The sequence below is a fragment of the Trichosurus vulpecula genome, chromosome 2 (assembly GCF_011100635.1).
Source record: "Trichosurus vulpecula isolate mTriVul1 chromosome 2, mTriVul1.pri, whole genome shotgun sequence".
NCBI lineage: Eukaryota > Metazoa > Chordata > Mammalia > Diprotodontia > Phalangeridae > Trichosurus > Trichosurus vulpecula.
The window spans coordinates 42,391,092-42,451,748 of record NC_050574.1 but is presented as its reverse complement, the minus strand read 5'-3'; the positions used below and the strand labels follow the sequence as shown (position 1 = coordinate 42,451,748).

The 60,657-nt window shown below is 48.2% G+C and overlaps 2 protein-coding genes across 2 annotated transcripts; one reads left to right on the top strand and one right to left on the bottom strand.

Annotated features, from left to right (window-relative positions):
• The first annotated feature begins 1,830 nt into the window (after positions 1–1,830).
• On the top strand, positions 1,831–14,951 carry LOC118836377 (formyl peptide receptor-related sequence 7-like). The gene is given in 3 exon segments (XM_036743689.1): positions 1,831–1,847; positions 13,976–14,312; positions 14,583–14,951. Coding segments are annotated over 3 exon segments (723 nt in total).
• Positions 14,952–17,615: 2,664 nt separating this feature from the next.
• PPP2R1A (protein phosphatase 2 scaffold subunit Aalpha) lies at positions 17,616–51,660 on the bottom strand. The gene is made up of 15 exons (XM_036746060.1): positions 51,299–51,660; positions 45,922–46,012; positions 42,366–42,466; positions 40,401–40,633; positions 38,685–38,832; positions 37,502–37,657; positions 25,094–25,208; positions 24,903–24,973; positions 22,816–22,950; positions 21,973–22,146; positions 20,443–20,503; positions 19,083–19,237; positions 18,749–18,891; positions 18,175–18,266; positions 17,616–18,060 (listed from the first exon to the last, which is right to left on the bottom strand). Exons 1-15 carry the CDS (start codon positions 51,374–51,376, stop codon positions 18,044–18,046), a joined length of 1,770 nt encoding a protein of 589 aa, XP_036601955.1. The 5' UTR covers positions 51,377–51,660; the 3' UTR covers positions 17,616–18,043.
• Between the last annotated feature and the right edge of the window lie 8,997 nt (positions 51,661–60,657).

Here is a 60,657-nt window from a genome sequence, read left to right as displayed (position 1 = left end):
CAGAGCTTGGCTTGTTGTCTAGATTTAAGAAAATGTCAACAATGCAGATTGACCTTCAAAACATGCATATACATTTTCCCCCTTCTGGGATCTTTGTTAAATAGTTACCAGCACACCCCAAGAGGCTATGTAAGCATTACTTGTGCAGCAAAAGGCTCAGAGAATGAAGTCATCACCAGATTGGAGGCCAAGAACAATAACAATGATAACTGATATTTATATAGCGCTTTAAAGTTTGCAAAGTGCTTCGCATCCATTACAGCCATATCTCAGCTTATTAGGCTCCACTTTATTGTGCTCTTCAGATATTGCATTTTTTACAAATTAAAGGTTTATGGCGCCCCTTTGTCAAGCAATTCTATCGGTGCCATCTTTTCAACAGCACGTGCTTACATCATGTCTCTGTGTCACGTTTTGGTAATTCTTGCAATATTTCAATGTTTTTCATTATTATTACATCTGTTATGGCGATCTGCGATCAGTGATCTTTGAAGTTACCATTGTGATTGTTTTGGGGCACCATGAACTGCGCCCATGTAAGGTGTTGAACTTAATAAATGTGTGCATTCTGACTGCTTCACCTACCAGCCCTTCTCCCTCATCGCACACCTCCCTATTTCCTGAGACACAACAATATTGAAATTGGGCCAATTAATAACCCTACAATGACCTCTAAGTGTTCAAATGAAAGGAAAAGTCAATCTATGTGGCAAACTTCATTGTTATCTTATTTTAAGAAATTGCCCACAGCCACCCCAACCTTCAGCAGCCACCAACCTGATCGGTCAGCAGCCATTGACATCAAGGCAAGACCCTCAGATCTGTGTTGGTAAGCAAAATGGGCTCTTAGCACTTAGTTCAACCAAGTGCCCTTGGAGAGTTTGGATTTTGTTTCCTTTGAGTAATTCAGTGTATTTCATTGAGTCTTACTAGGTGCTAAGCCCCAGGCTCTACCCTCTATTAGGTGTTAACCTAACCTATGTGGATGTGAACCTCCCAGGGTCCTAAGGGGAGGGGATAACTCAAGAGCCAATCATAGGAGCCTAAGTTCTGGTCATTCAGATGACGTTTGATGACATCTGAAATCCTATAAGAAGAGAAGACAGAGCCATTTGCACAGGGCTCTCAATCGTGGTGGTGCTGATGTGGAGACTTTGGGCAGCTGTAGTTAAGAGCCCTCCAGCTTGTAACCCGAATGCTGAGACTTTGTCAAACTCTGGTAACTATGTATTGGGGATTTGAATCAGACAAGGTCTGTCTGTTGATGTCTGTACTTTGTTTGCATTTTGCTCTGAAGGTCAGGGTGCTGGTCTTTTCCCCTGAATTAAGTGAAAGGTATTTGTATGCTGAATTAAAATAACGTTGCTTTCCTTACTAAAGCAGATCAAAAGAATCTGCGTTTTTGCAGCATGCTGGTAGTGTTCTTGTTGTTGGGCTTGTGTTGGTCTTTTACCCCCATAACAGCTGCTAGCCAGATTGTTGAAACACCAAATCCCACTGCTACTTCCAGGGAGATGACCCTATGACCTGGGCCACAGGACTTTGAGATAGGTATAATGGCAAAATGGTATGGGTGATGTCTTTTGACTCACACATAAATTGGATTTAAGTGAAGCAGCATCGTGTGACTTCCTCATTGTATGTCAGTTTTAAGACAGCATGCTTGCTGGTGTTCTGGATGATGGATGATGGATGATGTTCTTCTCGTGCCTTCCCAGTTCACCAATGGAGTAAAGCAAGTGCTTGCTCCCATATTTTTAGCATGATGTTTTCAGCCATGTTGTCAGACTCCTTCAATGAGGACTAAAAAAGTAAATTATTTAACTCGAAATGGCTACAAGCCGAGAGTAAAATGGAGAGAGAGTTGGTGCACAACTTTTTGTTCACAAATGATTGCACACTCAATACAGCTTGTAAGACTGAAATGTAACAAACAATGAATCAGTTCTCTGCTGCTTGTGCTCATTTTGGTCTAACAATGAACACCAAGAAAACGAAGGTTCTCCACCAGCCAGCACTGCACCTTCCATATGTGGAACCATCAGTTACAGCAAATGGAGAAATTTTGAATGCTGTGGATAAGTTCAATCACCTTGGCAGTGTAATTCTCAGGGATGTACACGTAATGAGGTTGACACGTGCATTGCCAGAGCTAGCTCAGTGTTTGGGAGGCTCCAAAGCAAAGTATGGGAGAGAGAAGGTACTAGGCTGCCTAACAAACTAAAGGTCTACAGAGCTGTTGTGCTGACCTCATTGTTATATGCTTGTGAAATTTGGACAGTCTACCAGCGCCATGCCAGGAAACTGAATCACTTCCATTTGAATTGTCTTGGAAAGATTCTGAAGATCACCTTGCAAGATAAGGTAAGCAGACCCTGAGGTCCTTTCTCAAGCTGAACTGCCAAGCATTCAAACGCTGCTGTAGAGAGCACAACTCTGATGGGCTGGCCATATTCAAATGCCAAACATGCATAAAAGACTATTTTATGGAGAACTCACATGGAAGTCAGAAGAAGTGATACAAGGACACTCCCAAGGTCTCTCTGAAGAACTTCAGAATAGATTGTGTGACATGGGCAACACTGGCAGAGAACCATCCAGCATGGCCTGCCTGCATCAAAGAAGGTGCTATGCTCTATAAGCAAAAAAAAAAAAAAAAATGCTGTAGCTCAAAAGAAACAAGAGATACACAAATTTGGAGACATGACCACTCCACGTGGTCACATGAACCATTTGTGGCTGACCTGCAGTAGTCAGGTAATCAGCCACAGTCACACTACAACTTGACCCCAGCATAACGATGTCATTTTGGTCCTATGCAAGAATGAAGGACAACAACCAACCAAGATCCCGAAGTACAGAGACTGTGTCTTTTTAATATTTATATCCTTGTTGCTAAACATATGCCTGGTGCATAGAAATCTCTCAATAAATACTTTTTTATTCATTTCATTCATTTGCTCAATTAGCTCATCAGCTCCACCATCATGTCCCCAAAGGAGTTGTCCACCATCCTCACACAGTTCTAAAAAGCCTCCCAAAGACTTATGGCCCATCCAACCCTGGAATTTTGATTCCTCCTGAAAGTCCAACATGTTTTGGAGCACATTGAACAAGCCAATCTCAGACAATCAGAGTAGATCCTGAATCAAACAGCACAGAAAACAAAATAGGAAGAAAAGATTTCCCTTACAGAATCAGGATCTGTATCTGGCTCCCATCCCTGCCCAACCAGCATGTGACTATAAGACCTAAAGAAAATCCTAAGTACTCACATCTGTCGGGGGGAGGTGGGGCACCAGCATGCTGAATAAAAAAATAACACTAGCTTGATGAAGTTCTGTGTTATCATCGGAAAACTATGCCTCCGGTTCTGCCCGTAAAAAATTGGAAAGAAGAGATTTTTTTTTTACCCCAAGGGTGGGACTTTACATTTAGCCTTGGTCTAGTGAATAGAGCTGCACTTGGAATCAGGGATCCCTGGGTTCAAATCCTGCCTGAAGTGCTTTGTACAACCCTAGACAAGTCACTCACCTTCTCCTGACTTCAGTTTCTTCCTCTGTAAAATAGGAGGGTCAGGCTTGATGACTTCTGAGAACCTTTCTAATTCTAAATCAAAGATCAAAGCTCTTCACAACCAAGCTTTTCAGTGATCTTACACTTTGCTCCCTCCATGGACCATTGATCTGGCAATTCTGGCATCCTGATGTTCAAACAGGACATTCCCCAATTCTGTGCCTATTCACGGGCCGGGTCACATACCTGGAATCATTTAGCACATTGCCTGACACAGAGTAAGCTCTTAATAATGTTTGTTGACTAACTGCAACTGCACAGTGCATAAAGGGCCAGGCCTGGAGGCAAGAAGACTCATCTTCTTGAGTTGAAATCTGGCCTCAGACACCTACTAGCTGCATGACTCTGGGCAGGTCACTTAATCTTGTTTGCCTCAGTTTCCTCATTTGTAAAATGAATTTAATAAAGGTCCCAATGTCTTAGAGTAGTTGCAAAGATCATCTGAGATAAGATATAGATAGAGTTATAAATATAGAGCTTTGCAAACCTTAAATTGATATATAAATGGTGGTTTTTATTATTATTTTAAAAGGTGCTTTTTCACATAGTTGTCATTTCCCAATAATCTCCTATCTATCTACCTACCTACCTACCTACACACACACACACACACACACACACACACACACACTTCCAGCTAAAGAATTTGAAATTGTTCAGAGCTAAACAAATTCTGAATTTACCACCAGGTGGCACTCTACTCAAACTGTTTTTCTTGCTTTGTCTGCCATATCTGTGCACAGATCAATAACTTTCTAGCTGACTAGAAATAACTGTCTAGCTGTTGGAATGAGACCAATTGGCTTTTCCCAACCTCCAAATGGTGTCTCATGGCTTTTTCCTCTGGCTCCCAGTTTCTACTCTGGTCTCAGATACAAATATTAGAATTCAAATTCTAGAGATTCAAACTGAAGATTAAAATATTAGAATCTAAAATATGCCATTTGTAGTTTGACTCGTAGTTTGACTCAACCCTTATGGGTTTAATCTTTCATGTCTGTTTCCTCAGGACCCATAAATTAAGGCATTTGGCATATTGCAATAGCATAGTTTTTCTTCTTTTAAAAAAATTCCATCTGTATTAATGTCTTTGGTTTATACATCACCTCATTTTCCAAAATATGCATCTATCCTGCTCCTCCCACTCTCCTCCTCCTCCTCCTCCAAGGCAAAGAACAAATGAGAAGTGTGGGGGTGGGTGGAGCAGTTTAGCAAAACCTCTCAACCAAGTGTAACATTACACACAGTGTTCTTTCTACAACAAGGTAATGAAAGGAGGGAAGTTCATTCTCCTATCTCTCTTTTGGAGAAATGTGGAGTCATGATAATCTCATGGCATTCAGTTTTGGGTTTTGTGGCTGTTCTTTCCACCGGCATCGTTGCAGTTATTGTATATATTGTTTTCTGGACTCTTCATACTTTCCTTTCCATCAGTTCATGTAAGTCTTCCTATGTGTCTCTGTAGTCTTCATAGTCATCATTTCTTACTAGACAGTAATATTCTATTATATTCATGTACCACAATTTCATGTACCACCTTCCCCAATCAATGAGCATCCATTTTGTTTCCTGCTCTTTGCTGCTATAAAAATTTTGGTGTCTTGTCCATAGGACCTTGGCCTTGCCCACTGATCTCCTTGAGATATATGCCTACCAGTGGGATCTCTGGTTCAAAAGGTAGGTCCACTTTAGTCACTTTTTAAAAACATAATTCTGATTGCTTTCCAGAAAGGTTACACCAATCCACAGCCCAACCAGAGTGCCTTAGTAGATCACACAGTTTTTAATATTACGGGGTTTTTTCTGGACCCATGATTTCACTGCTATTGGGAACCCCTGGATGAGATGTTTTCTGCAACTTATAGTCTTAGAGGTTTTTCTGGAGAGGTTAGGTGTCTAAGTCAGAGTCACAAAGTCAGTATATGTCTGAGGCAGGACTTGAAACCAGATCTTCTTGGCTTCCAGACTAATTTTCTATCCACTACACCAGTGATTCTCAAAGTATGGTCCATGGATCCCTGGGGGTCTTGAAAACTTTCAAGGGGTCCTTGAAGTCAAAACTATTTTTGTAATTATTTGTTGGTGGTGATGAGTTGTTTTCCAGTCTTTCCCAATTCTTCATGACCCCATTTGGGGTTTTCTTGGCAGAGATTCTGCAGTGGTTTGCCATTTCCTTCTCTAATTTTATAGATGAAGAAACTTAAGCAAACAAGGCAAAGTGACTTGCCCAGGGTCACACAGCTAGTAAGTGTCTGAGGCCAGATTTGAACTCAAGAAGATCAGTCTTCCTGACTCTAGGTCCAGGACTCTCTCCACTGCAACTACCTAGCTGACATTATTTGCCTATTAAATGTTTCCTCCTTTTCCCACTACATATCTGCATGAAGCCAGACTTTCTTTATATATTCCAACTAAAACAACATATTGTAACAGTTTGAATGCAGAAGAAAATATGACAGTTCAGCTATCTTTTATTAAGCCAGACATCAAAGAAATTTGCAAAAATATACAAAACATTGCCACTCTTCTCACTAATGTTTTGTGTTTCTGAAAACAGTTATTTTGGAAAAAATAGTAATTTTCATTAAAATGTGTTAGTCATATTAACATGTAATGGTTTTATGTGGGGTAGCTAAGTGGCACAGTGGATAGAGTGTCAGCCCTGGAGTCAGGAAGACCTGAGTTCAAATCTGGCCTCTGACAATTACTGGCTACATGATCCTGGCCAAGTCACTTAATCCTATTTGCCTGTTTCTTCATCTGTAAAATAAGCTCAAGAAAGAAATGGCAAATCACTGCAGTATCTTTGCAAAAACAAAAAAAGGGGTCATAAAGTCAGATATGACTCAAAATGACTGAACAAATGGGTCTATTATTTTTAATGGATTAAATATTTTAAAATTGTATCCACATTCCTAATACTATAAATATCTATAGAGGCAATCTATATAAACAAAAGCTCTTGGTGGGGGGGTCCTTAATCATTTTAAGAGTGTATTGAGACAAAAAGGTTGGAAACCGATGCATTACACCATGCTGCCCCAAAGGCAGCAAGACTGAGTGTCCTAAGGTATTAGAATTAGCCTCAAGTTTTCAAAAATATGATGTTAAAATGCAATAATTATAGAAGCTCTTTTGACCACACCCACTTCTTCCCCAGTTTTTGGTGGGCATGTTTCCCAAACACACTCCCACCCAACCTATAAAGAGAAAGAGGGAAGAGGCTTTCATTCCTCCCCCAGCTCAGTATCACTGAATTAGAGAAAGCAGAGGAAACAAAAGGAAAATCCAAAAGGATCAGGGGTATGCTGGTAAATATTTAACAACAGGTTGGGGAGGGGGGTGGTGATTGTATACAGAACACATTTTTAAACTTAACCTTCATTATTAATATTTTCCTCCATCACTTTCTTAAATCTAGACAATCAACAAACAATAAATCAAGCCCTGACCTATCTATATCTGTTTGTTCTGAGCTGTAAAGTCTCACACTGAAAATTTACCAATCAGCTCAATCTCAAGGGCCTATTCCACTTGCCTCCAGCATACTCCAGGTCCTGGCTCACCAGCCACAGGATTCTAGTATCTATAGGGAATGAGCTGACTCAGGGTCACAGTGGTGTATATCCCTGGCACTTAACACTTAGTAAATAAATGTTATTGATCCAACTGACTGGTTGCTGAAATACAAGTTCAAGGGCTGGTCAGTCCCCAACTGCTTCACTCGGTATCCCTGGTGGTATTTGTTCTTCTAAGGTCCACTGAGTTGGCCATCAACCCTCCAAAAGTCCCAAAAGGAAGGAAAGAGAGAATCAGAAAGAAGATGAATACAAAGGACAGAGAGGAAATGGCCAACCACTCCAGCATCTCTGCCAAGAAAACCCCAAATGGAGTCATGAAGAGTCAGACAAAACGGAAATGACTGAACAACAATGACTTGGCCTGTTCCAGACACACAAAGGGTCATGGAGATGGGGTAGGAAGAAAGGGGAAGGGAGGAGGGAGTGATCTTTTTACTTTCTCAGTATTTCAGAATTTATACAGACAGCCTCCTTCTGTCAATGAGTCCTTCGTCCAATCTCCTTCAGACATCCACCTAGGCTTTAGATAAGGTAGATTCACCTGGCAAGGCAACAAGCCTTTATGAAGAAGTGATTATATGTCAGGCACTGTGCTGGGAATATAAATACAAGCAAAAAGAAATACAGCCCCCTTCCTCAAGAGGTTACACTCTAAAGAGATAAGACAATAAACACATAGAAGAGAGAAGCCAGGAGTGGGGAGGTGGATTGTGGAGAAGGTCCTGGGAGAATCAAAGCTTCTTAGTGACTGGGGCAATCACAGGTTCATTGACTTACCCAAGGTCAGACACAAGGCTTGAATTTTCCTGATTCTGACACCAGCTTTGTATCCATTGCCCCACACTTGCAGGTATTAGTGCCTTCCTCCCCAAATTATCGCTCTTTGGTATGTGTTCCGTATACACCTGTGTAACCTAGGGCTCAAGCCCATTTGTTTAAGGAGCCAGTAAAAATATAAGTCACAGCTTGGTAGCAATACATTTTACCAGCTATGCACAAGCATACCCAACCAGAAACCAGAAATCACCTACTGTGGTTAAAGTGTTGTGGGAAAAGTATTTTTCAGTGTATGCGTTCCCAGGAAAGAAATACTGGCTGAAGTACAAACTTTCAGCTGCTCCAGGAAATGTTGGCCTTGGCAAGTTTCAGAAAGCTGAGAACTGCTCTTTGCATCCTCAAGGAGAAGATCCTGAAGAGTTTCATTCCATACCATTGAACATGTGCACTTTAAATCTGGAGCAGAAATCTCACAGGAGTCAACAGGTATCATTTTTATTGTTGTTCAGTTTTCAGTTGTGTCCAACTCTTCATGACTCGATTTGGGGTTTTCTTGGCAGAGATGCTGGAGTGGTTTGCCATTTCCTTCTCCAGCTCATTTTACAAATGAGGAAAGTGAGGCAAACAGGGTGAAGTGACTTGCCCAGGGTCACACAGCTAGTGTCTGAGGCTAGATTTGAACTCGGGCAGATGAGTCTTTCTGACTTAAGGCTCAGCGTACGATGCGCTATGGTGCCACCTAGCTACCCCTTTCTGTCCATTTCACTCTGCATCTATTCATATATGTCTTCCCAGGTTTCTCTGAAACCAATCTCCACCATTTCTTACAGCGCAATAATATTCCATCACATTTATATACTGTAACTTGCTCAGCCATGGTCACACCATCAGATTCCAGTTCTTTGCCATCTCAAAATTTAAAAAAAGCTACGAATATTTCTGTACACCCTTACAGTTTGTTTTGCTTAGGATTAATCCCTCTTTTAATTTACCCTCTGATTCCCCTTTCTCTCCTTTCCCTATTTCCCTGTTGAATGAAATATATTTCTGTTCCCAATTATGTTTCTCCCTCTTTAGACCAGTTTAGATGAGTGAGGATTAATTCAGCTGCTCCCCCAGCCCCTCCTTGCTTATATAGATATCACTTTGTATACCCTAATTATGAGAATAATTTCCCCATTCTTCTCTTAAGCTCATTAAGACATAATAGAATTACTCCCAGGTCTTCTGTCTAATTAGATTCCCTCTATCACCCTCGATAATGATCAGGTCCAGAAGGGACACATGTATCGTCTCCTCATATTTGAATGTAAGTTTATCTTTGTTTATCCCTTATGATTCTTCATGCATGTTTAACTTTTTTTTTTTACACTTTTCAGCTTCTGTGTTTGAACTTCAAAATTTCTATAAAGCTAGGGTCTTTTCATGAGAAATGCTTGGAACTCCTCTTTTTCATTAAAGGTCTATTCCCCTACCTCTGTTTTGTGGGGAAAGCACTCGTGTCTATAAGCATATAGCCTTTGCCTTAGAATATCATATTATAAGCTCCCTTCTACCACTGTCTGTAAATACGTGATCCTGACTGTGGTTCCCTGGTACTAGAATTATTTCTTTCTGGCTACTTGCCATATTTTTTTAAACCTGGAATTTCTAGGCTTTGGACAAAATGTTCTTGCAAGTTTTCATTTTGAGGTTTCTTTAAGGAGATGACCAGTGGATTCTTCCTATTTCCACTTTGTTCTCTGGTTCTAAGAGATCTGGGCAGTTTTTCTTTTAAGATGTCTTGAAATAAGATACCAAGGCCCTTTTGGTTATGATGCCCAAGTAGTCCAATGAGTCTTAATTTTTTTTCTTCTCAATCTGTCTGCTGTTTCTGCTCTAATATAGCTTACATTTTTTTCAGTCTTTTGATTTTGTTTTAATGTTTCTTGTTTTATCATGGAGTCGTTGGCTTCCATCCAGTCCATTCACATTTTCAGGGAGTTTGCTAGGGCAGATTTTGGGCTTCTTATGCCAAACTGTTAATTCCCTTTTCAATCCTTTGTTCCATAGTTTTCATTTCTTCTCCAATTTTTTTCCTTTCATGTTCTCATTTCATTTATTTAAAAAAAAACACATTAAACTCCTTTTTAAAAACTCTTGCTTTGTCTTTTCCAGGAATTTGAGTTGAATTTGTGCTTCTAGATGTCTTGGAGTCATTCTCTTCTGTGTTTGTCTTGAGCATCCCTGTCCCCAAAATAATAGCACAAATTCACTTTTTGTAAGCTCATTCTTCCAGTCTCCTTTTTGACTTCAGATTTGACTTCGGGGCCAGACTCTGTGAACTTCTGGAGAGAAGGTGCTGTTGCTGCTTTCTAGAGGTACTGAGTGTTGTAATGTTCCGGGATCTCAAGGACAGCTTAAGCTGAGTGCCTGCAAATTTCCTGTGCTCCCAAAGTGGTCTGATCCAGAGCAAAGTCTATTGCCGTACCCTGCCACCCCCACCCCCACCCATGTCTCCCATGCTTGGGGAAATAGGAGCTCTGAAAGTTCCTGAACTGGGTTTGGAACTAAGCAGTAGTAGATGCTGCTGGAGGCAGCCTTCCCAGCTGGAAAAATGCTGGTTCAGGATGACCAAAAGGGGATTCCTGCCCTGGTTATTCTTTTGCAGGCTTCAGATTGTGCCAGAAGCTGGAACAGAGACCTCACTCTCCTCCCAGGGTCTGCGCCACACAGCAGCTCCTTGCTTCTGATTTTGCTCCTCTCTCAGTACTCAGTGTAGCACCTGTGGCTATTCCTTACCTAGAATGTCACCACTGGGTGGAGGTCCCTTCTTCAGTCTACCCTCGATCTGTGACCTAGAAAGGGGTAGTGACAAAACTGTCAGATGACACACACTCCTAGCCCAGGGCCTCAGTAGGAATGTGGGACCTCCTCTTCCCTGGTGCATAACCTCTCCCTACAATGGAATGCTCTGATTGGTATGCTCCCTGGCCAGACCCCTGACCCCAGTTTCCACAGACCCATTTCTCTCTCTATGCCAACCAGGGCTGAGAAAATTAATCTCTGTGACTTCTTGTTTGATTTCGCCATCGAGGTGCATCTGGTGCATTGTCTAGACCTGTTTGAAGGAGTTTCGTGGGGGGAACTCTCTGTCCTGCTTCCTGGCCCTCCACCATCTTGGCTTTGACCCAACTTTCCTGGTACTATACAAGGGTGCCACCATCCCCCAAGTAACACAGGCTGCAAAGGGGGAAGTCATCTTCAACTCCTCACTCTCACACCCCCCAGGTCCAGTCAGTTGTCAAGTCCTCTTGTTTCTACCTTCTCCACATACACCTCCTCTCTTTTGATGCTGCAGCACCCTGGTCCAGGGCCATGTCACCTCATCCCTAGACTTTTGCACATCTGCAGGCTGGTCTCCACGCATCTAGTTTCTCCCTGCTCCAGTTCAACCCTTCTCATCTGCCAAATTGATCTTCCCAAAATTCGTAGCTCTGACTTTGTTCTTGTTGAGTCTTTTTTCAGTTGTGTCCAACTCTTGGTGACCCATTTGGGGTTTTCTTGGCAGAGACACTGGAGTAGTTTGCCATTTCCTCCTCCAACTCATTTTACAGATGAGGAAACTGAGGCAGAGTGAAATGACTTGCCCAGGGTCACACAGCTGGTAGGTGTCTGGGGCTGGATCTAAACTCACAAATAGTCTTCCTGACTCCAGGGCCAGCACTGTGCCACCTTGCTGCCAGGTCTGACTTGATCACCCCTCTACTCAATAACTCCAGGGGCTCCCTTTTGCCCCTGGGACAAAATATAAAATCCTCTGGCTTTTAATGCCCTTCATAACCTTTCCAATCTCCTTACACTTTACTCCCCACCCTTGCTCATGTACTCTGTGACACGACACTGATCTTGACCTTGTGGCTGTCCCTCAATGAGACTCTCCATCTCCTGACTCCAAGCATTTTCACTGGGTGTCCTCTACACCTGGATTTTTCTCCCTTCCCTCCATCTCCTGGCCTGGAGCTTTCTTCTATCTCCACATCCTGGCTTCCCCGCTTCCTTCAAGTTTCATCTGAATTCCCACCTTCTACAGGAGACCTTTTCCATCCCCCTTAATCTTAATGCCTTCCCTCCAAGATGCTCCAATTTATCCTGTTGATATCTTGTTTGTACATAGTTGTTTGAATGTTGTCTCCCACGCTAGACAGTGAACTCCTTGAGATCAAGGACTATTTTTTGCTTTCTTTGTATCCCCAGTGCTTAGCAGTGCCTGGTACACAGTAGGCACTTAATACTTGGTGACTTGACATTTCTGTAGGTCTTGATAGTTCAAAGTGTATTATGTTGTTGCTGTTGTTCAGTCATTTAGGTCGTGTCTGACTCTTCATGACCCCGTCTGAGTTTTCTTGGCAAAGCTACTAGAGCAGTTTACCATTTCCTTCTCCAGCTTGTTTTATAGATGAGGAAACGAAGGCAAACAGGGTTATGTGACTTGCCCAAGATCACACATCCAGTAATTGTCTGAGGCTGGATTTGAACTCAGGTTTTCCTAATGCCAGGCCCAGTGATCGATCCACTGTGCCACCTAGCTAACCCTTTATCATGCATCTTATTTTATCTAATACTCATGACAGCCCTTAGAGGTAGTAGATAGGGTAGAGAATTTCTTCCCCCACTTTACTGATAAACTGCTCTAGAATGAGGAAGCAAGTTGTCCAAGAACACATAGCCAGTTAGGGGTAGAGATAAACTGAGTCTTCTCTTTTCCAGTAGACCAAGCTGCCACATGAATTCTGCTCTTTGCATCTGAGGGAAAATAAGCATCTTCACAGGAAATAGCATGACCCAGTAGCAAGGGTAAGATGAGCCCCGAGTTCCCCTTTCTGCTCCTTTATCAGATCTAAGTCTGCCCTGCCTGTGTTCATATACCTTCAAGCCAGCAGCAAGAAACTCTTCAGGAGACCTCAGCAATCTGGATAGTCATCATCTCAGGGTGAGAGCATGGGCCCTGGGGACCCTGGGGAGAGGGAGACAGGATGCTCCAGGCACCAACCATGGGGCACAGATGCAAAGGGAGAGGCTGAAAAATATGGGGATATGGGAGGAAGGAAGAACAAGGCAGCTGGGTTCTCAGAAAAGAGCAGGAATCAGAAGGGTTTATGCCTCACAGGCTTTGGTCATAGAGCTGGAAGGTACACCTCAGGGATCACCAAGTCCAACAGACGGAGAAAGGCTCAAAGATGAGGAGTGACTTGCTCAAGGTCACAGAGACAATCAGCATTAGAATTAGGGCTCCAATTTTCATCACCTGACCCCAGTCCCAGGCTCTTTCCAGGGCTCTGTTCCACCCCTAGGAGGCTGTTGTCTCTATGGTCAGCAATTTACATGTGAACAGAGACCCGCCCCCCCCCCCCAAAAAAAAGGTATGGAAGCCAAGAAACAAGTACCTGGTAAGATCATATGACTCTGGAGCCAGAAACAAGAACCCTCATTTTGGTTTCTATTTTTTTCCATAAAAATACAACATAAATTTACGTAATAATTATTGACCACATACATGTACTCAATTTGTTTCAGGCAGACTCCCTTAAAATGAGAGCATAAAAGAAGATTCAAAGGCTTGTTTTCAGTCTCTGGGTTATAGACTTGATTTGGGGAGAGATATTTTAGTTAGGGGGGCTCAAGAGGTCTGTCTTCAAATATTTAAAGGATAGTCATGAAGAGGGATTGAATTTGTTCTTGGTCCCCAGGAGCATTTGTGGGTGGAAATCTTCAAAAGGCAAGACTTAAATAGAAACCAAAATTGGGGTTCTCGTTTTTTCTCTTGTCTTACTCCACATGCCCTTGTCATGTACTTGTTTCTGGAATTTAACACTCACTGGGTTTTTTGTTACAGAAATGTGCATTACTGCTACTAGTGATAAATGCTGGTCAGCTGATTGAGAAGTGAACAAATAACGTGGAGACGATGTCCCCTCCTCCAGCCAACTCCTCAGGGGTTCCTTCAGACTCTTTTGCAGATGCTGTATTTGTCTTCCACATCCTGTTCCACATCCTTTCAGTGACCTCCAACCTGGGCATGTGGGCAATGGGTTGGTCATCTGGGTGACCGGCTTTCGCATGCCCCAAAACATCACCAAAATCTGGTTCCTCAACCTGGCTGTGGCTGACTTCACCTTCACTGCCTTTCTACCAATAAATGTAGCTGCTTTAGCCTAGGGCCACTGGCCTTTAGGTTGAATAGCCTGTAAGCTCTACCATACCTTCAGTATGCTTAATATGTCTGCCAGTGTCTTCCTGTTGACCCTGGTTTCCTTAGATCGATGTGTATGCATCCTCCAGCCTTTATGGGCCCAGAACCACCGCACACAATGCCAGGTAGTCGTGATGGCCACTGGGGTGTGAGGCCTAGCACTGGGCTTCTCCAGTCCCTACCTAGTATACCGAGAGACACACAGAGACCACTTGACTGGAATCACATACTGTTACAACTACAATCCATGGAGGGTACAAATAGAGCTGGCAGTGAGGAGGTTCAAGATTCAGGTGGCTGTCAGTTTTGTGGCTGGTTTTACAGGGCCTCTACTCATCATCAGTGGCTGCTCTGGCCTCAGCACTGTCAAGCTCAAGGCTGGAAGGCAGTCAGTGAGGTGAAACTGGCCCTTACAGATCCTGATAGTGGTGGTCATAGCCTTCTTCCTCTGCTGGCTCCCTCTGCACCTAGTGACCATCCTGGTGCTGATCAGCAATCTGAAGAACAACCAGGGCCATGGCCTGCTTTATTACTGGGCGATGCCAGCCTTCACCCTGGCCAGTGCCAATAGCTGCCTCAACCCGATCCTCTACTCCTTCATTGGAAAGAACTTTTGTCATCATCTCCTCAGCTCCATGACAGTCGCTCTGAAGCAGGCCCTGGAGGAGGACTCTAAACCTGGCAGGCCTGCTGGGATCAAGGCCTCTGAACTCCAGGAAAGTCAGCCCCCAAGGGCCATGCCTTCGAGTACCCAGCATAAGAGCCTTGCTCCTCTTGATCCATGAAGGTTGGAGGAGCCAGTCTGCCCTCCTTCTACAGGTCTTTGCTTCTGCTACCTTTACATGCTGAGGACCCAGGAAAAGTTACACCAGATTCGAAAACTTATCTAACATAAGAAGTGGAAGACTTACCAGGGAGGACTTCAGAAACACTCTAAGGTCACTGTACTGGTGTTTCAGTTTTTCTTTGTTACAAGAGGGGGTTCAATTTTGGCTTGTGGGGTGAGGCGTCAAAAGATATTTTTGGAAATGGCAATAGGGTAAAAATGTTTCAATGAAATTAAAAATGTGCACTTCTATAATGATCTACTACATTTGGCTGATTATTACCGGTGAGGCTGAGAACACATGACAAGGGGAAGCAGGCAGGAGATGGAAGGTTGTGTACTGGCCAATTTGGCCGGAAGGTCCTGTCAACAAGCATTCGGGGATACGGAGAAAGGTAAAAAAGCGGTCCCTACTCTCAGGAGATGCGGCAAACAATTAGGTTAGACAAGAGATGCTCCCAGAGGGAAGGCACAAAGGTGAAGAGGGGCTAGGACAGGCCTGAAGGAAGCCAGAGAAGCCAGGAGGCAGAGGCGAGGAGGGGGACAACCAGGAGAGCACAGGGAAGAAAGTGAAGAGCCAGGAAGGGGAAGCCAAGCAGGGGTTTTTCTGGTTGAGCCCTGGAGGTGATGGGGAGCCACTGGAGGTCCTGGACCCAGGCCTCAATGTGAGAGCTGAGGGAAGGACAGACTGGTGGGGGGAGCCTCGAGGTAGGGAGAGCCAACAGGGTAGGGGGCACACATGCGAGGTGTGAGGGGATAAACAATGGGATTCAACAAGACTTCAGGGATTTGAGGAGGATGCCTCAGCTGGGAGCCTGGATAGGTGGGAGGGTGGAGGTGCCTTCAACAGTAACAACAAAGTTAGGGAGAAGGAAAAGTTTGGGGGAAAGACAGGGAGTTTGGCTGAGTCAGATATGCCGAGTTGTGGAGGAGCTAGGGTGGCTCCATAGTGTACAGAGTGCCAGGCCAGAGTCAAGAAGACCCAAGTTCAAATCCAGCCTCAGACATTTACTGGCTGGGTAACCCTGGGCAAGTCACTTCACCCTGTCTGCCTCAGTTTCCTCATCTGTAAAATGAACTGGAGCAGGAATTAATGAACCACTCCAGTGTCTTTGCCAAGAAGCCCCCGAACAGAGGCACAAAGAGTCAGACATGACTGAACAACAAATGCCAAGTTGTAGATCTCAAGCTAGAAAGGATCTAATCCAACCCTCTGAATTTACAGATGAGGAAACTGAGGCTGAACAAGGAACGGTGACTTGTGCCAGGCCTCTTAAGTCTCTGGGATTTGAACCCAAGTCTTCTGGTTCCACAGCTAGTTCTCCTGCCCAGGGCCACCCAAGATGTCTGCTCCAACTGCCCCATCAGAGAGGAGGAACTTCAGGCCCAGAAAGGGGAGGGACCGGGCTGGCGGGGCAGGGCCATGCTCTGCAGCTGGGGGAACCCAGGGCAGAATAGAGGAGGAGCAGGCCTGGCAAGAAGCACAGACAGAAAGCAGATGCCTGAGGCCGCTCACGGCCCTGTCTGCGCTCTTTGAACCATCTCAGGGATCTGTCTTGAAGGATCCTTCCTCTACGGGGCTAAGGTCACTTCATATAACTTGCCACATGAAAAGCACCTTCTAAGAAACTGTAAAGCAATCAATACCTAATGCAAGGGGTACAGCTGGGTGCTGCAGTGGACAGAGTACCCGGCCTGGAGTCAAAAAAGACCCAAGTTCAAATCTAGCCTCAGATGCTTCCTAGCTGTGTGACCCTGGGCAAGTCACTTCACCCTGTCTGCTTTAGTTCCCTCATCCGTAAAGTGAGCTGCAGAAGGAAATGGCAAACCACTCCAGGATCTTTGCTAAGAAAACCCCCAATGGGGTCACAGAGAGTTGGACATGACCAAAAAAACCACTGACCCACCACCACCAAATGAGTGTTCAGGGACCCTTCCAGTCCTGGCCTTGGGTCTTCTGTGCTCATGGCTCCCTAGCCCATCACTCGTGATGGGCCTGGCATGATGGATTTATTTCTGCCTGGGCCCTTCCCAGGGAGCTCAAGGTGGCTGGTGCTGGGAGGATAGGCTCCCAGCTCCCAGCTCATCCGGACTGTTTTCTGAGTTGTGCCTTCTAGCTCACTGCACCTCCTACTCTCATCCAAGACCCCGAGAGCCAAAACGCACACGGAAGCAGAGGGCGAGTGTTAGAATACTGGCCCTGGCTCCAGGTCCCTGAGGCCCTGCTCTCAAATGAGGGCACTGGACCTTGGCCCCTGAAGCATCTTCCAGTTCTGAATGCTGCACTGCTCAAACAGGGCCAAGCCCCATGCCCGGAGATTGACCAGGATTCATTCATTCACCTCCTCTGCCCTCCCAGAACCAGCTACTCTGGGGGGACAATCTCTCAGCTCATTCCCAATGCCCTTAACTCCATCATACTGTGCCTCAGCTGCAGTGTCCCCCAGAGGGGCTGGAGCCATGAGGAGATGGGGAGGGGGCCCCATCAGAGATGAGCTGCCCACTGGCCTCCAGCTAGTCCCCTTCTCTGTAAAGTACTAAGTGGGACAATGAAAAGGTGAGGTCCATGGAAGGTCCTTTACCACCCTCTCCCCCCGCCCTGGGGCTAGAGACACAAACCCAGGTATTTCCATCCATTTATTTCTCCGTGAAAAGAAAAAAGGAACAAAATTAAAACCACACAGTTGACACAATAAACCACCCACATTGGGGGCTGAGGGGGGAGCACAGGGAGGAAAGGGGCCGGGGAAGGGGTCCCCATTGCAGGAGCAGGGACCAGGGACCTGGGTGACCCCCACCCTGCCCCATCGCTCCTACCCCACAGGCAGGCAGACCACTCCACTCCTTCTGCAGGCCGCTCTGTTCATCCCCCCAGGGCCCCTGGCCTGGTGCAGCCCTCCAACCCTGGGAGAGCAGGGAGGAAGGAGGGGAGCCGTGCTGGAGAGAGGAAGGGGAGCCAGGGGTCAGACCATGCACTGGGAGTCAGAGCCGATGGTGCCCCCCGCCGCCCAGGGAGGGAGGCAGAAACACCAGCTCTTTCCTCTTCCGTCATCAGGCCAAAGACAAAACTGGGTAAGACAAGAGGGAGAAAGAGAGGGACTTTTAGCGAACTTGAGTGCCAGCCTCAGCTGCCCCAGTGCCCACCCCCAAACATCCCTGCAGCCCCTCCCCCAGGGCCGTACCACTGAGCGCCTCCTGAGCGAAGTACTTGACGTCCACATCTTGATCCTGGGTCAGCTTTTCCAAGATGGGCTTCACCTCGCTCTGGAGCGTGCTGGCGGGAGAGGAGAAAGGGGATGAGGAGGGGGTGCCTCAGCAGACTCAGGGGCCAGGACAGGAGAGGGCTGGGAGGGATACTGAGAGGCAGTTTCTAGGGCCATGGAGGACACACACGAGGGTCAGTGCTCTCTGGGGCTGAAGGGCTAGTGGCACACACAGAGATTATGGGTCACAGTCTCTGGGGGCTGCAGGGGACATACAAAGAAGCCAGAGATCTTGGAAATAGGGGAATAACAGATGGGTCAGCAGTCTCAGGGGCCAGGGGGACACATTCAGAGATCAACAATCTCAGAGGCTGGGGGGAAGAAGACACAGAGAAGTCAGCAGTCTAGAAATCCCAGAGGAGGGGGATGTGAGAAGCTGGGGAGGTGTACTGGTCATCAGTCTCCATGGCTGGTATCAGGGAAGAGTCCGATTCTAGCCAAGGGCAAAGAAGGAGGTTTTTCTTCCTTCCCCAAGGTCCCTCTCCCTCCTTACCTGTTGTCTAAGATAGGCCCAATCTTCTGCAGGGACTTGGCCACGTTGAAGCGGACATTGGCCACGGGGTCACCCGCCATGCGCAAGACTGTGGGTAGCATGTGTTTGGTGGTGATGTCCTGCCCACAGACCTCAGATAACACCTGGGGAAATGGGGAGGCCCTTGTCTCTTTTGTGCCTGACTACCCAGCAGGCCGCCGCACTGACCATCCACATCCCCACAACCCCCAAGGAGGTCTCCAATAGCACCCAATGAGCCAGGCCCCATGTCCCCCAGCTCCCTCCATCTTTTCTTCCCAAGGAGCCCATCCAACGTGATGGTCAAGGTTCTCACATTGATACAGAAGAGTGTGGTCATCCGATGTAGATAGTTGGGGTCTCCAGACATGGCCAGGACCTTGGGGATGATGGTGACATGGGCCCAGTCCTTCCCAAACTTCTCCACCAGCTTCTTGAGGTTGCTGGTAGCTGCCTCACGGATGGCATATACTGGGAAGGGGAGGAGGAAGATAATGTGGGTTTGTACTCAAAGTAGAACAACTCAGAGCCCAAAGAAAGATCCACAGAAAAAAAGAACCTCAAAACATCATGAAGGCAAGGGGAGTCAAACTCTGATAGAAATCGGGGCCACCAAGCCATCCACAAGGATCCCTGAGGGCACAGATTAACTTAGAAAACCACATATGAACAGTATCTATGTCCTACTGGACTTTTATTTTGTTAAATACTTCCCAATTACATTTTAATCTGGTAGGATGCACTTAGAGGTGCTGCAAACCACGATGCAGGCCCGTGTCTGACACCCCTATGTTACAGATGAAGAAGCCAAACCCCGGAAAAGGAAAATGTGACTTGTCCAAGAACACATGGGAGGCCTCCACCCACCGGCTGCCCGACTTGCCAAGCCATCCCTCCCCATCTCCCTCCTCCCCAACTCCCCAGTTCTGTCACAATTAAATCAACTCTGCCTTGAAGGTGGCAAAGGAGTTTCAGCCCACTCCCCTACTCCCCTGACATGCCCATGCCTTTCCAAATCAAGATACCACTGCCACCACCATTGCCACCACCACCCTATACACGCTGTCCCTCCCATTAGACAAGTTTCTCTGCACACCCAGTACTTAAAGGAACACCTAATAAATGTTTTCCTTCCTTCCTCCCTCCCTCTTTCCTTCCTCCCTCCCTCCTTCCTTCCCTCCCTTCTTTCTTTCCTTCCTCCCTCCTTTCCTTCACTTCTTCCCTCCTTCCTTTCCTCACTCCCTTCCTTCCTTCCTCCCTCCCTTCTTTCCTTCACTCCACAAAGCTAAGATTTGAACCCAGCTCTTCTCCCTCCAAATTCAATAACCTTTCAGGGACACTACACTGAGTAGGGGTGGAAGTACATTCACTAGCAAGGACATGAGGTGATATATGGGCTCACAGGGCTGTCCCAGCAGGGGTCACTCTGTCCACCTGCCCCGACTACCATGAAGTCAGTCCCTAGGCCAACTAGACAAGGGCCTGGGGAAAGTCAGAGACCTTCAAGGCATCACTCAGGGCCCAGCACCTTGGAGAGCTCTCATTCTGCTGTACCCTCCCCACCTCTGCCCTCATCTAGCTGCTAAAGATGGTGGTAGAGTTTGCAGGAAAAGAGGATGCGACCCCTAGCCCAGCATCGCCCATGTCCCCATGGCAGAACGGCCCTTCCAACTCACCGTGATCCACCAGCCAGGCCATACACAAGGAGTTCAGTTTCTCATCAAAGAACTCCACCCCCTGAGAGAGAGAGGGAGAGGGAAGGAATCAGAGGAGTCCCACGTCCTAGCCCCAGGGATGGACGTGCTGTCGGAAGTCAAGCCTAGGCTCAGATACAGTCACCACCATCTCTACCTTGCAGACAAGGGCCAAGAGTCCTCTTGGGATACAGCAAGGGAGCCAGGCACCAGAGCCAAGGGCTGAAAGGGCCTGGCTTTGAATCCAGCTCAATTCTTTGCAGAGGACTATGGGGACAGGACACTACATACAACACCACACTGGGATTCTGCTGAACTATTTTTCTCCTTTGTTCTAAGGAACAGTTTTCTGGGAACCAGATGGAAGGGAACTGAAAAGTATGTTGGGAAAACAAAGATTACATAAAAACAAAATAGCAATACAAAATTTTTAAGAAGTGATCTTGGCCAGCCTGCCTAACCCTCCCTGACATGGCTCCTCACATGTACAACGAGGAATGCTGAACGGGATGAGCTCAAGGCTCCTTTCCTCTTCTAAATTCTAGGGCCCTCATTTTATCCAAACATCTGCCCTCACTGTTTCCATTTTAAAGAAGAGGAAACTGAGTCTCTGGGAGGGCACAGGACTTGCCCAAATCCACCCAGCTTTAGAGGGCAGAGCCCAGGGAGCCTCTCAGCCGCCTCCTGGGCCTGAGCTCAGTATGGGATGTCCTAACCCCAGTCAGAAGCAGGGTTCACCTGTCAGCCTCTGATCTGCCTACGATCAATGCCCATCACCCAGGGCCAAGGCCACTTCTTCACCCCAGCTCATTTCCACCCCACACCACCCTCTCCTCCACCCCTAAGGTCATATCCACTACTACCAAGACGCTCTAGGACTTTGATCTAGAACCTTGTAATTCAAGCCACAAAACTGTTTTTGCCATTTCTTTTAAACCTCTGAACATCCTCGGGAGTCGCAGACAAATCTGATAGTGTGGCTTCCTGTCACTACTGCCTAGCCCCAGATCAGACAGTTTGGGGCTTCACCATCAATTGAATACCGCCCCCAAGCCCAGCAGAGCATCAAGAACCTGGAAGGGAACTCCAGGGTCATCTCATCCATCCTTTTACAGCTCAGGGAAACGAGGCCCATGGGGGCCCAAGGCCATCTCCACAGGACTGGGCTCCTCTCTGTGGCCACTGCTCCATCCCAAGCAGTGACTCCAAACGCCCAAGTCAGCTTCTCGGCTTCCTCTTCTTCCTTCTCACGAGGATAACCTGGGAACCCTGTCACCGTCACACAGACAGCTCCAGAGGCTTCTTGAGAAGTATTTTCTGGCCATATACTACATGCCTAGCACAGTGGCAGATACCAATGGGGCAGGGACACGGTCCCTGTAATAAGGAGTATATGTGGATCCTGGGACACGTCTCTGCACTCAGACAGGAGCGTCCCAGAGGCCCAAGGACATCTCCTCCTCTGTGACATCCCTTCAGCAGTGCAGATGACTGGCCTCCTCTCATACTCACCAACTGCCCAGCCAGCAGGGGCATGTACTCAATGATAGCCAGCCGCACCCGCCACTTGGCATCCTCTGCCAGCTCCACTATAGCAGGAAGCAGGGACTGGGATAGCTGCCGGATTCCAATCACCTCATTCACACAATCCAGGTTGGAGATAATGTTCAGCCGCACCTCAGGGCACTAAGGGGAGACCAATGCATGAGATAGGGTAGGCTCAGAGACAGCAGGCAACCCCCATCATGGCCATTTCCAAATACCTCAGGCTGCACCCTCTCTTCTTCCCCTCCTCCACACTGACCCAGGACGAGAGGGCAGATGTGCTTCCTTGTAGTGAATCCATCACTAGGCAGAAAAATTCAGCCCACGCAAGCTGTTCACCCCTATCATTCACACCACACACACACACACACCCCACTCCCTTGATGGTCAGAGGCACAAGGAGCCTGTAGAGAGCCAGAGAGAAACCAGGGAAATTCAGGGAAATCACTGGGCCCTAAGAAGGTATCTAACCCAACCCAATGCTCAATGCTCTCTACAACACCCCTGACCAGGGCAGAGCTGGCACTAGCACCTACACGCACATGCACACACACGTGGCATCATTTCCAGAACTAGCCCTATCCTGGTCAGTTATGTGAATGTGCTCCATTAATGGCCCATCCTTATCCTGGAGCATTCAGAACGGGACACCATGCTCCAGATGGGACGTGGCTCCAGATGGGACATGAAAAGGGCAGCGGAGAGCAAGGCCATCTCTTCCCTCACTCCGGACCCTTAATCCTGAGATCAGCGAGCCTGTAATCTCCTTAGGCTCCCCAAAGCCAAACATCTGGTCCCTGGCACACTCACCTCATCCTTCAACTGGGCCAGGAAGAGAGGAAGGAGGTGCTCAATGGTATTGTCTTTGCCCAGAATGGGCGAGAGACCCATGATGACTGAGGCCAGGGCCGACTTCACATGCTGGTTGGCATCTGACACCAGCTCCTGGGGGGTAGGGAAGAAAGGTTAAGATATGGGGCAAAAGATACACACACAGCAGTCCCCTCTGGCCCCTGGGCCCAGGAAGCCCAGGGGCAACACCCATTCCCATCCCTCCCTACCCCTCTGGAGTTCTGAGAACCCAGAAATGGCCAGGAGTCACAGGTCCTGTTCTCCTACTCAGAGATAATCAACCAAGGCAGGTTCTCATGTTGTCTGGGTGGAGTTCCCAGATTTCCAATGGGTGAGGCTGTGCCACCATTAAGTCTAGTTCCCAGGATGTGAGAGCTGGAGGGGCCCTCAATCATCTGGGTCACCAAGTCAGAGGATATTTGAGTCAGAAAGGAATTGAAGAGGGAAACTAGTCAAAGCCTTAACTTAGAAATGAGTCTTAGGCCTGTCAGAAGACCTGCCAGCAAGCGCCATGGCTGAGATTCAAGTCCCAAGTGTTCCTTCCAATCCGCCATGTTCTCTCTATCACACATCCCAAATACAGCATCAGATGCTCCAGTGCTCTCTGAGGAAATGCTTACCACACAGGCTCAGCCCACCTGTGCCCCTGAAAAGGTCAGGGTTGGGCCCAAAGACCCCTCACAACCCAAGCCCAAGCCATTTCTTATCCCCCCACAAACAGGCAGGGAAGGTGGGGGCAGCTACTCAGCCCCACCCCTTGCCTGGTCATAATCAACCGTCCCATCCCCTACTTCCCTACCCCAAGGCTCCAGCCATCTTTATTTTAACAGACCACTGGAAGGAACCCCAGAAGTCACTTCTTTTGGCCAGGAAGGTTCTCTCCAACACTACCAAGTGCCCATCTGCCTCTGTGCTAAGCAGAGAGCCAGGCACACAGGAGGCTCACTGACTGCCTGAAACCACCAGTGACAGGCAACCCAGAGCCTCCCACAGGAGCTTGCACCCACTGCAGCTGCTTGGTTCCAGAGCTTCTACTGACAGATCATGGGTCACCACCCCACCATAATTTCTCTTCTTCAGGCCATGTATCTCCACTTCTTTCATCTGATCCTCAAATGCAGTTATCATGTACCTTCCCACCTGAGGCACTCGCCACTTTGCAAATGCCCTTCCTAAACAGAATACCAGCCTCCCAGACCCCTGAACAGGCATAGCACCATTCGTCCAGCCTCACAGAACCATCCCCTGACCCCCCAGCATCCTGCTCACAAGAGACAGACCCACAGGTTGTAGGGCAGGGGTTAATGTTCTTAGTGACCTGGCCCCCTTGGGCAGGCAGTCTGGCAAGGATATGGGAACCCTGCCCAGTAGCATGCCTTTAAATGTATCAAATAAATGACCTTAGATTACAAAGGAAATGAATTACATTGAAATGCCATTATCCAAACATTTTTTAAAAGGGGGAAGAGGGGAGTTCCCAGGTCCCAGGTTAAGATCTCTTATCAACATCCCCCCCACAAGCAAGCTCTGAGCCAGCCCCTAAGAAGTGGACAAGTCCCTGGGCTCCTCTGACCCTCAGTCCCATCATCTGTAGGATGGGAAGGGTAATACCTGCCTCATCCATCCTCACAAGGCCATGGCCCTGGTAAACCTGAGAGCTCTACAGGTTAAGCTCAATGCCTGGTTTTTCTGTTTTAATGAAAAGGCTGACATGAGGAATCCAGAGTTTCACACAATCATCTTCCGCTACACTAGGTGTATGGAAATGCTCACTTTATTGGATGTTTCTCAGTGCAGAATGTTTTTTTAACGGACATAAAGGAGGTGTAAAGGCAGCTAGGCCTTAACATTAGAGGACCCGGGCTGGGCCCATTGCCCGCACTTTAGTTTTCTGAGGCTGTTTCCACATCTGTAATGTGAGGATCACAGAAGGGAGAAACCAAGCCTGAATCCCTTGTACAGATGAAGACACTGAGGCCCTTCTACAACCCAAAGCTGGAGGAAAATGAGAGCTACCCCCTCATCTCAGCTCCCCCTCCACCCACCTTGATGCAGGGCAAGATCTGGGTCATGATCACATTCTCCCGGCAGTCTGAAGAGAGATTCTCGCAGAACTCTGTGGGAAAGAAAGGAAGGAGAAGCTTGAGCAACATCTGTCACTGTAGCCCACCCCCCTCCCTACACATCTGACTGCCACCCCTCCTCCCCACCAAGGCCTGAGTCCCCAAGCACCGACCTTTGACCTTGTGGGAGGCCGCTGCCCTCACCTCAGCCTCACAATCTTTCATGAGGTTCTGAAAGGCAGGGACCAAATCTGTCTTGGTGATCTCCGGGCCAACTGCCTTCTGGAGCTGCACAGAGCAACAGAGGAAAGCACATAAGGGTGAGGAGAAGAGAGGTCAGGATGCTCTGGTTGGTCTTCATGGTCCCACCAGCCCCAGTGCAGGAGAGCTAGAACATGAGGCTCATGAGACAAGAGTGACGGGATCTATCCTTGGGCAACAAAGGGCAGGTAGCAGCGACCCAGCCCATTCCATTCCTCCCCTGTCTCCTCTCCTTTCAGAAAGAAGTTAGTGCCAAGTAAGAATTCTGCAATTCTAGACCTAATGCAAAAGGAGGCTAGGTCAGAATAGATGGACTGTTCATTAAGGGGGACCAGGGCCAGACCACATCCCCTCGCTCCTGGCCTCCGTCTCCTCCTCTTAAAATAAGAGGATGCCTGTGCCACCAAGCTCCCTCACAGGGTGGCTGTGGAGAGCTGGCTCCGTGAGAAGCGCCGGTCTCCCAGCTACCCTCTGAGCGAGGGAGGGCAAGAGCCACAGATGAAGGAGCGGGGCCGCCGCCCAGGCAGCAGGTCAGGGTCCACAGCGCTCTACCACTCAGGAGCAGGCAGCAATCCAACCACTTCTACCCACACTTTGCAAAGGAAGCAACAACATGGCTCCGTTCATTCCCTGGGATTCCTCAGACAGAAATGCTATCATTCCCTACCAGGATGGAAGCTTTCCGAAGGCAGACACTGTCTCGCTTCTGACTTTGTCTCCGCACTGCCAGGCAGAGGAGGCTTGATGGTGCTTTTTCATTCTAATAACGAACCACACTGCTCTAACATTACACGAGTTTCCAAAAATCAAGGCCATCTGTGGGGAGCACTCTCTTCTCCGTTCTTCCACAACTCAAAGTCCTTTTTCTAGTCCTTCTCTCTCTCCCTCTCTCCCTCCCCCACCCTCTCTCTTCCCCCCCTCACCCAATCTATGAAAAGATTCATATATCAAAGAGAGAGAAAATTCCCAAAGGTACATATTTCTATTTATAGCAGGATGGAATCCTATCAGTTGGAGAGCAGCTAAACAATTGCATTATATGAACATAATGGAACAAATATTATGGTGCCATATATAAAGAATTCAGGGAAAACTAGGATGACTTGTCTCAACTGAGGCAATGTAAGTAGAACCAAGACAAAGCTTTACACAATAAAAGGACTATCAGGAAAGACATCAGAACTCTGGGACATGCAGGGACCTGTCCTGATTTCAGAGGACTGAGGAAAGATGAGCACCTTCTTCCCGTGAGAGAGGTGGGGATCTGCAAATGCAAGAGAAGGCACCTGCTATCCAGCATAGCAGGCACTCGGACCTATCTTGCTTAACCAGAATCACTGACTCTTGGGGTTGGACGGACCTCCAATACACGCAGGACAACCCTCAGCAGGACAAGGACTCCCTCTAGAACATCCCTACTAGGGGTCAGGGCTTGACTCCAAGACAAGGAGAAGGCAGCCCAACTTTCTGGGGCAGCCCATTACACTTTGGGTGACTCCGTTAGCTCACATTTGTTTCTTTGGTAATCCCTGCTATAGTGCAGAGATCTGCCTTCTGGGACCAAGCAGAATGGGGCCCAGTACTCTTTAAAACAGCCACTGGGTATCCACCCTAAATGTTCTCTTCTCTAGACTAAGCATTCCTAAGTCTCTGAGCCAATTCACGTGTGGCTCGTACAAGATCTCTGAGCACTTCTATCATCCTGGCCTCCCTCCTCTGCTCGCCTTCCAGCTGATCGAATCCCTTCTTCCTAAGTTATGGTGCCTAGAAACAACCACAAACCCCCAGACCTGAATGACCTGACCACAGGCCAAGCTGAAACACTTGGCTTTCTCAAGGCAGCCTTCAACCACATTAGCGCCTTTAGCTGCTGCCATGATACAAGACCCTCAAGAACATTCAGAGGTGAACTACAGCAGCTAGCAAGCCACACTTCTCCCAGGCTGCTCCCCACGGGTGACTGACGAACCTCCCACTCCAAGAGCCTTCAGTAGCTCCCCAGTGCCGAGATAACATGCAAATGTCTCAGCTTAATACCTAAAGCCTCCACTACCTCTTCCCCAGCCCCTTAAGATCGACTTCCTTTTATGTGCACTTATGTTCCAGCCCAAAAGAACTACTAACTGTGCCCTGAACTGAGTCTTCTATCTCCAGTCTCCATGCCTTTGCACAGGCTGTACTCCTTCCCTGGAACGCACCCTTTCTTACGTTTCTCCTTAGAAATCTCACGTTCCTTTGAGGGTCACCCCAGGCCAACTCCTTCTGAAAGCCTTTCCTAATCCTCCAGTTGTCCATGCTCTCTCCCTCTCCAAATGGCCATAGAGTTATCTCTGAATGTGTTAAAGCCACCAGTAAAATATTCCCTCCCTGAGGCAAGGACTTCAGGGATTTCTATATGTCCAATGATGCCTCGCATAGTAATCAATACTTGCTGAATTGAATTAAAGGTCTTTATAAAATCTCGATGAGGTTAACAGCTTAGAATGACAGTTTTAGAGCTGGAAGAGACCTCTGAAACCTCCTAATTGAACCCCTTCATTTTACGAGTGAGAAAACAGACTCAGGAAGGCAAAGTAACGGGCCCAAGAGACCCTGAGTCGAGTCAGCAGCCCCTGGAGCCAGGAGGCACACCCACGATGTCTGACTCCAAACCCGGCACTTTTTCTCCAATGATGATTCAAGACCTACAGATGATTCAGGCCCACCCTGGGGCAGCCCCTGTGGCTCAAGGGCACCTTGCATTATCACTACATTCTTCCAGACATCCCGACATCAGAAGTGTCCAAAAGCAGCCCAATCTCCCGCTAGAAAGGGACGGTTCCCCTCCTGGCCAGTTCTCATGTCCTCAGGTACAGGACAGCCTACAGGGGGTTTCTGAGGTCCCTACTGACTGGGGGGAAAGCCTGGACTGGGGTAGGAGCCTCGTTCATCACTGATTCCATCTCACCAGCAGATATTCAAGGATAGAATAAGAAAATAACACAACTTACTATGTGTGCAATCTGGTGCAAAGTGGCTCCTGGCCCAGAACATTGGCTACGTGGTGGTACATTTTAGGGCCAGTCTTAGGGGATGCTATGACCAAGGCCCAAATGATGAAGTGAGAAAAGCGCAGGGCTTGAGAACCCTGTCATTTATTAGCTGTGTGACCTTGGGTCTATCACTCGACCTCTCTTGAGTTCAGTCTCCCAGAGCTCATTTAATATCACAGTAGTAATGTTGTAAAGTTACCAAAATGGCTGGTTGGTTGTTGTCCTTGGTTCTCAAAGAGGACCAAAATGACATCACTACGCTAGAGACAAGTTTCAGTGTATGCAACTGTGGCTGATCAGACCAATATGACCTTGGAATGTTCCACCACAGGTCGGGCACAAATAGTAGGTAAAATGGTGATGTCTTTTGATTCACGCATAAATTGGATTTAAGTGAGGCAGAGTTGCACAAAGTAGTCGGCCTCACTCTCCAGAGTCATCTCAGTCCAGTGGTATCAAAATATTTATCAATGGAAAGAGAGACCACACTGAGACAATTAAAGCTTCTCCAGCTCCTTAAGTATTTAAAGACCACATAGTCTCCAGTGTCCCCAGAAAGCGCTTACAGATCTGTGTGGCACTATCCTCAGACAAGTAGCCAGGGTAAAGCCCAAGAGCTAGCTCACGACTAGGCCTGCAGCCTACAACACACCCCCAAGCTGGCTCTCAGTGTCAGGAGGCACAGGCAGCACTGTAAGGAGCCCAGAGGAGATCAATCTTGCTGCCTTGAGTAAGCTTGGATTATTCAATCAGAGATGCCCAAAAGTGAATCTGTCTGCCTCCAGAAGGCTTCATGTGCTCCATCTCCCTCCTGCCTGTCCTAGGCCATACTATTCCATTTCACATAATGACAGTTCAGCCCGACTTGCCAGCTTGCTTCCCCCTCACACAGCATTCCATCTCCCATCTCCATGTTCTGCACAGGCTCGCACACCGGGAGCACACTCACAGGAATGGCACCACCTTCTATAAGAGGCCATTTCTCATCTCCTCCAGCTTCTCCCCAGGTAAAATGCTCTTGGCTCTATTCTGCATCTCCTCCTAAGGATCCGTCTGCCAAGGCAAGCACCTTGATGGTAGGCAGGGAGTTCCATTTTCATCTTCATATCCTCAGTGCCGAGCACATAACAGGCACTTAATAAATGCTTGTTGACTGATCGATCCACTTCACCAGAGCTCTTCCATGGATGTGAAATGCTTGGTTAATCTTCAGACATCATACAAATAGTGGCTACCTGCCAGGTGGCCACTTGTCAGGGACTCTAACAGGCTGTCCCTGGCACAGGTTGGTGTCTAGGACCTGTCAACTGCTTTGAACCCTGAGATTCTGTGGTTGGGTGCTCTACCCTCCTGTGACCATGGAGCAGCCAATAAGGGCTGAGTCTGTGCTAAGGTATTTCCAAATCTCTTCAGTGGCATTTCTGAAATGGTGCTTCTGCTAAGATTCAACTTTAACAGCCTAGGATATCTGCAGAGTCCACAAGTAACAAGCAGAGGCAGGGTTGTATCAGCCATATTAGAAACACAGCAAGGGAAGAGGAGGAATGGAGAATCAAGCCAAAGGACTGAGACTCTGAATCAAAGGGACAAAGACACCCTTGGCCTGGAGGGAACCAGAGAGGTCCCTCCAAGATGGGAATTTCCCTGTAGAATTCTTGTTGGGAGGATAAATGCTGATAATAATTCAAGTTACGACTTACCTCAGTGCCTGCTGGGTAACACCCTATGTGCTAATCTGAGAAAGGACTGCTGGGAAATCTAGTCCTTAGCTTGGGATTTGGCAACCTCTCAGAACTGGCTCCAACCACCATTCTAATGGACAGAATCACACTAGATCCAATTCTCATAAATGGGAGGGAAGCTGTTACCACAATGACAACATACTTAATGACAACAGCAGTAAGGTATCTGAGACCTGTCCATGTGAAAAACCTGTTAAGGTAGGCACTGGAGTATAATATGTAACTTACTAAAATGTAATATTGCTAGCTTATATTTCTATAGTACTTTAAATTTTCCTCAAACAGTCCTATGAAGGAGTTGAAACAAGCATCTCAGTTTTACAAAACAGGAAACTGTTCCCCAATTGAAACAGACAATTTTCAGATGAAGAAATCAAAGCTACCTACATAATCATATGAAAAAATGCTCTAAATCACTATTGATTAGAGAAATGAACATTAAAGCGACTCTGAGTTATCACCTTACACCTATCAAATTGACTAATATGACAGAAAAGGAAAATGATAAATGTTGGAGGGGATGTGAGAAAACTGGAACACGGATATATTGTTGGTAGAGCTGTAAATTGATCCAACCATTCTGGAGAGCAATTTGGAACTTTGCCCAAAGGGCTATAAAACTGTGCATACCCTTTGATCCAGCATACCACTGCTAGGTCTGTATCCCAAAGAGATCAAAGAAAAAGGAAAAGGACCTATCTGCACAAAAATATTTATATCAGCTCCTTTTTGTGGTTACAAAGAACTGGAAATTCAGGGGATGTCCATCAACTGGGGAATAGCTGAAAAAGTTGTGAACTATGACTGCAATGGAATGCTATTGTGCTATAAGAAATGAAGAGCAGGTGGATCTCAGAAAAATCTGGAAAGACTTACATGAACTGATGCAAAGTGAAGTGAGCAGAACCAAGGGAACATTGTACACAGTAACAGCAACATTGTAAGATGATCAACTGTGAATGACCTAGCTATTCTCAGCAATATAGTGATCTAAGACAACTCCAAAGGACTCATGATGAAAAGTACTATTCATCTCCAGAGAAAGAACTGACGCAATACGAATGCAAATCAAAGTATATTATTTTTCAGTTTCTTTTAGGTTTTTTTTTTTTGGTCTGTGTTTTCTTTCACAACATGACTAATATGGATTGCCTATCTATAACTATATCAGATTGCATAACATTTCAGGGAAGGGTGAACCTCTGAGGGAAGGAGAGAATTTGCAACTCAGTATTTTAAAAAACAAATGCTAAAAATTCTTTTTACATGTAATTGGGGAAAAATGAAATGTTAAATAAAAAAAGACCAACCAAAATTGCTTTTATATATAATTGGGAAATATAGATGTTATTTTTTAAAAAACTTCAGAGAAACAGATAAGTAGAAATAAGCATAGTCAGTCTTACGTATATGCATATGAGTACATATGTGTATGTATGTATATTTATAGGTATCTATACATACGTATATATATCCATACTTAATTGTGGCCTTCTTTAGGGTGGAGAGGGCAAGGAAGGCGGAAAACAAATAAAGTAAGAAGTGCACAGCAGAGAACAAAAGAAAACCTACAAGGAAGCAAAGAAAAGCTGGGCAGCTTTGAAAACAACGTGGAGTATTTATTGTATAGGTTTTCTTGAAATGGAAATGTATTGTTCTATACTGAATCCTCCCTTACGATCTGCTGTGTACATGGCAATGTTGTTTAAAATAAATTAAGCATTTAACAAAAATAAAAAACAGGACTGTATGGCTTAGGAAGTTCGACTGGTTTGCCCAGACTCACCCACCTATGGAGAGGCAACACAGCATCGCAGATAAAGAACTGCTCTTGCAGAGCAGAAGACCTGCACTGAAATCCCACCTCTGATAGCAGGGGTATGACCCTGGGCAAGTCACTTAACCTCTCAGTGCTCTAGGCTAGAGATGTCAAACAAAGGCCAAACCAGATTAAAATGGCATTGGGGAATATTTGACAAAATAAACAAAATATAATAAAACACAGATAACATCATGTTTTAAAACTAAATCATTATCTGGCCCACGAGGATTCTTATGTATGGACTTGTTGTTCAGTCCTGTCCAACTCTTCATGACCCCACTGGCAGCTTTCTTGGCAGATGCTGGAGTGGTTTGCCATTTCCTTCTCCAGCTCATTTTACAGATGAGGAAACAGGCAAACAGGGTGAAGTGACTTGCCCAGGGTCACCCAGCTAGTAAGTGTCTGAGGCTGGATTTGAACTTAGGAAGATGAGTCCTGCTGAGGTAAGCCCTATGCTTGGACTATGACACACACTATGGCCTTCCCAGGTGCCCGTGGATGGAGCAGTGGCCCCCATTTCTATCTGAGTTTGACACCATGGCTCTCAGGTGATTCTAAGTTGCAAAGAAGCTGCTTCTGTACATTGATGGAAGGAGTTTCTTCATCTGAGAATTGCTTATTCCAATGAAATCATAGATCTAGTCCCCCTATCCCCAACCCTTCTCCTGCACAGCTCTGAGGTGTCAGTGTCCAAACAGGAACCCAGGGCATTGAATTTCAAGGTGTGGGTCCTTTCGATTGTGGCCCACCATGTCCCAGAAAGGTGCAGGACTGACAGTGAGGTGGAAGGTAGAAGGGAAAGACACTTCCTTTCTGCCCAGCACGCCAGACACATCTAGGGCTGACTGACTGTAGATGGGCAGATCCTTGCATCATTTCAACATCCCAGTACATGTTGTAACCTGCAAATACTTTCCAGCTTGGTAGGGACATGGATGACCTAGCAGTCACTCTACAGGAGGGTGTGGAACCATATGAAAGTGGTGCAGTCACTTGGATCTTGGCCCAAAAGTCACTAAACTGGGCATGCACGCTGACCCAACAATATCAGCACAAGAGCTATGCCCCAGTGAGATCAAAGAAAGCAGAAAAGGACCCAAGTGCACAAATGGATTCATAATGCTGCTCTTCTTGTGGTGGTAAAGAACTTCCCAGGAAATGGCTATGAATGTGAGGGACTATCATCGATATGACCGTGCTCCAGGAAACAATGAAGAGGATGGCTTCAGAGAAACCTACCTCTTATGTGGGTGGATGAGAGCGAAGTGAGAAGAACTACAACAATGTCTATAATAACAACACTACAAATAAACAACTCTGAAAGCCTCAAAGCTCTGCCCAAAACCAAACAACTGACCATGAGCCGGGAAAACCAAAGATGAAGCATGCTGCTGACAGCATGGCGATGGACTCGGGCTATGAGGAGACCAATGCACAAAGTGTTTTGTTTGACTATGCAGATTTGTCAAACCAGTATCGTTCTTTTTTTTCCTAACATGGTGATGAGGGAATCAATTTTTGTTACTTGGAAAAAATTAAATTCAGTGGAAAAAAAAAGAGGAAAAAAAATGGAGTCATAGTGTTTCTGATAGTCATAGCCAAGAATGCCAGAAATTTTGTAAGAAACATAGAGAGCTGGGCCTGGAGTCAGAAATATCTGACTTCCAATCCAGCTTGAGACATTTCTTGGCTGTTGGACCCAGGGTAAGTCCCTTCATTTTGGCTTGCCTCAACTTCCTCACCTGTCAGGTGATAATAACATCACCTCGCTTCTGGGATTCTTGTGAGAAAAAAATGAGATCACATTTGTAAAAGTGCTTAGCCAAGCTTAGAATGTTCTCTAAGCGCTATTATTGACATGTTCCCAGGACTTAGGGCTAGGACACTAAAAATCACCCAACTAAGGCAGGCCCTGAGAAGAAACTCAAGCGAGGTCAGACAATGGCCCCGGGGGAGAGCCAGGCCTCAAACCCCTAATTCCCTGGTCAACAGGATGGAGTCACCGAGACAAGAAATCAGATCTGGGGTTGTACTAAGAGAGGCCCAGGGTCAAGGACTGGGGGTGGGGAGCCTTGGTCAGCCCATCTAGGCCAGTGACATCAAACCCAACCATACATTGAGGCCACTGAACCACACAGACGAAGCCCTGCTGCCACATACTAACTTGGTTTTAAAATGCAACCTCATCTAGGTTTTGTCGTACGTATTTGTATTAAGTTTGTTGAAGATTTCCCTAGTAAGTCTGCTCTTGAGGCTTGTGTTCAGGGCCAGTGAAGGTCGCTGGTAAGATGAGGGGATGCAGAGCAGGAGGGTGATGGGCCTGAAGAAGAGCTGATGGATGTGGGGAGGTGCAAGGCTGGGGAAAGGCTGCCATGTGAAAAATGGGTTTAAATGTTCAGCCCCAGAGGGCAGAGTGAGGAACAGCCAGACCCTACAGAGAAGCCAACAGAGGCCTGAAATAAGCAGCCCATCCTGAATGTTCCATGCTGCCCTAAGGAAGATCAGCCACCTCAAGAGGGAGTACAGCTTCAAGAAAAGAGGACCACTCCTCGCCAGTTACCTGTAGGCCAGATTCTCATACACATATGGATGGGTGAGTGGTCCCTCCCAACTTCTCCAATTCGGCCTTCTGACAGCACATCAACTGCATCCCTAAGACTCCATTAGATTTTGAAAGAAAAAATGACATACACATAGACCAGCTGGGGTCACAGGCCACACTCAGGCTACTACAAGTCAAAATGAGACAGAGAAGTAGAAGTTATACTGACACCAAGGACAAGGCTATCCAGTTTTCCCACTTTCCTCAGAGCTCATAAATTCTTGCGAAAACCCATTCCTACACAGAGTGGGAAAAACAAGATCGTGGGAAAGGGAGAAGGGGGCATGTGGAGAGGATGGTCCTCCAAGCACCAAGAGCTCTCGGCGGTGCCGGTTGGCATCTCTGCAGGCTACCAGAATAACTCATGAGAAGGGCATGCTGTACCCAGCCCTTCTCCTGGCCCTGCTGGGACAGCACACCAGGGAAATGTTCTCATGGGGAAAACAAATCCTCTCTAATTCTCACTATTTGGCTAGTTCTGCCCCCAGAGCCAAAGTGAACAAATCTAATCTCTCTTCTCAATGAAGGCCCAGAAGATATCAGAAGACAAACCATGGCCCAGAAAATCTGCCCTTCTCTGATCAAAAATGTCTTATTCACAACACAATCACTTAACGAGCATTTATTAAGTGCCTACTCTGTGCCAGGCTTGATGTTAATCCCTGGGAATTCAAACAAAAGAAAAACCAGTCCCTGTCCTCAAGGAGCTTCCATTCCCTGGGGGGGTAATAATGTGTAAACAAGTCAATATTTACTACACAGAGTAAATGAAAAGTAATCTGAGAGACCCTGCACAAGCAGCTAGGAAAGGCCTTTGGTAAAAGGAAAAATTTAGGCTGAGTCTAGAAAGAAACAGAGAAACTAACAGGATGAGGTGAGAAGACAGAATATTCCAGGCCTGGGAGAGCCAGGATAAACAGCAAGAAGACAAAATATGAAGCATCAAGATCAGGAGCCTGTAAGGTGGGAGCAGACAGGGCAGCTGGGGCGTAGCATGTGCCCAGAGGAGGGAAAGCAGGAAGGAGCTGTCAGGGCACGCAAAGCTTTTACTGCCAAGGGGGAGCCATGACATTTAATCCTGGAGATATCTGGGAGCAGTGGAGCTCCTGAGCAGGTGGTGATGTGGCCGGAAAGAAAAATCCTCTCTGCAGCTGACTGGAGGATGGAGAGGCTGGGGTGGGGAGCCCTGAGGCCAGGAGACCAATTAGGAGGTGAAAGGTGGTAAGGGCCAGACTACAGCCATAGCTCTGTAAGTAGAGAAAGGGGTGGACAGGAAAGATAACACGACAGCACGAACAAGATTGGGCAGTGGCCTGGCTACATGAGCTCACTCTCCAGTGGATGGCAACAAGGCTTCAAGCCTCAGTGACAAAGACAGTGGTGCCCTTGATACTAATGGGGAAGCTAGAAAAAAAGGGAGGATTTTAGGGGAAAGAGAAATGAATTCGGTCTGAGAAATGCTGAGTTTGAGATTCCCATGGGACAGCCAGGAATCCAAAAGGCAATGGGTGATGTAGGACCGTGATTTGGGAAGGAGACTAGGGCTGGATATACAGATCTGAGAAAATAATGGGATGCATGGGATCCGAAGAGATCACCAAGTGAGCTAGGCAGTATAGAGTGAAAAGGAGAAGTTCCAGGATAGAGCACTGAGGGACGCCCACAGTTAGTTAGTGGGTGCAACATGAATAAAAGAACCAGCAAAGGAAATCAGGAAGTAGTTGGATGTGAGGGTGAACTAGGAAAGAGCTGTATCATTAAAAGTTATTAGGGAGGGAGAGAGAATCAAGAGAGAAAAGGTTTTCACCACTGTCAAAGGCTGCAGGGTCCAGAAGGCTGAGGGCTAGCAATGAAGCAATGACTGGGAACTTTGGGGAGGGCAGTCTGGGCTGGCTTCGAGTCCCCTCTCCATCCTAGCCATCTAGCCAACTTAACAAAGTTACTGCTAAATGTGGCCTTTGAAGGGGCACGTGCCATTCCACACAGGCTCCTCTAATAAGACAAATCATCATTTCCCTCATTCAGGGCATCAGGCTCTTATGAACTAAGTTTAAAATTGCTCCTGAGCCCCAGACCTTTTTCCCTGAAATGGGAAATGGGCTGGGACTGTGGGATTAAGGCAGTGTGGCACTATAGAGACGTCTCTGGAGGCACCGGACTTGAGTTCAAATGCAAACTCTGACACTTACTATCTATGGGACCTTAAATAAATCATTTAACTTCCCTGAGCTGTGGCCATGGCTGAGGAGAGAAAGGGGTATTTATCAAAGATGTTGTAATGGCAGAAACAAGATCTATCAGTGGGGGCCTCAGTTTCCTCATCTGTAAATGAAGGAGTTGGACGAGATGGCTGCTGAGATCCCATCCAGCCCTAGCTCTATCACCTCTGGACCTAGGTAATAATAAAAACAGCCAATATCTACATAGTGCTTTATAACGTATAAAGACCTTGCCTTACTACCGCCCGCTCAGGGAGGCAAAGGCTGGCAGTTGTGCAGCAGGGCTATGCCACACACTGGCTGACTGGCCCCGGGCAACTTTCCTCATCTGTGAAATGGGGACAACAAGGCCTGTGCTATTTACATCACAGTCTTAATGAGGTGAAAGCACTCTATAAATCTCAAAGTGCTCTAGAAATGCAAGCTGCCATTTATTAGTGAGAAAGAGGAAGACAAGGAGGAAGCCTTGCCTGCTGACTCCCGGGCAGGGCAGGAAAGGACAAAGTACAACAAGGAGATGGAACGGCTGCCACTGCCCCTCCTCTGGAGAAGAGAAGAAAGCCCAAGCCCTCACAGACCCCAAAAGGCAGGAGACTTGGCAGGGCAACATGTGGCCTAACTGGGAGCGAACGGTACAGGCTTAGTCAAGAACCCGGGAACAGTCTGCGGGCATCACTCCACCACAGGCTGGCTGGGCTCTCCAGGACAGACTGAGCTCAATGCTTCAGCTCTGGAGAGCTGAGGATCTCAGATGTGTCCTGCGTTACCTCCTGCAGATCATTGGACTTCACCAAAGTGCTGGGGACTGGCCCCAGAGCAAGCAAGCCATCAATCCCCAAAGAGGAAGAAAGATGTCCCGTCCCCCCCCCCGCCGCAGCTCCTTTCCAAGGGACCCCAACCCACCTCTGTGAACTTGTCGGCCACCATGTATCGAACTCGCCAGGACTTGTCCTCAGCTGCTTGGCGTAGCGTGGGCATAACCAGGGCCTCCAGGTCCTCTTGGGGCAGCAGCTGGGCAATATTGACACAGGCCTCCACTGCCAATAGCCGCACCGAGTCCTGAGAAAGGAGAGGATGGAGCCCCAAGGGAAGGTTACTGGCCATGGTGTGTCTCAATTACGGAATCTGGGAAATTCTGAGCCGAGGCAGATATCAGAGGCCCCCTTCATTCTCCCCAGCTCCTCCTGGATGCAATATTCTTCAGCCTAAGTTTTAAAGGTCCTTCCAGCACTAATATAATGATGAGAACAAGATCACCAGTAACCTCCTAATCACTTCACAAGGCAACTCACTGCACCAGAACAAAACCTTCTCTGTGGGAAGTCAAAATCTGCCTCCCTGAAGCTTGCCCTTGCTGACCCTGAAGGTGACCTCTAGAAGCATACAGAACACTTGTAAGCCCTCTTCTTTATGACAGTTATTTAAACATAATCCTCACATCCTTCAGAAGTCTTCAAATACCACGAGTTCCATCCCACCATTCCTCATATGACATGGGTAAATGATGAGGGAGGGGAAGGAGAAAGAGAAGAGCCAGTTTCAGCTGGAAGACTTATTCGCTCTACCAAACAATCAGGCTCTGCCCCTGCCTCACTGTGTGCCCCTGGCCATGTCATTTCCTCCCTATAAAAGAGGAGAAGTAGCAGAGAGGGTGCTCTAGACCAGTGAGCCAAACTCAAATGAAACAGATCCTTCCAGACCATACTGACTTGGAAAACCACAAACTAACATTATCTATCATTTCCTGATGGCATTTTCAGCTGGTTCCCACCCTGGAAGTTGAGTTTTGCCTCCTTCCCTCTGAGAGTTTCCCACCTTTGGTCTAAATCACTTCTAAGATCTCCCACACCGACGGCTTCTGTGCCATCCCTGCCCTAAGCAGAGAGGAGGTCTGATCCCCACCCTTGGGCCAACTCTAACTAATCCGGCACATCCCACCCCCCTCCTTTGGAGAATCCCACCCCTGGGGTCTGGGTAAGAGAAAGAATGATGTTGCCACAAACCCCAAGCCTCTACCTCTCCCTCCCCAAGGCCACCCCCACAGACACAGCTCCATGGACTGGGCACAGGGTCAAAGGCCCCTCACCTGCTCGTCAGAGGCCAGGTTGGAGAACATGGGGATGATTTCACTTTTGACATTGTCCAGCTCAAGAACCTTGGCAAACTCTCCCAGCTTGGAGGCAGCAGCTCGTCGGACCATAGGGGTGTCATCAGAGCACAAATTTCGGAAGTACCTGCAAGGAATGTACAGAAAGAAGCTGAGGATGGCAGCATCCCCCGAAGGACTTCCAATGTGCCTCTTCAAGACTGGACAACTCTGGGCACTTTAGGAAAGCTGGCATCTGCAAATCAGAATTACTAGAAAGCAAATATCCCAAATCCAAAGAGATCCCTTTCTAACTAAGGGTGCTTAAATGTGAACATCTGTTTTCAGCCCCAGCTGATGTTTCCCTGGGGCCCTTGGCACTTTTTTTAGTGCTATTCATGGAAAGAGAGAGGGTCTATGGCTCTCCAAGACTATCTTGTATCTGCTTGGCCCACATGCACAGGCGTGCATGGTGCCCCCTGGTAGAATGGAAGCTCGGGGGCAGGAACTGTCCTTGCCTGAGCAGGAATGACTGGCTCCTTTCTGCTGCAAGGCCTGTGCCAAGTACAGTGTCCACCACATGGTAAGTAAATGCTTAATCAACACTTGTTTGATTGGCTGATGGCAGGTTTTCCCACAACTGCCGTTTTTACAGCTCATCAAACAGTTCTGCATTTCTTCACTGGACTTCTTTTTGGAATTTAAGCATTTATTTATGACTCATCTCAGAGCTCCCCTCACTTAAGCCTATGTTTACAACGTGCCGACTCTTAAGAATCTAGCAACCATGCCAGGGCTTTGCTTAGGTCCAGATCTCAAGAAGAATATAGACGAACACCTCTGACAGAACTGCTTGAGGCCATAAGCCCCAGAGCTAAGCATGGAAAGGCATTCTGCACATATCAGGCAGATACCTAGTCAGTGGGTGCTGAAATCAACTGACTTCCAGCCTGACAAAAGCACAGAAGTAACTGTTTCCAGTTCCCGCAGGAGCTCTCCTTGGTGCTGTTCCAAGGGTTACAGATGTGTGGGTGGGGGTGGCCCTTGATGGGTTCAAAGCACCTTGCCAACACTCTTACACAGTGACAGTAAACTACGAACACTTTGTCCACATGAGACGTGCCTGGCCAGCCCAGAAGGTGCCGGACTAGGAGTTGGGAGACCTGGCAGCAAGGCCTGATTCTGCCACAGCTCACCAGACTGGCCTTCTCCTGACCCCTATCCCCTAGTGGATAAAATGAAGTGGTTGGTCTAGGTGATTTCTAAGGGCCTTTCCCACTCTGGAATCTGATTCACAAGCCACATGAGGACAACAGTGCAAACTAGACACAAAAGAGCCTAAGACAGACAGCTATCTGGGGCCCGAAAGGATGGACAGAAACAAGCACCTATTCGTTGGTTCCCTCCTATGTGTCAGGCACTGTGCAAAGTGAGATACAAGCTGGCCTGGTGAAGGGGCACCTGGGGGAAGTATCTCAGTGTAGTACACTGTGGATGTATGTAAGTCTTGTGAGAAGACCTCAGTACTCCCTACCTCAAAGGGTTCCTGTGAGCAGAGCTCTAGAGAAAGGTAAATTATCTGAGGCCTGGGACATCAAGGGTTAGGATTCAGAGGAGAGGCTGGGACTAGGGGAACAGAAAGAATGTCAGGGCTAAGAGCTGGGGAGAGCTGATGAAGCACTGAACCCAGAGTGTCCAAAGGAAAATCACACTCACTGCCGTAGTTCTGCCTTAACAGCGCTGGAGACCCGGGGATAGCAGACGGAGAAGAGCCCGCAAGCTGAGGTGCGGGAGGTGAACCAGTCACCGCCTGCCAGCCGCTTCACAAGGGGCACGAAGTGGGCCTCCAGGTCCGAGGGCGAGTGCTCATGGGAGATGATCCGGAGGGAATCCACTGCCTTGTCCCGAACAACCGTCTCTTCTACCGTGGCCAGGGACTCCAAGGGGGGCTGTGGCAGTAGATGGCAGGATCACATTAGCTCCTCCAACCTTCCCGCTGCTGAAACTCTCCTCCCCCATCCCTCAATATTGGGCTCAAACCCTACAGCCCCAGGAAATCTCCACTGGTCCAATCTCCTCTTCCTCACTCCCCTCCTGCTCTCCCAGGCCAAAGGGAGCTCTCCTTCCCCCAGATATGCACGCACGGCTCTAGATTACAGCCCTCATCACATTCTGCCTCCTATCCCAGGCACCTGAATCCCACCCACCCCCAGGCTGTGAGCTCCATCAGGGGTCAGCACAGTGCAATTGAAGGGGCAGGTTCTGGCTCTCCTATTTCCGATCTGGGTGACTTTGAACAAGTCCCTTCTCCATGGGTTCAGTTCCCTCACCTGTCAAATGAAGGGTTGGCCTAAATAATTTCTAAGGTTCCTTCCAGCTCAGATCCCATGGCCTCACACCTAAGCAGCAGAGAGGACACTGGACTGGCAGGCAAAAGATCTGGGTTCTAGGCTCATCTCTACCGCTGCTCCCTGCTTGAGGGCCAAGCCCAACCCAGCTCAAGGCCTCCTCTAGAAAATTATGGGACTTCTCTAGATCAGGGATTTTGATGCTTTTTTGTGTCACAGACTTCTCTAACAGTCCGGTGAAGCCTATCATCCCCTTCTAAGAATGATCTTTTTCAATAATTAAAGGAAAGGCTAAGTTTCAAGGAGAAGTTAGTGAAAATTAGATCATTTCCCATCCAAGTGCACAAACTCCTTGAAGTCTAGCCACAGAGCCCCAAGGGATACTTACGTACCCCGGGTTCAGAATCCCAAATCTAGATGACCTCTGCCCTCTCCTGAAAGCGTGGCCCTTCTAGCATGGCCAGTCCTTTCTCCTTCTCTAAGCCTCAATTTCCCGTCTGTAAGATGAGGGTCTCAAACTAAATGGTCCCTAAGTTCTTTCTCAAATCTGACTCAACAAGTTCAGCAAACACTTATTTAACCTCCTGTTTTTCAGGCATCAGGTGACAACAAGCTAAAGTGGCACCATCCCTGCCCTCACAGAGCTTAGACTCACACTGGAGCTACACTCTAATTGTATTCCAGGTATCTGTCTTCTGGCCAGCTCACTTCACCCTCTGGGCCTGTCTCCTCATCTGTAAAATGGGGATAATAGCTCACATTACCTACTCTGCAGCAGGCACATGCTGTGTGTGAATCGGGCCTATGGTTCTTAGTACCCTGGTGATCTCTAACAGGAAGGGCCAGGGCCAAGGGAGCTCCAAGGAGCCTCCAGGAGATTCTCCGAGGTGGACACAGGGTCTTCTCTGCCTCTGATTGCCCTCGGGGGGCCCCAGACAGGGCTTGGGGCTAGGATTGTGCTGGCTCCCTGGCATCCCCAGCAAACTCAACATGGTACAGCACAGGGAGAGATCTCTGGCACGGAGGCGGAGAACCGCAGCCCTGTGGGACTCTGGGCCAGCCTTAGTCTCCTTTCTCAGGTGTAAATGAGGAGGCAAGTCTGGCCGGTCCTTACAGGTCTGGACCCACACCCACCCTCATTTGTGTCCAGGTGAGTCTCCTGCTCTCCTCTCCCATTGCACCCCATTAGACTGTAAGCTCCATGAAGGTGGGGATGACATCCCCTCGCCTGGTATCCCCAGCCCTGACATGAGGTGCAGGCTAAGCATCTGCTGAAGTGACTGCCCCTGGGCCTGGGGTAGGGACCCCTGCTCCCAGCCCAGCCCAGACTCACCAGCAGGCAGTGGACGTACTCAGGCCCACCCACCAAGGTGGTGAAAGTCCCCAGCTGTTCAGCCAAAGCCAGGAGCACTTCATCTTCATCATAGATCGTATCTGTGGGACAGAGTCAAGCTCTTCATCCTCCCTCCTCAGTGCACACACCCCCAAGGATGCCAGATGTGGGGGTTCCAGGGAGCCTCCCAGGCCCACAGCCTAGGGGTTCTCTCTGACCCACTGTCCCCTCAAGCTATCCAACCTCTACTTCCTGCCCACCTATTCCCTTCTCAGCCCCCTTCCTGCCCCCCACCCCCCAGCTCTGCAGACACCACGTAAATGATCTCCAAGCTCCCGGCTCTGACACAGCAAGTTCTACAGTCTAGGAACCTAAGATCTATATACCTGACATCTAAAATTCCAGAGTGACCTCTCTACTTTCTCATTATCACATCCAAAGGCCTCTTCTCAATCCTTATCCTCCTCAACTGGAGGCATTTGAAACAGGCACCTCGCCCCTTCCTTCAGTTAGCCTCCTTTCCTCATCTATATGATCCAGGTCTCCTCCCCCCTGAACAGGCCTTCTGTCTACACCTGAAGTGGATCTCCCAATGGCCAGTCCTCAGCCCTCTGCTGTGGTCTACGTTTTCTCTAGATCATCCTCTGGGCAGTTCCAATGATTGCCTCTATGGAGCGGATTCCCTCGTCCACCTCAAAGCCCTGACCTTTCACCTGAGCCTCAGCGGCCCCTCTGTAAAGGAGACACTCTCTAAAAGGCCTTTCTGGCTGAGAAGTACTAGAGAACATATAATCAGAAAAGAGAATCAGAAGAGGCCAGCTAGTGCACACATCCCAACCTCAAGCAGCAATCTCCTCCATAACACCTGGGACAAGTAGTCATCCAACTTCTTTCTGAAGACCTCCAGGGATGAGGAACTTACTCCCTTTCCATAGAGTGTGCTCCACCACTGGATAACTGTACAGATAAAGACCTTCTTCCTCCTGCTGAGCTGAAATCTGCTTCCCCACAATGGCTGCTGGCCCCCCACCACACACAGACTTTGGCCAGAAAGAGGCTGCCTGCCCTTCACAGTTTTCTAGGTTCTGCCACAAACCCCCAGGCTTCATGACTTGAGTTCATCAAGCCCATCGGGCCCCTTTGGCCCCAGTAGCACTAGGGGCGATCAAGCTTTGATACTACAGAAGAGACGATTACTAAATAATTACTGACTCAGACTGACCCCCTGAGGGCAGAGCTAAGACCATGGCTCACAGATATAGGGAGGCAGAGGTCAGCACAACATGAAAAACTTTCTAACCATTAACACCCGGAACAAAGGCCTTGCAAAGAGGTAAGCTCCCTGTGACAAGATACTGAAGCAAAGGAATCACACAGAACCACACCATTTCAAGGTTCAAAGGACCAATCTTCAGGAAGGCCAAGGGTGCTCCCAGCCTGGGAGAGTTGGCCTGAGGATGCAATGAGGTAGTCTGACCTCTCATACCTCATCACATCCCTCACCTGGTGAGGAGCTTCCAGGAACTCCCTAGCACTGACAGGGACCAGATCATGAAGCAAAAACAAGGCCAGCCTCAGTCAGAAAACTGGTGCTCAAAAGGGTCGCTGCACAAGGGGAAAGTCTGGCAGAAGCATGAGCAGTTACAACGGGATGGAGGACTGACTCCAGGAAAGCAGCAGAGGCATCCCAAGGTGGGAGGCCCAGCTTTCCCCACTGCTACAACTTTCCTCAATCTATTCCCACAGCCCTAATGCTCCCCACAATTCTCACATGTCTGTTTGAGCAACTGCCTCTATGTGAACACCCTCCCCACTCCAAAGTCTGTCTTTCAAGGCCTCAGGAAGCCTGCTGAACCATCCTGGCCGGCAGGGCCCTCTCCCCTCAGACTATGCCAGCAGAGAGGGGCCCCTCCTCTCAGACCATCCTGGCAGGGAGGGGCCCCTCCTCTCACACCACCCACAGGCAGGGCCCCTCCTATCAGACCATCCCAGCAGAGAGGGGCCCCTCCTCTCAACAATCTCACAGCACTTCCCTCTTTCTAAGGCCAGGCCTGCCTACTGGAACCATGCAGAATAACTCTATTTCCTCCTCCCCAGATTACCCATCAGATATTTAGTGATCGCAACAATGTTCCCCAACCCCACCCCTAAAAATTCACAGCTCCTTCAACTACTCTCCACTTGGCCTGATCTCCAGACCTCTGGGCCTTTGTAGACCTACTCTGGTTTTCAATGTCCTCCCTAAAATGTGGGTCCTCATCCAAACACAACCATCTAAATGGGGTCTGACCAACAAAGAGGAAAGGACTGCCTGGATTTCGTTCTTGTTGCTTTTCAGTTGTTTTAGTTGCTTCTGGCTAATTGGGGTTTTCTTGGCACAGATCCTAGAGAAGTTTGCCATTTCCTTCTCCAGCTCATTGTCCAGAAAAAGAAACTGAGGCAGACAGGGTAAAGTGACTTGCCCAGGGTTACCCAACTAGTAAGAGTCTGAGGCTGGATTTGAACTCAGGTCTTCCTGACTCCAGGCCTGGTGCTCTATCCACTGCACCACCTGGCTGCCATAAGGATGCTATATTTCTATTTGTACAAGTGAAAATTACATCCATTTTACTAAAGTCCTCCCCATATGCCTCTGAAGACACAGAGAGGACTGCACTCCCCAAGGTCCTTCTGGCAGAAGTCAAGCGCTGACGGGTCCCACTGAGCCAGCATGGGACCCTGTGCCTCTCTTCACGCCCATACCAGCCAGAGACGCGTACCCACAGAAAAACAGCCACCAAGGGATGGTGCAATGTTCGGACACAGCTGTGCCAAGACGGTTTTTCTAAGGTGCAATGGAGCTCTGCATCACCAGAGAAAGCACCCACACGGACTAAACCAAGAAGACGCTTGGGAGGGGCTGAAGCTGAAGACCACCTGTCAAGTAACTGGCTAGCTGAGAGTGAGCTTGCAGGCCACTAGGACCTCCAGGTCTGCCTCCCAGAAACAGCTGTCCCACCACTTCTATCCTATTCTGAGCTTGGGAAACAGAACCCAAAGGATAGGGCTTCTAATTCATCCCTATTAAAGGGCACCTTGTTAGATCTAGAAATTGGAGGAGATTCTAATTTGGCCAGCCACCATGTCAGTTATTCCTGAGCAGCTACAATGCCATCCACAAATCTATGCCTTCGTGATGCTGGTGCCCAGAGCAGGGCCCCAGGCCTGCCCTCTGACCCTCCTTCCACGCAGACATCGAGCCATCACTAGCCAAAGAGTCTTTTGGCTCAGTCAGTGAAGCCCTCCCAACCCACAGCAACCCCCATCTCCTCTGTACCCAAAAGGAAATCTGGAGACAGTCAATGAGCTTGCAGGAAGTCTTTGGCACGTCACTGGTCTCCTCACTAGTCTAGTGGAGGGCTACAGAGGCTGTCCCCTTGGCACCCATATGAAGTCCCACCATCCCCTTCCCAAACAGCCACATCACCATGGATCAGTGGGTTCCTTTCCCACAATCGGCCTTTTCCTCAGCACTCCACAGCCACGACATCACAGCTTTCTGTGCAGGATCCCCTACCTGTAAGGAATGGAAGGAGTTCACTGCGAGTCCTCTCCACACCAAGGGCCAGGGCAATGGTGGACAGCTTCTTGATACTGTTGAGCCGGAGCTACGGAAGAAAGCAGAAGTCAATGACCAAGAGCTTCCAAGAGAGCAGACTGCTCAGCAACCTGGCCTGTTCCCACCAATCTTTGCTTTGTCTGCAAAGGGTGCTTGGGGGAAGAGGAGGGTTCAGGCAACAAACATTATGATAAGGAAGACAGAAGGATCCACAATCTGGCCCCAGCTGCAACCTGTACAAAGAGTACAAAGCTGGAACCAGGGGACTAGGGTTCTAAGCATTCCATATTTCAGGTTAAAAGGCCCTCCCAGCTATGAGATTCTGTGTTCTCAGGCCCCTTGTCTTTGACATTCCATGGCCTAGGTGGCACAGTGGTTACTGGGTTACAGTGCCAGGCCTGGGGTGAGCAAGACTCACCTTCCTGAGTTCAAATCTGGCCTCAGATACTCACTAGCTGTGTGACCCTGAGCAAGTCAATTCACCCTGTTTACCTCAGTTTCCTTATCTGTAAAATGGAGACACTGGAGAAGGAAATGGCAAACCACTCCAGTAACTCTGCCAAGAGAACCCCAGGTGGGGTCACCAAGAGTCAGGCATAACTGAACAACCAACCGAACAAGTGGGCCCTCCCAGCTCTGAGGTTCTGTGTCCTATGGGCCCTACCAGCTCTGACATCCCCTATTCTAAGGGCCCTCCCAGCCCTGACATTCCCTGTTCTAAGGGCCCTCCTGGGGTTCTACCTCTAGCTTTTGCTTCCCTTACTCTCACACTGATCTGCCCTATGAATGCCCTGAAGTCACTCCTGCCCCATTTCTGTCACTGGTCCAACTTCCCCTGCCTCTCCAAACACCAAAATCCAAGCCAGCCTTCAAGGCCCTGCTCAAGCACCACCAGGAAGAAGAGCTTGAATCCCATATCATGCTGGGCTCTCTCCTTCCTTCCTCCCAGGTCTTACGAGCCTTAGTTCTTGGGGCTGAGCATGGTTTCTTGCACAGAGTAGGCAGTTAATAAATGTTTGTGGTCATTCTGAACCACTGATATGACACACATGGCTTGGTATTGATTATTCAGGGAAAATGCTCTTCCTCCAAGCCCAGGCTCCAAAACCTCCTAGCTCTGGGACCCTGGGAGGGTCAATTCCTATCTGACCCTCAGTTCCGAAGGGCCATAAGAATGCTGCATCTACATCGGTTGTGGGGCTACTGCAGGAAAAGTACTTTATTAACATGAAATCCCCCGAAGAGCTGTCAAGAAGGTCAAATGAGATCACAGGTATGAAACACCGTGTACCAAAACATCAGGTACCAAAACGTGTGCTTTCCATCACATACATGTCTCCATCCCCCTCCTAGACCCAGGCTCTCCTTGAGGGCAGGAGCTACACACTCCCTGCTGCGCTGTGAAGCTCAGCTCAGTGATCTGACAAAGGGCACCTTAGATGGCCTGCTGCCTGAGGAAACTCCTGATGAGAGGGGAGGGAGGTGAATGGAGCGGGGGGAAGAGGGGAGGCTCACTTATTTACACCTATAACATAGGAAAGAGATTGGGAGGGCAGGGAAAACACAGGGGAGGGGCAGAAAAGTCGGCCAGATGATTTCCAAGGCCCCTTTAAGGCCTCTCTTCTACAACTATTTCTGTGTAGCTTGAAGCAATTCAGTTGCTTCAGTTTCCTTAACTATAAAACAGAATAAACAAATCTATGCATTGGGAAAATTAACCTAGCAGCCCATAAAGGCTGGATATGAGAGGGGAAGAGGCCAGAAGCAGGAAGATCTGGCAGAGTTCCACTAGTCAGTGACATTCTACAAGCCACATTTCATCCTTTCCCGTGGAAGGAGGTTAAAAAGCTATTACCTGCTGGCCACCACTTTCAGGAAGTCTTTGGCAAATGGGAATGAACTCTCCCACGAGTGACTCATCTCTCCAGAGGAGCATACAGTTTCTCTGGACAAGACTGTTATTCATCACTGTCTCAGAGGCACAGGGCTTAGCCATACAAGCCTGGAGGAAGGGCCTTTAGAACAAAGTAGATCAGAGCTGGGAGGGCCTTCACAAACCATCCACACTCCCCTGACCGTGCAGATGGGAAAACCACTGAATAAATGAATAACTGGCTTCCAGCCTACTTCCTTTTCAAGATCCCCCCACCCCCACCTCAGCACCATGGTAACAATGCTCCCTGACACTGGCGGAGAGCTTTAAGGTTCACAAAAAGCATTTCACTCCAACTCGACTATGCAAATGTTCTCTGAGACCAAAATGTAGCAAGACTATATCACTCCAGGCATCAGCTGCAAAGACAGAAAGGTGGGAGAGCACAGGCTGTCTACAGAAGAAGGTGAGGTGAGCACTTTGGCCAAGGCCTAAGGGTACGGAAAGAGGAGTAAAGGGGGTAGGCTAGAAGGGCAGGATGTGGTCTAGCCAGGAGGGCCTTAAAGAACAAGCAGAAGAGTTTGGATCTGGGTCTTTGGGATGTAGGAAATCACTGAAGGCTTTTGAGCTCAGGAGTGCCATGAAAAAAAATTGATTAGGAAGAGTAATGCTTTCCCTCTGTTAATTATTTCCTATTTATCCTGTATACAGCTTGCATTGTATATATTTGCTTAGATATTGTCTACCCCATTAGATGGTAAACTCTGTGAGGGCCCTGTTAGTCCCTGGACTGACTTTTGCTTCCTTCTGTTTTCCCAGTGCTTAGCTCAGTGCCATTGGAGGCATTTAATAAATGTCTACCAATTGTCTGATCACAGATTTAGAGCTGGAAGAGACTTGGAGACCATCAAACCCAACCACCTCATCTTAAAGAAGAGGAAACTGAAGTACTCAGAAGTTAAGTCACTTGCCCAAGATCACACGGCTACTAAGGTATATGAAAGAGGATTTGAGCCCAGATCTTACTGACCCCCATGTCTAGTACCATATTTACCATTCTCAAGACTACCAAGACCTCAGAGAACTAAGTGGGAAATTAAAAAGCCAACAAGTATAATGGAAATAAACTCTTTAAATGCCTAAAAGACAGAGAGGCACAAGGTCAAGTGAGGTTTTGGAGAAAGAATAGATCACTTCCAGCTAAAGAGACCAGAGCAGGCTTCCTGGAAAGGATGACCTTGAAGTTGGGCCTGGAAAAAATGAAAAGCCCAGGGAAGATTTCAATGGATCTAGAATGGTAAAGGGAAGGGAGTGAGGCCACTCCAGGCAAAGGGAATAGTCCATCTGGCCTGGCTGGCAGGGAGAGAGAAAGTATATAAGGGAACTGGCAAGAGATTGTAAGTTCCTTAAGAGCAGGCACTGTCTTCTGCCTCTTTTTTTATCTGCAAAGCTTAGCATAGTGCCTGGCATGTAGTAGGCACACGGGAAATGTTTATTAATTGATGGAGTGATTGAAGAGATCACAGGATTTAAAACAGGAAGGGGGAAGGGGGCTGTGTCTTAGGGATCATCTAGTCCAAACCCTTCATTTTAGAGAAGAAACAAAACTCAACGATGTTGTTCAAAGTCATGAGGGTAAAATTAAATAAGAGCTGGGATTTAGACCCAAGACCTCGAATTCCAAAACTGGCCCTTTCACCATATCAACTACATGCCTCAAACAGGAGGCTAAAACTCCTACACCAGATCCTCTAGGAGAGCTAGGACAGGTCAGTAAGCAAGTGAAGGACCAAGTCATGACTCAGCTTTAGTGAAAAGCCCTGGAAACTGGAGTCTGAAGACTTGGATTCCAGTTACAGCTCTGACACTTAGGAGCTAATGGCATGACCTTGGACAAGCCCCTTTACCTAACTCTTTGGGCTGACCTGGGTATTTATTCTGTGAGATGAACTGGTGGCCTGGGCTAGCCAGACTGTCCAAAGACCCTCCTAACAGGTCTTTCTGCTCCCACTGTTCCCCACTCCAAGCCATCCTTCATGAGCTACCAGATTAATCTTCCTAATTAAGGCATAGATTCCATGGCACTCCTGAGCTCGAAAGTCTTCAGGGACTTCCCAAAGACCAAGGTTCAAACTCATCTGGTTATCGAAGACCCTCCCCAGACAGGTCCCACCCTGTCCTTCTAGCTTACCTCATATTATTCTCCTTTACGTAGCCTTATGACTAGACAAAGTGGTCCACTCTCCATCCAAGCTAGATACTCTCTACTCTCCCACCTCCATGCCTGGAATGACCTCCTTGTTCTTCTTCACCCATCAAGTCAATACCACCTCCTTCCCTCCGAGACAGTCTTCCACCCCACATTTCTTTCTCCCTCGGGCACTTTTTTCCTCTGCGGTCCCACACAGCATATTATTATATATTAGTTATCTTGAATCATTTTATCTCTACACTAGGGTACCCACGGGGGGGGGGGGGGCAGCCCTATAGCCTCAGCAGAAGGACCCTAAGGGAAGGTTGTGTTATGAATTAGAGATTTATCCCCATTGTGAAGATAGGGAAACTGAGCCCCAGAGAGGGGCCGTGACTTTCCCAAGGTCATGCAGTGGTGAATCAGGACCAAGGCCAGAAAGGGAAGCCCAACTGTTGCATTTCCAGCCCCAAGTAGCCCGTACTGGGGTCCCACTAGCCCAGACCCTAGGGAGGGCGTGGAGGGGCTGGGAGCTCAAACTGGGCCTCCGAGCCTCGACCGGGCTCTGTCCCCTCCGCCAATGGAAAACTGCCAAGGGGGCTGGCTCCCTTCAGCGATTGGCTCGGCTCCCCGCTAAGTACCACCCCCAGAGGGTACTTTCTCTCCTCAGAGCGTCGGTCTTGAATAGGGGGTGGGGGGTGGGGGATCAAGATGGAGAAATGGGTGGCCCAAAAAAGCACCATGGCCTAGGCCCCCTGGAGATGCCCGGGTCCAGCTGGAGATTTAATCCCCAAGCCACCAATTAGGAACCTTGATGGAGCTAAGCCCCGCCCCTTGCAGGGACCGCTCCCCTGCATTGACCCACGGGGGTCCCCGCGTTCCGTCTGCGAATCAGGAGGCGCCTTGCTCTCCGCGGGCCAATCAGGAGGCACCTTGTGCGCCGTAAGAACCAGGAGTGCCGACCAATCAGAGGCGCCAGAGGCAGCCCCCCCCCCCCCCCCCCCCCCGCACCCGCGACCCGGCCCGGCCCCCTGACAGACCCCTTGGCCCGGGGTCCCCGGGCCAGGCGCCCCCTCCCCAGCGGCACCGCTGTCCAATCAGGGATGCTGTCTCAGCGGGCCACGGCGCCGCGAGACAAGCGACGCGGGTGCTGATTGGCCCGCTTTCCCCCCCCCCCCTCCCAGCCCTCAGATGCCAAGAACGCCGAGCCAGCCGCCCGCGCCGCCCGCAGCGCCGGGCCCCCGGGCCCCGGCCCCGGCCCCGGCCCGGACCTGGACGTCCTCGTTACGGAGCTCGTCGATGAGCACTGCGATGGGATAGAGCGAGTCGTCGCCGTCGGCCGCCGCCATCTTGGCTCCGTCCCGCTCCCGTCAGGCTTCGGCAGCCGAGCCGAGCTGAGGGAAGGGAAGGGAAGGGAAGGGAGTGGGACGGGGCGGGGCGGGGGAGGGGCAGAGCCACAAGAAAAAGGAGGGAGGGGTCTCCCAAGCGACTTTGCAGGGGTTTCTGGACGTCCATTGGCCAGTCCGCACGAGGCACCAAGGGCCCATTGGCCCGGGTAGACGGGGACCCGCCCCCTCTCCTCTATTGGCCAAAGGAGAAAGGGGCCTTCTCTCTAGCTGGCCCGCTTCCCGTAGAGGGGCGGAGGGAGTAGGGGAGGGCTACTGCAACTGGGCATCCTAGCAACCGAAATGGACCCGCCCCTTCCTAATCGATCTTCAAAACTTCATTGGTCGTCGCCCCTAGCGACAGACCGACTGCAGCACATTCTGCCAATGGGAGGTGGTGAACGGTGACGACCTAGGGAAGGCCGGGCTCTAGGAGCAGTGCGATGACGTCATCGGTAGGGACTGAGAATGCGCGCTCCCGCCCCGCTTCTCATCCAGGGTCCCCCGCTGCCAGGTGCAGAACCTCGGCATGGGCGTGTCTGACTTCTCCCCGGAAGTTGACGTCAGAGCGGGAAGGGCGCTTAGAGATCACTTAATCTAATTACACCTGAGCCCCAGACCAAGCCAAACTTAGTGCTTTTATAGAGGAGACCCTCTATTGTCAAAGGCAGTGTTGTAGTGGAAGTAACCCTGTGCGGAGTGTCAGGAGACCTGGGTTCGAATCCTGCCTATGCCACCAATTCTCTGGGCATCCCAGGTCAAGCCCTCCCTGGCACTCAGTTTTCCCCTCTGTAAATTAAGGACCAGAGAATCCAGAAGGTTCATGTCAGCTCTGGCCCGAAGTTAGGCAAAGAGAGCACTTATTGTGCTCTGCTGAATACAACAGATGCAAAGAAAGTGGGTCACAGACCCTGGTCTCAAGAAGCTTCCAGTGTGCCAGAGGGGATAGCATATGGACGAAAGGAAATGTGATACTGGGGCAGAAGAGAGCCAGGCAGAAGGAGGGCGTTGGACCTGTTGGCATCCAAGATCCAGCTTAAACTGTCAGGTCCATGGCCACATTAATTGATCACAGTAATAATGGCAGTTACGTGGGAGTACCAAAACTCTCAGTGCCATATTCTGCTAGCAAAAACGTCAAAATTGTCTGGTTTACGCAGCACTTTGGACTCCTTCACATTACAGATGAGACTCCGAGACAGTAAGTGACTGACCCAGGGTCGCACAGCCAGTGTCTGTGGCAGGATTCCAATATGCGTCTTCCTAAGGCCAAGTCCCACATTCTGCCCACCCTGCCACCTAGCTGCCTTGAGCCCCATGTTTTCCCTTGGGTAGAGTCCTAGACCTGGAGTGAAGTGAGACCTACGAAACCAACTCATCATTTGTTCTCATTCAGTCATTTCAGTCTCCTCTGATTCTTCAGGACCTCATTTGAGGTTTTCTTGGCAGAGATGCTGGATGGGGTTTGCATTTCCTTCTCCAGTTTCCCCTTTTTACAGAGGGGGAAACTGAGGCAAACAGGGTTAAGTGACTTGCCCAGGGTCACATGGCTCTTAAGTGTCTGAGGCTGGCTTTGAACTCAGGACTTCCCAACTCCAGGCCTGGTGCTCCATCTGCTACCCCACCTAGCTGACAATCATCACCAGGATCTGACTTCAAACCCAGTGGGTTTTTCCATTATTTCTTGGAGAAGGTGGCCCCTGAACTGGGCCTTGAAAGAAGATAAGGGTTTCAGTAGGTGGGGGAGAAGGGAAATGGCTATTCCAGATATAATGGAGAGTATGAGCAAAGGATCATGGGCAGGTGAGAGTAGAGGTGGAAAGCAGCCTGGCTCAGGTAGAAGGTGCATCGTGTGAAGGGAATGGTAAGAGAGAATATTGGACAAATAGACTGGATTTTGGGAGGCTCTGAGTGCCAGGGTTGAGAATTTAAGATTTTATTTGGTAGATGATCTTCTAAGGCCCCTCCCAGCTTTGACCTCCTATGGGCTGAGTTTTGCCCCCAGCCCTGACATCCCACGTTCTGAGGGCTCTCCCAGCCTAACATTCTGGGTTCTAAGTTCCTGGCTGGAATGTTCTGTGATTCCATGACTTCGTCTTCTTTATTCACAGTGACCTCTCCAACTAGACAGCTGTCCTTCCATCCCTTCAGATTCCCCTGGCTTTTCTTCCTCAGCCTGTGAACAGACATAAGTCTTCCTCAACCTAAAAATCTTTCCACCACCATCCAGCTCCTCTTTGTCATAGCCAGACTGCTAGAGTCATCTGTCCATCAATCACCAAGCATTTATCAGGCCCCTAGAATGTGCCAGGCACTGTGCTAACCTCTCAGGATTCAAGGACAAAAATCAAATGTTCCCTGCCCTCACAGGGCTCATGTTCTATCAGAGTGCTGGGGAAAGCCTAGCCTGCACCAGTAGTTCGTATTCAATGGCAAAACTAAATGAGGTACTTATAAGTCATTGAACAGTCCACCAAAGGACCAAAGCCCTTTGCCATAACCCAGAAAGAATAGGCAACAAGGAGATTGGCTTTTCTGGACTTTGTCCCCCTCATCTTCATATGAAAATACATCTGGTCATCAAGGCAGGCCATGGTGACTTCAGAAACCTACCGATTCAGAAGGCCCTGACTCCACGTGTACAGGACTTTGGATGCTCTTGGGTACCTAGGAAGCCGCGTAGGGAGGCAGGGGCCAAACAGCTCCCAGGGACCATTTAGTTGCCATTTGGGAAAACGAATCCTTGTTTCTAGGAAACAGAGGAAGCAGGGTCCTATCACTCAGGGGAAGGGAGAGGCGTTCACACAAGTGGAGACAGACCAGAAATGCACCCGGTCTCTGTACTCTTACAGTCTGGCTTCCACCCAGCCCACTGAAAGTGCTCTTTCTGAAGTCACCTATGACCTCAGTCCTCATCCTCATTGACTGCTCTGCAGCACTGGAATGCACGGTTGGCACCCCCTCCTTCTAGATACCATCCCCAGGACCCTGCACAGAGTAATGAGTGGCTCTTCTTCCCATGGCTCCTCTCCCATAGTTCTTCTGCTCCTTTAAGCACTCTGCCTCTGTCTCTTTGGCTGGCTCATCATTAGCCTTAAATCCCCTGAGTCTGGGGGTTCCCAGTGGGTTTGCTAATCTCTCCACATTCTCTGCCTTCCCCGTCATTCCTATGATTTCTGTTATCACCTCTATGCATTGACCAAGCACAGTGCCTAGCACATAGTAGATACTTGGTAAATGCCCATGGACTCTGATCACCCAATCTCTCTCTCCAGCCCTCCATGCCCTTGCTCTGACTGCTTGATTGTTGTCTGGTATGTATGTGCCCAGATTCCTTCACCTTGTTCAGCTGATACAACATGGAGAACCTGAGAAACAGGGAGCATTCTAGGAGAACAGTGAAGACATGTGAGAGAGCCCTGGGGAGCAACTCATGTATGGTCATTCTGTGACTGGTTCCCACTGGCTAACCAGACCACAGGGTCAGGCAGAGCCTTCTTCAGACCTGCTGGCATCTCCAGAAGGCAGGCCCCAGGAAGCTCCAAGCTCCTCCATTTGCTTTATTCACAACACAGGGAGTGGTCATAGGGCCCCAAGACACCAGCCTTGGTCTCTGGGCCCTTTCCTTTGTTCTTTTCTGTTCTAGGTCTGGGGAGCAGAGGTTCCCACTTTTTGGGAGCAGCAAGCCTTAAGAATATGGGAGTCCCAATCCAGGCTAGATGCGGCCACCAGGGAGAGGCTTAGGGGAATGAACTGTGGGAGGGTTCATCCAGCACTCTGGACAGTGACTTAGTGGGCCCAGAGATGTGGAGACCCTGAGCTAAGTTTTGAGCCTCCTCTCCCAGAGACCTGAGGTGATGGAGGGCAGTGGCTGCCCAGAGGCATTAGCAGGCTGTGGTATAGAACTCTAAGAGAACCTACTAACCGTGGGTCAGTGACAATCTCGAAAGCGCCAGTGAGGCTGAGGCATGACAAGGCACTTTATAACAATGAACAAGATGCCAGAACAGAATTTCAAGCTGCAGAGATGAGTCTCACTCTGAAAGGCCAGAAAGTAAGAACCTCCTGATCTCAGTTTGATGTTACCATCTCTTGGACCTCTCCTTATAAGCTCCCCCACTCCCAAGATCACCAGGCAAAGATAAGTCAACCCCACCTTGAGAGATGGGAGTAGTCTATAGCTCTGGGAGTAGTCCACGGCAACTTAGATTAAGCCTGATCTTTTCCCACAATGTGGGTGGTGTGTGAAGTCACAAGGGTAGACATACAAGTTACAAGATAAGAATTGGAACTCAGGTGACTTGAGGTTACCTGAATGAAACTTACAAAGGAGGGAAATATTAAATTTAACTTGACTAAACCATAATAATGGAATTAAAATCAATTTTCCATTTTACAGTTCCTTCTTACTGTATCTTTGAAGTAAAATTTCCTTTGCAAAAGCCTATGTTAAATTGTTCAGTGGAACTGGGATGCGAATCACTGGCCTCCTAACAACAGTTTGTGGGGGCTCAAGCCAATGGTGGTGGAGAAAAACCGTTCCCCAAGCTTTGGGTTTGCCCTGAAAACCTGAGGGGAGATGTAGCAGGCCTGGCCCTGCTTGTAGAACCTCTCCTCCTGTATGTCTCCATAGAACCTCAAGCTGCATCTGCCCCTAAGACTGCTCCTCGTTCTGACTTCAGTGTTTCTCTTGGGGGCATGACCAGGTACTCAGACTCACCTCATCCTAAGCTTGGGGTGTTGCAAACCTGAAAGTGCTATATAAATTTTAATCTGATTACCTTGACTTTTCCCTCTGCATCTCTTGTGTTTCTTGTAATTGTTTAGTCCTATCCAATTTTTTGTGACCCCATGGACCATAGTACACCAGGCCCTTCTGTCCTCCACTATCTCCCAAAGTCCGTCCAAGCTCATGTTCATTGCTTCCATGACCCTATCTATCCATCTAATCCTCTTCCCTCCTCTTCTCCTTTTGCCTTCAATATTTCCCACCATCATGGCCTTTTCCAATGAGCCCCATCTTCTCATTATGTGGCCAAAGCCTGAATTAATTTCTTTAAGTATTGACTGCTTCGATCTCCTTGTTATCCAAGGGACACTCAAAAGTCCTCTCCATCAGCACCTTTCAGAAGTGTCAATTCTGTGGCACTCAGCTTTCCTCATAGTCCAACTCTCACAGCCCTGCATCACTACTGGAAAAACCATAGCTTTGATTATAAGAACCTTTATCAGCAAGGTGACGTCTCTGCTTTTTCGTGTGCTGTCCAGATTTGCCACAGCTTTCCTTCCAAGGAGCAAGTGTCCTTTAATTTCATGGCTGCAGGCACCATCTGCAATGATCTTCAAGCCCAGAAATATAGAATCTGACACTGCTTCCATTTCTTCTTCCTCTATTTGCCAGGAAGTGATGGGACTACTTGCCAAGATCTTGGGTGTTTTCTTGTTAAGCTTCAAGCTAGTTTTTACACTTTCCTCTTTCACCCCCATCAAGAGGGTTCTTAGTTTTTCTTCACTTTCTTCCATCAGATTGGCATCATCTGCACCTCTGAGATTGTTGATATTTCTCCCAGCAACCTTAATTCCAGCTTTGGATTCATCCAGTCTGGCATTTCCCATGATGTACTCTGCATCTAAGTTAAATAAATAAAGTGACAGTGTGCAGCCTTGTCATACTCCTTTTTGAATCTTTTTTTGTTTGTTTTGTTTGGAAGGGGGAATGGAGGGCAATTGGGGTTAAGTGACTTGCCCAAGGTCACACAGCTAGTGAGTGCGTCAAGTGACTGAGGCCGGATTTGAACTCAGGTCCTCCTGACTCTAGGGCCAGTGCTCTACTCACTGCACCACCTAGCTACCCCTTCATTTTTGAATCTCAAATCAATCAGTTGTTTCATGTTCACTTCTAACTGTTAATTCTTGGCCTGCATACAGCTTCCTCAGGAGACAAGTACAATGATGTGGTCCTCCCATTTCCTTGAGGACTTGCCACATTTTGTTGTGATCCACATAGTCAAAGGTTTCAGTGTAGTCAATGAGGCAGAAGGGAGGTTTTTCTGGGACTCTGTTGCTTTCTCCATAATCCAGCAAATGTTGGCAAGCTGGTCTCTGGTTTCTCTGCCTCTTTGAGGACCAGCCTACTCTTCTGATAATTCTTAATTCACATATTGCTGAAGCCCGTCCTGCAGAATCTGAAGTATGACCTTGCTGGTGTGTGAAATGAGCCCAATTGTTCAGTAATTTGAACATTCCTTGGCATTGCCCTTCTTTAGGATTGAAACATGAACTGATCTTTTCCAATCCAGTGGCCACTGCTGAGTTTTCCAAATTTGCTGGCTGTTGAGTACGGCACTCTAACAGCATCATCTTTAGGGATTTTAAAAAGCTCAACTGGCATTCCATCACCTCCACCAGGCTTAATGTTAGCAATGCTTCCTGAGGCTCACTCGACTTCACTCTCCAGGACATCTGGCTCTAGATCAGTAACCGTCCCATCATGGTTATCGGGGATGTTCGTCTGTGTATTCTTGCTACTCACTTTCTGCCAGAGAAGGGATAGATGTAAAATGCAGAATGGAACCAGCATGGCTGCTTTGTTATGAAAAATATATTTTATGAAGGTCTCCTTTTCTTTTTGCTATTTACCTCTCCCTAGCCCTCCCGAATGAATGACACAACTGGATAATGATCATAAACACCAGGTTTTGGCATCCAGTTGGCATTTAATCAAAGGTTATTTAGTGAATGAATACTTAGAATTTAGGACCCACAGAACCTCAAAACAATAAACCCAGACCACAAAACTACAGACCCTTAGGCCCCTAGAATTCTCGTACCTTCTAAGACCTCTTCAGAATATCTGGCCTCAGGCAGATGGGTGTGTAAAGAGAAGGGAGGACCACCAACTTCTGTTCTTCAGGATCCTCAGAGAATGGACACTTTCTCCCTCCCACGGGCACAAACACAGTGCCCCACGAGGAAGAAGTCCTTCACCACCCAAGCATCTAATAATACCTGTTTTCCCTCCCTACTTTCTTCTGTCCAGCTCCATTGCCCAGAGTTGGAACCAGGAACCTTTTCAATTGGAACCAGACAGGGAGTGACTAGCCCAAGGTTACCCAGTGTTCTGGGCCAGGCCTGGCTTAGACCAGGTTCAGATTCAAGACTGGAATGAAATGAGACACTCCTAGACCCTATAACCTTTAACGAAGCAAGTTTACTCAACCATAGCATAGAAAGGATATCCAGCTAAGATACAGTATTGGTACTCCAGTCAAGGACAGCAGTGATGGCCCGTCTTTTCTCATTGCACAATCGTCTACTTAGGGCCAAGTATTCCTGACTTTGTCACGTACTTGTGCGCGCGCGCGCGCGCGCGCACACACACACTCTAAATACCAGTGACTCCTGTGAGAAATGATTATTTCTCTCATATTAATAACTAATTTTTGAATCAGAACCAAAGTTTTTACCCTTTCCTACTTCCTCATCCAGAAACCATCTAACATGTGAAGTCATTCCCAAAGATTTACCCAGGTCAAGATCTAATGAGAAAGTAAAAGATAAATTTTAAGTTTGGGTTAATGGGAGGATTCCTGCTCATTGCGTTTGCTCAGACACGTCTAGGAAAATGTGGATCCTCCATTTTGTCAGATGGGTGATATGGAAATTGATCTCTCTTTGACCAAGACTTGGGTGACCAAGTCATGTACCCCAAGACCCTCATTGTCCTATAGCCAACCCCCCATTATAATATTCATTCTTTCATTAATTGTTAACCAATCAGAGTCAATTGCCACCCTCAGGAACACCTGATCCTTCAAGAGCATATAACCTGTGAGCCCACTTTGGCATTCAAGAGTGTCACTGACTGGCATTATTAATAAAATGATTAAATGACCCAGAAACTATGTCTCTTGGACTTTTTAAATGCCTCACTCTCATTTACCTCCAGAACTAAGTATAAAATCACCTGTCTAGCACCTACAGCTCTACGTAAGCTGGGCCCTTCCCATCTCTCCAGTTTTCTGATGCTGACCGTCATCTTCTCACTCTATGCCCCCAGCTGCACCAGCCTCCTTATTTTTCTCCCACACAACACGACATCTCCAGTTTGCTGGCCATCTACTGATCGTCCCCCGTGCTCTCCTCTCCCTATCATATTGCCTGACTTCCCGAAAGATTTGGCTCTAGGCATTAGCAGCTGGGGGGACCAGGAAAGGCCTCTCATAAAAGATGGATCCCTTGCTAGGGAACTTCCATCCACTTTGTGAATGTGTGTAGTTATTTGCATGTTGTGTCCTCCATTGGAATGTTTATTGTTGTTGTCGTTTGTCCTTTGTTTTCATAGAGGACGCATGACTTCTGCGGTAGTGTCTTGATTTGTGCGTGAATGGGATTGAAGTGAGACAGAGGTGCACAAAGTCCTCAGACTGACCCTCTCTTCCAGAGTCGTCAAAGTCCAGTGGCAGGACAAAAAGTCAAGATAACTAGTGATGGCCAGGATGCGGCGGATGACCTCAGTGTCTTTGATGCCTGACCATAATCTCCTTGAGTAAGAGACCCTGTTTTTGCTTTCTTTGCATCCCCAGAACTTATCTGGGCATATAGTGAGCACCTAATAAATGCTTGATGACTGACTGACTGTCTGCTCCGATTCTAACTCTTCTGTTGCCTGACCAGATAGATCTTCTAGAGCAGGGATGGGGAACCTGCCACCTCAAGGCCACATGTGGCCCTCTAGGTCCTCAGGTATGACCCTTTGACTGAATCCAAATGTCACAGAACAAATCCCTTTAATAAAAGAATTTGTTCTATAAAACTTGGGCTCACTCAAAGGGCCGCATTTGAGGACCTAGAGGGCCACGTGTGGCCTTGAGGCGGCAGGTTCCCCACCCCTGCCCTAGAGGGTGGGGCTGGGTCTTCTCCCAGCCCTTCCAAATAGGGGGACACAAATGTGACTGATGAGCCAATGACAAATTCTTTCTAATTTGTCTGTCAAATATCATCTCCTCACTCCCTGCATACAGAACCCTTGTTATTTTAATGACAATAATTTTAAGATTTTGGAATTAAGGTGTAGGCCCAGTCCAAGAAGATCTCTTGACTGAGATGGGGGAAGTGTGGATCTAAGTGTGCCAACAATGTTACTAGTGGCTGTTGTGGGGGTGTAAGACCAATAACACCAGCACACAGGAGGGCTGCTAGCACAGGTTCTTTGATCTGCTTTTTTAAGGAAAGCAACTTTAAGG

Excerpts from the sequence above, each read along its gene's own strand:
- PPP2R1A (XM_036746060.1), bottom strand. The coding sequence starts at position 51,376 with ATGGCGGCGGCCGACGGCGACGACTCGCTCTATCCCATCGCAGTGCTC. Across the intron at positions 38,833-40,400 it reads GTTAAGGCAGAACTACGGCA|GTACTTCCGAAATTTGTGCT; the intron begins GTGAGTGTGATT and ends CATTCCTTGCAG. Across the intron at positions 22,951-24,902 it reads AGATCTTGCCCTGCATCAAG|GAGCTGGTGTCAGATGCCAA; the intron begins GTGGGTGGAGGG and ends CCTACCCCCCAG.